General features: G+C 36.3%; 4 protein-coding genes across 5 annotated transcripts in view; 2 read left to right on the top strand and 2 right to left on the bottom strand.

The window, feature by feature from the left end:
* Positions 1–2,119, bottom strand: part of LOC131144243 (DNA-directed RNA polymerase II subunit RPB2) — a 14,372-nt gene extending 12,253 nt beyond the window's left edge. Inside the window, exons 1-4 of the mRNA XM_058092769.1 lie at positions 1,652–2,119; positions 967–1,188; positions 591–881; positions 262–462 (exon numbers count right to left, since the gene is read on the bottom strand). Of these exons, the coding sequence (XP_057948752.1) occupies positions 262–462; positions 591–881; positions 967–1,188; positions 1,652–1,897 (960 nt within the window). The 5' untranslated portion in view covers positions 1,898–2,119. The remainder of the gene's footprint in view (positions 1–261; positions 463–590; positions 882–966; positions 1,189–1,651) is intronic.
* A 25,897-nt stretch (positions 2,120–28,016) lies between these two features.
* LOC131144885 (probable 2-carboxy-D-arabinitol-1-phosphatase) lies at positions 28,017–42,092 on the top strand. Of its 2 annotated transcripts, none has more exons than XM_058093812.1 (7): positions 28,017–28,392; positions 33,021–33,172; positions 34,451–34,570; positions 34,647–34,746; positions 35,131–35,270; positions 35,372–35,451; positions 35,995–36,535. In XM_058093812.1, the coding sequence occupies exons 1-7, from the start codon at positions 28,245–28,247 to the stop codon at positions 36,119–36,121; spliced, it is 867 nt and encodes a 288-aa protein (XP_057949795.1). In that variant the 5' UTR covers positions 28,017–28,244; the 3' UTR covers positions 36,122–36,535. The 2 variants fall into 2 exon arrangements, with proteins under 2 accessions (XP_057949795.1, XP_057949796.1); XM_058093813.1 differs by lacking the exon at positions 35,995–36,535 and adding an exon at positions 41,980–42,092 and having other exon boundaries at positions 28,079–28,392.
* LOC131144884 (3-deoxy-manno-octulosonate cytidylyltransferase, mitochondrial-like) lies at positions 37,221–53,562 on the bottom strand. The gene is made up of 8 exons (XM_058093811.1): positions 53,199–53,562; positions 47,599–47,644; positions 46,567–46,653; positions 46,357–46,481; positions 38,287–38,426; positions 38,140–38,191; positions 37,924–38,034; positions 37,221–37,704 (listed from the first exon to the last, which is right to left on the bottom strand). Exons 1-8 carry the CDS (start codon positions 53,466–53,468, stop codon positions 37,612–37,614), a joined length of 924 nt encoding a protein of 307 aa, XP_057949794.1. The 5' UTR covers positions 53,469–53,562; the 3' UTR covers positions 37,221–37,611.
* Positions 53,563–53,647: 85 nt separating this feature from the next.
* Positions 53,648–67,395, top strand: LOC131144882 (pentatricopeptide repeat-containing protein At2g33760). Its single transcript, XM_058093810.1, has 2 exons — positions 53,648–55,448; positions 67,206–67,395. Exon 1 carries the CDS (start codon positions 53,648–53,650, stop codon positions 55,433–55,435), a length of 1,788 nt encoding a protein of 595 aa, XP_057949793.1. The 3' UTR covers positions 55,436–55,448; positions 67,206–67,395.
* The last annotated feature ends 4,694 nt before the right edge of the window (positions 67,396–72,089 follow it).

Raw genomic sequence — 72,089 nt, 5'->3', positions numbered from 1 at the left:
GGGAGTTAATACGAACTAACCACCTAAATGAATACCTGCACTAAGTAAGCCAACTCACAATACAATAGATAACAAAATCCTTATGGGAATCTTGAACATTCATAATTTATTGGAATACAAACTATAAAGCTGCAAAATATACTAGAAATATCATCACAAAGAGAATGTTGAGTATAATCTTACCAAAGATATAATCACAAATGTATGAAAACTTCAAATGATTCAATATAAATTGAAAACTCATGACTACAGAAGTGATACCTGCTGATTTTGAATAACAAAAGCTTCTTCCAGGGATGGCCGAAGCAACTCCATCATTTGAGTATCAGAGAAATCATAACATATATGTTCCAATATATCTTTGTCAGCAACAAACCCTAGAGCCCGAAACACAATAATAATAGGAATCTCAGTCCGAATGTACGGAAGGGTAGCACGAATATATTGCCCTGAAGAGCCTTGCTGTGATTGAAATGAAAAAAAAATATTTAAAAAAAAAAATTGAGAGTAATTACCAAGGACAAGTAGTGCAGTTAAAAATTGAACAAACATTGCTCAGCAACCATCCCAAAACAAATATATCCCATTACCCCTTTAGCACTAGTTCGTGAAAGCATCCGCACAAACATTGTGCTTGGTGGCCTGTTTTGGGACTCAGCCATTGATCGGACCTCCGCCACATATGCATACTTGTTAGGTTGCCTCTTCTTGAAAACGTAAACATGATTGGTGCTCATTTTCTCCTGAGCAATCAGAACCTTTTCACTCCCATTTATAATGAAATATCCTCCTTGATCATATGGACACTCTCCAAGTTCTGTCAAATCCTTCTCCGAATTCTGATACAAGGTGCAATAACTCGACCGAAGCATTATGGGAACCTGACGTGCACAACAGTAAAGAAGAAAATGGGTCAAAGGCTCAAAGGTTCAGCAAATTCAGCAGGAAGCAGTTTGATTTACATACCTTCCCAATGAAGACTTTGGTAAAATCCTGAGTCTCAGTGACTTCTTCTCCATCATGTCCTTTCTTTATAACTCTCTTCGTGACATCCACATACAAGGGGGCTGAGTATGTTAAATTCCTCAATCTTGCAGCCTTTGGAAACAAAGTGGCAGTTTCACCATCCGACTCCGTCATCATAGGCTTGCTCAGATATATTTGACCAAAGCTAATTTTGTAGATGGTCTGCAACAAAACCAACAGCATCATGATATTTAAACCAGTAAATATCCAAAAACACACAGAGAGAGTATAAATGCATGCATTTCCACTCCCAATCAACATTTATGCTCTGACATCGTTCGGTGATACGCGATTAAATTGATTTGAAATTGAGTTCTCTGCAATTGATAATCTAGCCTTTATGGACGGAATTTCTAGTAAGATTTGGTTGTGCAGAATTAAACAAGAAGGGGGACTGTTTCACACATAAACCACCAAGCATGTACCAATTTACTTCAATCAACAAACTAGGGACTGACGCATTGTTTGCCTAGCATTTATCAACGTTCTTAGCACCCCCCCCCCCCCTGGGGCTTCAAAAAAAAGAGTATTCCCAAAATCCAACCAAAAGAACTTTTTTTCCCACCAATTCCAACCCAGGAACCCTAGAACCCACCAAACTGAGAACCCAACTAACTCCCCATACCTCAAGAAAATCCGACTGGTGGCCCGGATTGTGCTGAGACTCGGGGCGAATCTCGATCTCAGCCGACTCGTCGACAATTTCCTGCATAGTATTCTGAATGAACTCGTCAAAGGAGTCGAGCTGCTGCCGCACCAGACCCTTCTCTTCGAAGTAGGCAGAGATCACAGCCCAAGCGTCCTCCTGCGTGATCTCCTCCTCTTCGTCGTCCACCATCTCGGGCTCAAAGTCATCGTCGTCGACGTTCATGATTGGGAAATGAGGATTAGGGTTTTCGGGGGTCTCTGCGAGTGAGATTTTGGAGATGGGATTGGGCGGAAGGTGCTGGAGACTGGAGCTACCGAGACGAATGAACAGACTTCAAATCCAAACCTCGGAAAAAATGGGTCGATCGTGGGTTTTATAGGAGAGGGCGAAATATGGCGGCGAGAGGGTTACGTGAGGGCTGCTGAATTATATCCATTTAACCTCAATGTTCTCATGTTTCCTGTAACAAGAGGATTAACCAAACAATATTTTGAAAATAAGAGGATTGTGGTTTAATTGATCTAATATTTGAATTAGATTATAATTTATATATATATATATATATATATATATATATATATTTATCAATTAGAATTTCATATTGTTCTTCAGTTTAACTCCATCGGCAATCTTATATGGAGACATCTAATATAGATGATTTAAGTTTTAATCATTTGAATGTTTTCTAAAAAATTAAATTATTTAATATCATTTTTATTTTATTATTTGAAAATTTAAGAAGCTTTGTTTTTCGGTTCCAATGAATCGAGCAACAATAATATAATATTTTATTATTCAAAATTTTAAAATTTTAAATTATTAATAATTTAAAGAAATACATAGATAATAATGGCAATATCAATTTTTATAAATTTTTTGTGCAAATTAAATGATTAAATAAATAAATATTATTTAATATTTTAAAATTTAAATAACTTATACAAAAGTAAATGGTTAATTTAAATTATAGAGTATCTACTTCATAAATTAAATTATAAATGTGCCCTTTTAATGTTTTAAAATTTAAATAACTTATACAAAAATAAAAGGTAAATAAAAATTCTAGAGCTCGCTTCATAAATAAAAATTATAAAATTCTTTAAAATGTAAAACTCTAAATTAAGCAAAAAAAAAAAATTAAAAGCTTATAGTCATATAAATTGACTTGCCATAGCTTGGGACGTTTCATCCACAATAGTCGGTTAGCCAATTTTTTTCTTCAAGTTGTTATAGCATGAAATAAGATATTTATTAACAATCCTTACCAAAATTAATATTACACTAGTAAAAGACCCGCTGGGAAACATTAAATTTTTATTAAAATACTTTAAAATAAACATGTTAATAGGTTATTAATACTCGTTCCTAAAAGTAAATAATAATAAAAAAAGTTTTCATTTATTATAAACATATAAGGAATGTTTTTTGAAAGTTGAATTTTTTGTTAGGCCTAATATGATTTAATAAGGAAAATCATATAAATGTTATTTCTTGACACTATATAGTATATGGTAGGATTGAGGAAAAAGGCGATTATTATAGTTCAATGGAAGTTAATAGCTAATAAATAAAATAAAGTAGATATGATTAATCCAAATAGTAGAATTATTAAAAGAATAACTCATTTAAAATAGTAGAACACACAACATATGTACTCTCTCTCTCACACACACACACCAACAGTGAACAAAATAATTCATAAAGACAAATCGAGAATCAACCAAACATTAAATGTAGTCTGCATCCCATCCCTACTCATGTCCCACTCTTTCAAGGTAACTTTCAACATGAATGTGTCTAGCTCTAACCATGATTTAAGATAGGATTTCAAATGTAGGTAACAACACATACAAAAAGTTGTAGTTCCAATTGAATCCAATCCTTCTTATATATTAAATATGTACTCAAAAAAGCACCTATAGTCTCCTAATGTTTGCAAAAGGAAAGCATTTTTAGCCACCTAATGTTTGCAAAAGGGACAAAAGTTGCTCATAATTATTAATTGATAACGTGTGATCTTAATCAACTTAATTAACAAACAATACTAAATTTGTTATTTGTTTGAGATAATAACATTTGTCATCATACCCACTTTTGATCATAAGAAATTCTTCTTCGAGCAAAATAAGGATGATCAAGTATTCATTTCTAATATCAATTTGAATACTAAATAAACTTTAATAACTTTAAAAGGGTTTAAATAGTGATGAATCCTAATCAATTGGGAATGATGGTGTGGCTTTACTAGTGGATTCATCCACAATCCCTCGTGGTGAATTATCAAAGCTCATCGAACACGGCACCACAACACAACCCATTGCTTATGTCATTAGAAAACACAAATTTGAGAGAAATGAGAAAAAGGAAAATAGAAGGAGTTAGTAAGGAAAAATACTCCACAAAACAAAAGAAAATCGTCAAGGCTAAAATAGTCCATGATTAGTGTGACGCCCCGATTTTCTTACCATTTTTTTTTAAATATAAATAATTAAATCATACACATCAAACATCACATCGATCACGTCAACAACTCTGATACCACTATATGACTCGACCTGCATTGGATACCGGGTAAACAGACATTTTATTTATATTAACCTAATAGCGGAAGACATAATGTACATACCATCTAAAATACAATACCTAGAGTATCAATATCTATACACATACATTTCTATCTCATACGCAAAAACAATACAATCCTAGGGGAATCACACCTCCCTAGTCCAAAACTCACCCTATATATCAAGGTCTCAACTTCCTACTAACACGAAGCTTTATCACCTGGCCTGTCTATGTTCCCTAAAAAGTTTAGATAATTTGGGTGAAACACATTTCAGTAAGACAGAATAAATTATTTATAATGTGTGGTAATATGAGTTCAGTTTTAACATATTTTACTTTTCAAATCATTAATTCATATGAGAAAATACACTGACATATATGCTCATAATCATATAGATATAAAACACTAACTTTTATAAGCTTTAAAATCATTTCTCAAATTCATTCTTACACAACTCATATTTACTAGTAAAGTTTATGAGGATAGGGGAGATTACACGCTCATACATGCAGCTCCCCTCTGCTCTGATATCGTTTGTAACCTTACCCAATTAACTTGGGTTCGACTACAATTGATACTCATCAGGGCACTCACCTTACTCAGTAAGCCCTCAGGTGAAGATTTTTACTTCGCCTCAATCATTTATGTTATTAACTCACACATATCCATTTTACTATCCAGCACATGAGTATCCTTGGTTCCCAGTACTAATATCGCGTCTGTAAGTCACGGTTGCCCTGAGGATCTCTTTTCCACAACATGTTTCCCCCCGGTCATGGTTGTGCAGCCTGAAGGTTGGATCTAACCGCAGTTGGCCGATCTGGTTAGATCAAAATATCATATCACATATCCTGTGTTTGTAGTACACCTGACCGCCCTATAGCCCTGATCCGGACTTAGGGGGCACAACTACGCTACTAAACGGCTCAGCCAACTGTCATGTCACACGCTCCAAGAGTCTGTGTGGTTGCACTTTCCCCACTAGCAACAGTATCATGCTCATCATTAGGGTTTCCATAACCATCCGCCAGGATTATCATTGCCACATACTCGCAATCATTATACGATATTGACATTTCATCAATCACATTTCAATGATCCCATTGCAGCTTTCGCACTTTACAATTTTCACATTTCCTAGTATTTACATACATCATTCTCAATTCAGTATTTATGTTTCAGAAAACACACTTCAATATCCATATTGCAGAATTTACATTAAATCTGCACTACACATACTAGAACACATATCATATGACTATTTTTTTATGCTTCCAAACAGTATAATATTAACTTGACAACATAATTATTGTAGAATGACATATGTCCATCCTTTCTTCACAAATGAAGCTTTTCTATATATTAATATTCATTTTAATTATAAAATTAAAGAAATCAAGCAAAAAATATATTAAAAATTAAAGAGTATATGACAAAGCAACAAAGATTTTAAAACCTACATGCAAACAAAGCTAAGGGTTTTTTTATTATTTAAAATTATCAATTTCAAAAAAGAAAAGCTTTGCATCATCAACAACAAAAAGAACGACTAAAATTCTGTCACCATGTTACACAACCATGAGGCACAATTAATTGATTGTGACCATCCAGCCATAGCAAGTGTCAACATAAGTTCAACATTGTAACTGCAATACAAACAAAATCAAGATATAGTATATAATTTTGCAAAAAATTATTCTTTTGGAATTTGTAACAATGTACATACCAAAATAACAAAATTCTCACCCCATCTATTTGGCTAGAACCCTAATCATATCTCCTTAAACTAATTAGAAAAGGAACATATATATATACATATTTATAGTAATGCATGCATTCCCAGGAACGATTGAAGTCTCAAAGGATAGCGTGACATGAAAGAAAGAAAGAAAACGGACCAAACCTCTAGTTTTAAAGATTGTTCTTCAATTCTACCCAATCAAAACTATATGCTTATACAACCATGTCAATTGCCTTGCAAGATCCTGTATTACTATGTCCATCATCTTGGGACTTTCTTTGAGATGTCTACTAAACCTTAACAAAAAAACTTTTGTTAACTTTTAAAAATTATAATAAAAAAACATGAATGACAAAGGGGTAGCAAGATTATAGCAATAACATTTATTTAAGTTTTAGGTTCCTCTTTAATATTTTTTTTTGGCTCCCATTCTCTTTCCTTAATTTAGCTTTTATCTGAATTTAACTATTAATCCAAAAACCCTTTCTTTCCCTATCTAGGTGTACATAACTAATAATAAGCCCATAGATTTGCTTCCTTTTTTCTCTTCACAACCAGAAAAAAAAAAAATGGCAACCCAAAATACCCGCGATTAACGCATAAAATTTTTTAGTTTGTCCTAATAGAAAGAAGAGTAAGAAATGAATCAATTCCACTCATTAACAATCTTAAGATGTAAAGACCGTATTTTTTATTTGAAAATTTGACTTCAATAACTGCATTTTGCCAAACAAATTTTACAAAAAAAATATATAGCAAATCATTGTTGAGTGTAAATTTGACTAAGTGGAGAATACCCTAACTCTATAAACAAATATGAGTTATCAAAAATGTAAGATTACGGATATTAATGTGAAGATAAATTTAAATATTTTTAAAAATCAAAATAAAAAAAAATGTAGCTACAATACTTCTTCGCAAGTGTTACCTCCTAACCACCAACAGTGTCTTCTTCTATGCACCCATTTAAATCTTAATGAGAGAGAGAGAGAGAGAGAGAGAGAGAGAGAGAGAGAGAGAATGAAAAAAAAGAAAGAAAGATGGCTACATGCGATCCCATTGTGCGAGTGTCGCCATCTAACCAACATTACTCTTCTTCGTTAGCCACCCATTACATCCAGCCACCACCCCTCATCGTCATTACCCATTCATTTCACTTTCTGGAGAACCGCGAGAGAGAGAGAGAGAGAGAGAGAGCCGCCCCTCGTTGTCGTTACCCATTCATTTCACTTGCTAGAGAACCATGTGACAGAGAGAGAGAGAGAGAGAGAGAGAGAGAGAGAGAGAGAGAGAGAGTGAGAGAGCACTAATATTGAGAGGAAAGAGAAACAATTATTTTGGAACACTCAAATCCAAAAAAAATAATGTATAATTAACGGGTGTGGGCAGTGTCAAATTATCTATCTTTTTATTTATCAATTTACAGAGGCATTGTACAAATATATATATATATATATAGATAGACAGATAGATAGATATTAACAACCCTATCATTGGCTATATTGATTTTATGGTTATAATCATGCTAAAAATCATGATACAAATTTTAGGAATCATAATCATGGTTAATCCCTTGATGGAAGGGATTTTACAGTTATGACTATTCCTATAATCTATTTGATTGGTTTATTCCTATAATCTCTCTGATTTGTTTCTTAATTGACAATTCATGCCAACACTCCCCCTCAAGTGGAAACATCCAACTCTTCAATGTGCAACTTGTCTAGTGAGTTGTAGAAATTCTTGTTTGATACGACCTTTGTAAGATTATCTGTCAGTTGGTCTTCGGACTTCACGAATGGAAACCAAATTATTTTAGCTTCGAGATTTTCTTTGATAAAGTGTCTATCAACCTCCATATGTTCTTTACGATCATGTTGGATAGGATTGTGAGCAATGACGATAGCTGCCTTATTATCGCAAAAAGTGGTCCATCTTAGAGGTAGGAGCAAATCCAATTTCAATAAGAGTATTTTGAGCCACAAGAGTCTACAAAGTTCCTTAGTCATTCCAGAGAATTCTACTTCAGCACTTGATAATGCCACCACATTTTGCTTCTTACTTCTCCATGTAACAAGATTCCCCCCGACAAACATAAAGTAACCTGAGGTGGATCTTTTGTTTGCGACGTTCCTTGCCCAATTTGCATTCGTATAACCATTAACCCTGAGATGGTTGTTTCAAAAACAAAAGCCCTTTTGTCAAGTGGGTTTTAAGTATCATAAAGTTCGGATCACTACTTCCATATGATCCTTCCTATGTTGGTGCATGAATTGACTTACTACACTTATTGTGTAAGCAATATCTAGACGGGTATGTGAGAGGTAAATAAGTTTAGCAACTAATCTCTGGGGACCTTCCTTTGTCTGTTGGCATTTGACTTAGATATTCACTAAGCTTGTGGTTTTGAATGATTGGAGTGTCTGTTAGTTTACAATCCAACATTCGAACCTCAACTAGCAAATCTAATACATATTTTCGCTGGGAAAGAAATATTCGTTGCCTTGATTTAACAGCCTCTATTTCTAGGAAATATTTAAGTCCTTCTAGATTTTTCATCTCAAACTCGTTCGCCAATTGTTTCTTAAGCTTAGTGTTGACTTTTTGAGTCCAATCCCTAGTTTTGATTATGACAAACCGCAAGTTATTTATGTGTGTATTCAGTGCTTGAAGCAGACTAAATACTTTAGCGCACACATAAGGAAGAGATGGAAGCTAGGAGGAACATAAAGACCATATCATCTGGCGTATTCCATGACGAATCCGAGAAGCAAAAGAATAAGAAGAAAACATTTGTTATTTTGATTGTCAATGCATTTCAGTTTTTAATTTGGTCTGTAATAAATGCATGACATGTATGATGTGGATGTAAGCTCAAAATGATCATAGTCTGACCGTATGGATCCAAACCTAACCTTAGGGGACCTAACCTAAACTCAAAACCTTTTTTTGTAAAAGCTAAAATTCATACAAAAAGGTTTAAATTGGTTAGGGTCAAAATCGGGGCAAAAGCAAAGCCTTTAGTCGACCGACATTGTGTTTTTAGATTTAATTAAAAGCCTCAGTCGACCAACCAGTTTATGTGTTATAGCCCTTGGTCGACCGAACACACTCAAAGCCCGAAGTCAAAGTTTGACTTGGCTTGGTCGATCGAATCCACCATGCACAAATTGGCTTGGTCAACTGAGTTGGTCAGAAGTCAACATTTTGACTTCCTTCGATCGACCGTTCTAAATTGAACACACCTACCTCGGTCAACTGAACCATAAAGGACTGTCACCCCAACTACTTGGCTGACCAAACCTTGTAGTTCAAAATTATCTTGGTCGACTGAACCTATTGAATGGTCAATCGGTCTTTGCCATGGTTGACTGAACCCACGAAGGAGTTCAAAATCGCCTTGAGACGGTCGACCATTTTCGTAGTTCAAAATTGCCACAGTCGACCAAACTTAGCAATATGGTCGACCAAACCTTGAAAATGGTTGACCGAACCTCTCGGATTGGCGAAATTTTTACCGAAGTTAAACTGTGTTAATTTTTGCAAAACATAATTAAACAATTTTCAAAATACCTTGATATCCCCAACAGTCATATTTTGTGGGAATCCTATATATACTCCCTCATTTGTCCTAATTAGCACAAGATTAGCATTTTGATTAGCAAAATTTTCCTCTCAAAATCTTTTGTTGCTAAATCTTTCATACTCCAAATTTTTACAAAGCATATTGTTTAAAACTCTTTCTCATATACTTTTGATTATATTTTTTAGAAATAGTATATTTCCTCACCTTCGTCACTTGCATATTGTTTGCACTTCGAAGCTAGGTTGAGTGTGCATTTTCGTGAGCAAATCTCATAGTACTCACGAGTTAAAACTCTCCCATACTTGCATTTGATTGTGTATTGATTTTTTGAGAGTAAGCTAAAGTTTTCCTATTGTGTTTTCGTTCATAAATATTGTTTGGGAAAACTCTATATCTGCTTAAGAACTTACATCCTCATTGCAAGTTTCATAAGCTTACTTTGTGTTTTGATAAAAATATTTTTAGCAAACTTAAACCCTAATATCCATTGTGCTTGATACTTGAAAAATACCATTGTGATATTTGCTTAGAGTTGTAGAGACTATTTGAATATTCATATTGCAAAAAATATTATTTTGAAGTCAAAGGTCTCACTCTCACATGTACATATTGATACACATATTGTTGAGATTAACACATTGGTTAACGAAATCTTACTTAAGCTTTAGATCACATCATCTGTGGGTGCATTGATTAGATTGACTGTATTGGTATATATCTGCTTAGTGTAAGAAGCATTTCCTTGTACACAAAAATTATTTGAATATCTGTTGTATTCCTGACGGGTGGTTGCAAGAGGGAGACTAGCCTTTTGAATAGTCTCGAATTGCTCTGACATAGTTAGGAGAGCACCAGACTGGTTCAGACCTGGTTAAGAGAACTAGGTGCACCATCCTAGTAAGGTGTTGTAAAGGTTGGGGTCAGTCCTATTAATCTGACCCGAGGTATTCCCTTGTCCAGTAACGAGAGGGAGGTTGTAAACGGTATCGCTCCACCCGCAAATGAGCAAATTTAGTGAATCTTCTTGCTCATGAGCTTGAGGCGGGGATGTAGACAATATTGGCCAAACCTTGATAATATATCATATGTGCACTTTATATTTTCACAATTTATTTTTCACACCTATATGTTATTATTTAATGCTCTGATTCTTTTACATATGCACTTTGAATGATTGTAAATTACTGAGAAGAGCGTATTTGTTTAAATATCTACTCAGTAATTTATCTGTTGAATTGGTATGTTTTTAGATAGACCCTAGGTTTGTGTAATACTGTTTGTGAAATTTGAATTGACCTAGGAGAAAACTTTTGAATATCCAATTCACCCCTCTCTTGGACATACATCAATTCTAACAATTGGTATCAAAGCCACGTTGCCTAGACTTAAACATTTTTGCAAAAGATCACAATGACTCACATTGGTGTATCCCCATTCGGTGAGGGACAGTCACCTACTTGCCCTCCATTATTTTGTGGTGTAAACTACACCCACTGGAAAATTAGAATGAGCGTATTTATAAAATCAATTGACTGGAGGGTCTGACAGGTGATTGTTAAAGGAATTTGTATGCCAACTAACGAAAATGATATAAATTTATTGCATGCGAATTCATATGCCATGGATTTGTTATACTGTACTTTAGAAACTAATATTTTTCATGAGATTATGGCATGTAAAAGTGCAAAGGATATATGGGAAGAGTTGGACAGGAAATATGGAGAGGCAAAAAGAGAAGGAGACTATCACTCTGACGGAATTAAGCTCAAATGATCTAGAGGAGGTAAATCATGCGTTAATAACGCCAATCAATGAAGAGGTATATGATCCACCCCCTATTTCAGTTTATGATGCAATTGATGATTCTTGTGTTGACTATTGCAAAATATCATGTATAGAATCATTTGTCAAACTTTGTGATAATACTTTAAATGATTCATGCGATGTTTATTGCGAAAAATCTTGTGATGAATCATATGTTGAAGTTTATGATGAAAGCACGCCCTTGAACAAAGAACTAGAATGTACTTTATTTAAAATGCATAAACTTCTAATTAGAATGTCTAAGCAGAAAATAGTCTTCAAAAGTGAAAGTAAAAGGTCTGCAGTACAATTAGAAAATCTAAAAGATTATCATGCTATTCTATAAAAGAAAAAGATTGAGAAGATATTGAAAATTATCTGCTTGGAAGGAAGTGAAAGGAAGATTTATGAAAAACCCTCAAGAGCTAAAAGAAAGAAATTTTTCAAAAAGGGTTCAAAAACATCCTACAAATCCCATAATCATGTCTCATGGAGCAAACACAGGATTAGTAAGCAAAGTCTCTCCCATATAAACATAACATGCTTATTTGATGAAGAGAAATGGCACACTTGATTTACTTGTCCATCTAAAAGTGCGAGAGGCTTAAATAAGAAAATGCTATAGGTAATCATGAAAGCAAACCCTGTAGGACAAGATGAAGAATGGGTTCAAATAGAAACTACATAATTATTTAATTTTTCCTTACCTCTTAGGTATAAGGATAGTAATGATTAAAAGGCTTGGGAAGTGGTGTCTGACTAAAATTTTAAAATCTTAATACATGCCTTCACTATACACTATTTGTATACTAAGAACTTCAGAAAATCAAGTCAATATGCAAATTAAAGTAACATAACCCATCTGAACTTAATTTATATATATCATAATGACTGGATAAAATATGAAAAATATTTGTCGAAGCATGCTCTAAAAAATCCACTTCCAAATGGATAAGACATCTATGCTTGGTATATAGTTCTTATTGCTTAACTCACACGTTAATATGAATATCTAAAGTTAAGCATACTTTGTCCATTGCAGGGAATTCACATCATTCTTCCTGATTACGCGCCGAAACTGCGTAATTGGACGTTTAACCCAGTCTTTACGGTTTATATTTTTAATTAAATGTCCAAAATTATCCAATATTTTAATAAAGTGCCAAAATCATCATTCTTGAGTTTTATTGCATTATTTATGAAGTTTTGGTAATTTTTTGTTGCAGGAAAAATCTCGGAAACCAAAACCAATACCTATTCGTATTTCATGCATAACTTTTCCGTCTGAGGTCCGATCGAGAAATTTCAAATTTCTAAAGAAATAGGAAAGGATTATCTACAACTTTCATGTTGTGAGTTTTGTGAGAAATGGGCTTCAGAAGAGTCAGATTTGTAATGAACAGAGAATGAAAAAAATGAAAAAAAAAAATATATAACAATTCGGGTCGGGTTGGATAACCGGGTCAGCTTGATGGCTTCACAGGTCTAGGGCAGCTGTGGTTCCCTCTTCCCCTATTTAACATCTTCTTCTTCTTCTTCTTCCCGGTGTGCGGGTGCCTCCGCACCCTCTCCCTTTTAGCCTCTCATCTCTCTCTTTTGGATTTGTTTTTTTTTCTTTTCTTTCTTCCTCTCTCACTCTGTTTTCTCTTCTCTTTTCTCTATTTCTTCCGGCAACCTTTCTTCTCCTTCCTTTATACTCTTCTTTTCCTTCTTGTATTAGCTCCGTCCCTTAGCTTCCTCTGTTTCCCGCACAGCCGCCAAGCCACTCCAGCATCTCCAGCGCACGGCCGCTGCCTTGTTGCCACCTGAGTTCCACCACACAGCACCATGGCCAGCTCTCCTCTGTTTCACTCTATAATAGTAGCAGGTCCCGAGAGTTTTTATCTTCAGCAACAGTAACTCCAGCACTCCCCTACCACACCAGATCATCCTTGGCTTCCACCAGCACCCTACGGCAACCCTAGCAGTAGCATACAGTGCATCTACTGCAACCAGTTGAAGCCGAGAACTCATCCACACCAATAGCAGCACACAGGCCCTTGCTCTCTCTCTCTCTCTCTCTCTCTCTCTCTCTCTCTCTCTCTCCTTTTCTTTTCTTTTCTGTTTTTCTTAATTGCAATGAAATAATATTTCTTTATCTTTGTTATAGTTTATTGGAAGTTTGGAATTTGAATAATTGTTAAGGGATATTAATTTTTTTTATTGAAGTTTGATTTTTTTATTATTATTTACTTATCTTGTTCGTAGTTAAAGTTAGTATTAGGTCTAAGCATTTAAATTGGCTGCTTCATTTATCTTCGCTTAATTTAAATTCTGTTTTAATTCTTGTTTGCGGTTAAATTATGGGGCTTGCTTTAATTTCATAGTTTTGTTAAAGATTCGTTTCTTTTTGTCCGCGTATGTGTCTAATTGAATTTTCAGTGTTGCGTGTTTTAATTTCATGTTTAAAGTTCCCATTTTTAGTTAATGTGCTCCGGTATTTCCTTAAGTAGATTAGGACTTCCATACTTGTTTTTTCTATTGCAAGCATGAGTGGCTAAGTTCGGTAACTCGAGTTGTGGGTTGATGTCGTTTGCGTTCCATGGTTTATTAGTTATCCTATGATATCATTGTTAAACTTTTATTTGGTTAAAACCGAAAATTGAAGGAATTGTTGATAAATCGCTAGCTTTTGCTTCTTGTTTTGTTGTTGACGTTAGACACATCAAAACCTTGAGTTAATTTAGGATTTTAATCAACTTATTTTTACATAAATCGGTTGATGCGTAATAAGAGTTTTTATTTTATTCCGTTTGGATGTGGCCAATTTACTCGATCTTTAGTGATAAAAATTTATCTTATTAATGCCTTGATTGGATTAACAAGAAGAGGAGTAAGGCCTAGGAAATTAGTAAACGGTGGAAGCAAACAAACGTTGAACCCGTAACCCGAGTGTTTCAGTTAATCTGTTTAATTTTGGTTGCGTTATTAGATTTACATTTTTTTGGAAAATTGATAAAATTTTAGTTTCATTTTGATCGTTTACTCAAATTTCTCTTACTTTGTTTACTGTTTTCAAAATCGTAAAAGACAAAAAAGATTTTCAAAACCCATTTTTCAGCAACAGGATTTCACTAAACTTTTATAAATACTTTGATACTCAGTGGTCCCTGTGGAATATGATTCTGGACTCATTCTTGATACAACTTGACACTTCTGCACTTGGAAGCATAACTCAGAACGAGTCACTTCCCTGAAGACATTCTTTGAACATAAAGGCCTGTGTAATGCCCCGACCCTCTAAGTAAGTCCGGAGTGCTACTAATCAATTCATTTACCTGATATTTCACATTTTAATATCATATATGCAGCGAAAAACATAAATATAATCTTCACAAATATAATACCAAAGTTTACAATTTCTATCCATACTCCAAAATAACTATTCATCACCCTGTATCCTCATATATACCCATATCTCCAAAAACATTCAATATTCATAAACACCAGTATATTTCACAACCATCCATATCTCAGAAGACTTAAAACATGCATAACTTATATATAACTCAAAATATCAGCTAAGTATATACCATTTTCTTTCTATAACCCAAAAATGTTGTAATAACCTCGAGCTCTCTAAGTTCGATCTCGTGGAGATCCTGAAAAAGATAAATTCATATTCGGACGAGACATATCTCAGTAAGGGAAATAACAATATATTAAAACAGCGTGTGGCTAGCATGAGGTTAGTAAATAACATAAGTATACATTTTCATCATTTGCAAATCATTGGCATAATCTCTGAAATCATTTCATGTTCTTAATCAAACACATGCGAGACATTTTACTCACAAGATTACCCAAGGATAGGGGTAATTACCCGCCCATACAAGTAGCACCCCTCTGCCCTGATAATTAGGCAACCCAAAGGTTACAATTGAAGCATACTAGAGCACTCACCTTACTTAGTAAGCCCTCAAGTGATAAATCAATCTCGTACTCACACGATTCATATAAAGTTTACCAATAAGGCCCCCAAGAATAAGGAAATCTACCCGCCCATACAAGTAGTTTCCCTCTACCCTAGTGCGTTATGCAACCTACTGCTAATTTGATACTACTAGTGCACTCGCCTTTCTCAACAAGCCCTCAAGTGAAGAGTTTGCCCCGCCCTAAAGTAACATGTTCTACTAACATAAATACTTGATAATACCTTAATATATTATTCTATCTGTTGTTATTCAACTATCCATATCTGTTCATGTTCATAACTTTAGCATTTCTTGACATTTCACTTTACGTAACCTTTAACATTTTACATTGTTCACATTTCACATTTCATATCCATTTCATTCACATTTCCATTTCATTCATTTTCATTTCATTTATTCGTACTATAACTCCTTTTAACTGTACATCAGTTAGTCCACAGAGATATGCGTTAGAATTTGCTAACACAACTCCTTTTAACTGTCATCAATTAGTTTACAGTTTCTTTTAGTTGTCATTGCATACATGGTTGCATTATTAAACTCAAGCAATATGGTCCTTATAACATTTCATTAACAGTGCATTTCTTGCATAACATGCATCTCATACATATAACATAGTCTCATACAAGGTTCAATTTACTCATGTCAAACTATTTAGCAGTAAAATTTTATATATATATATATTTATATATATATATATATATTCCCTATAAAATAAGACAACCTACATTTAACATTCATATACTCAAAATATACCTTTCTTATCTTACATAATTATCCTGAAAATATCTTTCACTTTCATCATTTCATTTTCGCATATACGTATCTAATAAATAGTCATAAGCTCAGAAAAACATAATTTAAATGGCTGGTATTTTAAACTCATACCGAAACATATACATGTATATATAACACAATTCATTTCCCATTAAATTCATAAAAATTCTGATTTAATATATATTTTTTCCCTTACTTGGCTTCTTGAGCTACACCGACAAGAATCCCACACAGATGCCCGTGGCACTCACCCGGACCCTGGTTCAAAAACCCTAGTTCAATTAAATCAACCCTAAATAAAATACTATTTTAATATTTCCTAAGCCCATAAACTCCAAATAAATAATTATATGCTCAAATATAACCAATTTACCTAATTCCCCAAATTCCACTCTCGCTTTGGAGTGGTGCTTAGGATACCCAATTTGAATCGCGACTAGGACCCCGTAGTGGTGCCCGATCGTCTATTTGGCTGAAGATCTAAGGAGAAATTAAGAAAATAGAGAAAGATTACCTTACCCCAGGAATGGTGCCTACGCCACTCATATGACAAATCCGTTTCGATAGAAATGTCGGTGGCGGAACTAAGAACCCAACAATACCTTTCCTTTTCCGATCAATCGAATATCTGTCGAGAAATTGAGGAGAGAGGGAGAGGAGACGAAGGAAGGCGACGAGAGAAATCTCAGGGGGGGCACGACCTCTCTACTCTAGATTAATTGAAGTTATGGATTTCAATTCAAATACGCAAAAAGCTTCTAGCTTTTTTTTTTTTTTTTCCTTTATTCATTAACATAATATCATATTATATTATATACTTATATATATATATATATATATATATATATAACCACCAATTTACTTAACTTAATTAATTCAATTTAATAATGTTTAATTAATTAATTAATTACTAATAAATAATTTTAATTTAATTTAATTTAATTTTTTAACTATTCCTTTTATTTGTTTATTTAATTAATTAATTTAATATTAATTAAGTAATTAATTAATAATTACTCTTAATTAAATTATTATTTTTTGGTTATTACAGCCTAGATCAAAACTTAGTCATCACTTTAGGTATAAGCACTAATGATAATAAATTCCATATTTTCTTAGTGCTAATCAAAATTAGAGGCATCGACTAAGGGATTCATGCTTTTTTGATCAAGTCAAATTATTCCCTTTGAGTTTAAAATATAAATCCTCTAGTTTTGATTCACCTATCCCTTTCATAGGAAATCCTTACCAAACCATGATCATATTCGGTAAGGTTTCACCTATTAAACTACTTGTATCTCTGCTCCAAATTATGATCATATTTAAAGGATACGTTCCAATCATCAAAGAGCTATGTTCAAAAAACTCTTAAACTCTATATTACTCTTTACTAAAATTGTTTAGATATAGTCGCTCGCACGAAAATACTTTAAACAATGTCCTACTCATTCTAAATACTCTTATGAATGTATTAGAAATTTAATCTTTAAGAGTATTTGTCTTATACGTCGCTTCACAAGCTCTCAAACTTCAAGTCAAATCCTTTAGGGCTCTATATAACTTAATGATGTTGAATGGCTAAGGTTGTTGCACTAGGTTTTAAATATAGATGATGGAATGAAAAATTGAAGGAGACCTATCCACATGTAATTAAAACTGAAAGTCATTCGAACATGGACCTCTTACACGTATTGAGATTCATAAGAAAAGACGCAGATATTAACTTATCACCTTAACAAATATTCATTGTGGTTTTTTGATCCGATAAGCCTAATGCATTCATCGCCAAGCTTAAACCATCGAAAATCTTAAAAATCTTGGCTAATGGAATTAGAAAATTAAGAAAAGGCATAAAATGGATTAGCGCATAACTCAGGGCGAGGATGTAGTGATTCCAAAAAATAAATAAATAAATAATTATTATTAATTTAATAATATAATATTATATAATGATATATTAATATAATATAATATAATTTAATAATATAATATAATATTTATATATACCATCCTAAAGCTTGATGTTTGAAAAATAAAAAATACCACTAGATTCCTATCTCGACCACCAACATTTTAACCAGGGTGGATTTGTCGTACGAGCGTAATAAACACTTCTCCTAAGGTGAGGTAAGGGGAATAAATTATGTCAAGAATTTTTATAATTTAACCAATTAGATTGTAATATGAGATTATAGGAATTATATATACGTTTTTTTGAATATTCTGGCATATGAAAATTGGATTTTGGATTATTATTATTATTATTATGAGTTAATTAAATTGGTGTTTGTGAGTCTAGGGATTTTATAATAATCGTTATTTCAAAATTAACTTATTAAATTGTAGTATTTGATTAAGTCAGATTTTTTTGAGAATATTTTGGAGTTAAATTAAATAACGGGGATTTGATCATATTCGGGTTTTAAAAATATATTGGGGATTAAATTTAAAAATGGGGAATTGATCATATCTACATTATAATTAAATTTACCAATTATGAATTTTGAAAATTCTGCAGGCAATTGGTGAAAATATAATTATTGAATAAATTGTGTGGCATGAGATTTAATTATATTTTACTGCATGATTGAATCTTAGTATTTTTGTGGTATTATCGTGAAAAAAAAAATGTGATTTATACTAATTGATGAAAATACTGGAAATATGGGAAATTATGAAACTTTGAATATAACGACCGTATGCCGAGATTGATTTGATGACTAAGTACCGAGTTTTGATATAATAACTATATGCCGAGTGTCTCCTGTAGCATATGGGGGCATCTGTCTGCCTTATATTGCCCGATCTTCCACTCCTTGTCTCCGTTTTCCTCTGTTATCCTACCTCCTCCAAGGCCCTCGGTTGGACCTTGCTTGAAAATCTGAAGGCATGGGCCTCTTTCCCTGCCTCTGTGCTGCAGTGCTTCTCTGCAGGCCATTCTCAATCATTACAACTTTATCCACTACCTTTGCAAAAGTCTAGGCTCAGAAGCCTATAACCTGCTCAAATAAACTCTGTCTCAGGCCCTCCTCAAACATCCTCGCCTTCTTCTCCTCATCTGGTACCAAATACGGGGCAAACCGGGACAGCTCGATAAATCTGGTTGCATACTACTGTACTCTCATTTGCCCCTACATCAAGTGCAAGAACTCTGCTGCCTTCACACTTCTAATAGTAGCGGGGAAGTATCTCTAAAAGAAAATCTCCCTGAATCGATTCCACGTCACCGCTACAAGGTTAGGTCTCTGCTTCTCTAGTGGTCTCACTAATCTCTGTTGGAATTTATGTGATCCCAAGAGGGGGGTGAATTGGGTTTTAAAAACTTTTCAACTAATTTAAATGTTTCACCGATTCACCATAATTCATATCCCATTCAACATATATATATATATATATATATGTGTGTGTGTGTGTGTGTGTGTGTGTGTGTGTGTGTGTGTGTGTGTATGTAAATCGAGTTTAATAATAAAAGCAAACATACACGTGTGTAGTATCTTATTTAAATTAAACGTGTGCATGAGAATAATTTTGACATTAAATAAACATTCATACACATGCTGAAATTAAAGTACAGGAATTTAAATAAGATAGAGAGAGAACGACACCAGATTTGTTATCGAGGTTCGGCCAAACCAGCCTACATCCCTGCCTTGGGCTTATCCCCAAGGATTCCACTATAACATGCTCACTTAACTGGGTAGAGCAAAAGCCTTTTACATTATCTCCTTATGAGGTGAGAAAAACCCCAGCTCAATTACTAAGCTGAGTCAAACTAGTCTCACTTACGGGGTTGAGACTCTCTAGTTCAATTCTGGGCTAAACCGAATCGGTCTCATTTACGGGGCTGAGACTCCCTAGTTTAATTAACGGGCTGAACCCAACTGTCATGCATTACCAGGATGAGGCACCTAACTTTCCTAACCGGGTCTAAACCAGTCTGGGACTTTCTTAACCGGGTCTAAGTCTATCCGAGACTCTTCACAGGGCGAGTCTCCCTCTTCAGGCCACGCCTGGAATACAAATATATTTAATAGAATTTGTGTACAAACAAATGCTTCTAAACTAAGCAAGGATGTACAACATTAAAGTCTAATATGCACTCTTATATGATTTTGAAATGAAACTCATGTAGTGTATGAGTTTTCTCTCAAAATATTTTTCAAGTAAAACTTGAGAGTTTGGAAAATGATTTTCTTTTCTAAAATGATTGACCTTTTCAAATTCAAATTATAAAGGTTACCAAGCAAAAATGAATATATGCTTTAGCCTTTTTTTTTTTTTTTAAGAAGCTTTTCAAGCCATTATATTTTAATGAATATATGCTCAAAGCTCTTAAATAACCCAAAGAGTTTCTCCAAAAATATATACTTCAAGATAAGTAGGAGAAACTAAGATTTTGTTATCAAAATGATTGACCTTTATAAAATAAAAGGAGAAGCCTCTCAAGCTAGTATATATTAAATTAATATATGCTCAAGGCTCCCTCTTGTATAACCCAAAGAAATTTTCCAACAAATGTATTTCAACGATAAGAGGAGGAGAATATTAGGGTTACTTCAAAACGATTGACCTTAGTAAAATTAATCCCAAGAATATATTCAAGTAAAATATATGAGCAAGAATATTAGCCCAAGCCTTCAAGACATTATTCACAATAAATTTCTCTAAAAAATATTTTTTCAAATAAAATAATATGGGAGAAATTTAATCTTTGAAAATATATCACAAATGAAAGAAGAAGGCCATCAAGGAATATATATGTATATGATATATGCTCAAGTCTCTTCACATAAAACCCCTAAGAATATTTTCTCCCAAAATGATTTTCAAATAAAAGAAGAGTAGGAGAAAAATGAGAATTTAAAGAACAAATGGGGTATAGAAGTGTGAGAGAATCAAAGAATGATTAACTAAATTAACAAATGGATTCTCCAACAATTTTCAAGTGTTTTGGGGTTGTATTTATAGGCAAAATCCCATTGTAATTGTTATATAGCCGTTGAGACCTTAAAATATATTTTTATTTTAAAAACTAGCCATTTTTCGGTCATTGGGACACTTTCTCGAGAAGGTCGGTCGACTAAGCTCAAGGTACGGTCGACTGAGGCTTGAAATTCGCGAGTTTCAGTCGACCGTAGTGAAGGTTCGGTTGACCGGCCTCGACTTTTCTACACGGACACTATTCAGTATTTTGACAATAACTTTTTCTATATAACTCCAAATTGGATGTTCTTGATATAAATAGAAATGTAAGAGAAAATCCACAACTTTTATGTTGAACATATTTTAAGATAATGAGTTTTGGTTTGATAAAAATGCCCGTCAATGAGACGGAAGAAACATAAAGGGAGTTTTTCTCTTATAGACACATTTCAGTGTTTTACCCATAACTTTTTTTGTGTAACTCTAATTTGAACGTTCTTGGTATCAAACACAAGCTATGGGAAAATGCCCCAATTTTCATGTTGAACATGGTTTGAGATGAGATCGAATTGAGTGAGAAAATTGCTCATTTCTAACATTTGGTCGACTGGCCGGTTGACCGACCCCTTTGAAAAATTTTGTTTTTGCTTTCTTTTAACTTTAAAACCATTTAAAAACCTTTGTATAAGTTAGACATTTTATGAAAATAGTTTTTCATTTTATTTGGACGTCCTATGGTCAATCTAAGGTCAGGTAGAGCTTCAATTTTAAATCATATAAGATGTATGCACATTCAACCCTAATTACTATTACAACCCAGAAAATAGATAAAGTCTTCGTGTCTTCTACTCCTCAATGCTCCATGGAATACGCCGATTAGTGTTCTTCTCAGTGTTCTTTATGGCTTCCATTTTGCATTTATCACTTGTACTTATAGAAATATAAACGTGTTCACACTCAATTACACAAGTGGGATACTATGGTTTGTCATTATCAAAACAGGAATTGGACTCAAAAAGTCAATAATCTCCCCCTTTTTTATGATGACAAACACAGGAGCAAAATTGGGATTGCTTGATAAGGCTCCCCCTTACGATATGCATAAATTGAAAATGATATTAAAAAAATACTCAACCATAAACATGAAGGCTTCACAAATTTTCAAGTTGACAGTTAAGCTCAGTGGTTTAATGTGCAGTTTATGTTTGAAGCTATTTTAACAAAATGTTCAAGTTTGTGCATTTGTCATTTTCCATTTTGAATAACAAAAGGCAGAGAGATAAAAGGGGTTTATAGTATGGTAGTATGAGTTTTATCATATCATAATATCTATTCATTTCAGTGATCATACTATCTGAGAAATTATACCAAATATCAGTAAGATGGAATAAATCATTTACAGTGTGTGGCAGCATGAGTTTCATCATATCATAATATATATTCATTTCGGTGATAATACCATCGGAGAAATTATACCAAATAATCTCATAATCATATAGATATAAAACACAAGCTTTTATAAGCTTTATTTCCATTTTTCAACCCATTCACATGCAACCCATATTTATCAGCAAAAGTTCTCGAGGATTTGGGAGGTTACACGCCCATACATGTAGCTCCTCTCTACTCTGATATCGTTTATAACCTACCCGATTAACTTGAGTACAGTTACAACTGATACTTATTAGGGCACTCATCTTACTTAGTAAGCCCTCAGGCGGAGAGTTTTACTTCACCTTATTTATCTATATTATTAAACTCACGCTCTTTCTTTTCACTTTCAATTTCATTTCATCATCTAGCACATGAGTGTCCTCGATAACCAATACATCTGCGTTTGTAACTCATGGCTGCCTTGAGGATATTCTCCACGTCATGCTTCCCCACATGGTCGAGGTTGTGTCCTCGGTAACCAATACATTCGTGTTTGTAACTCATGGCTACCCTAAGGATATTCTCCACGTCATGCTTCCTCCCATAGTCGAGGTTTATTCTCTCAAAGCCATGCTTCCCCCCATGGTAGAGGTTGTGCGGCTCGAAGGCTGAATCTAACCACGGTTGGCCTACCCGGTTAGATCAAAATAGGAAATTCATCCATGCGTCTGTAGTACGATTGGCCTACCATAACCCTTGTCCAGACCTAGGGGGCAAAACTACCCTTCTCACTGGCTCAATCAACCGTCCACACCACACTCACCATGAGACCGTATGGTTGCACTAACACCTTACTGGCAAAGGTATCATGCTCAATATCAACAATCGTCCATCAGGGTTCTCATTTCCACATTTCATCATTCACATTTCATATTCACATTTTAGTATTCATATTACAACATTCACATTGCAATATTCACATTTTCATATTCTCATTTTAGTATTCACATTACAGTATTTTCATTGCAATATTCACATTTCTAGTATTCACATTTTCACATTTACATTGCAGTATTCACATTACAATATTCACATTTTCATATTCGCATCTTAGTATTCACATTTCAACATTCTCATTGCAGTATTTACATTACAATATTCACATTTTCAGTATTCATATCTCATTTCATAATGGTATATATCACATTTCAATATTCTCCTCATTTTCTGTTTCTTTCCCATTTTTCAATACACATTTCATTTTCATAATAGTATATATCTTATTTTGCGAATTTCCACATTTCTCAATAAAACATATAATATTCTCAAATTTCCTCCATTTATCATAGAAAACATTTCTATAATCATATTTCATATTCCAAACATCACAATTCAGTATTACTCATATGCCACACAATTTTATCTGATATTCGTATCATAATAATTTCAAGCAAAATACCATACTCACATTTTTACATATTAATTCAACAAATAATTCTCAAAATAACTATTATAATTTATTCCCCTTACCTAACTTACTGATAGGTTTGAAAACACCCAAATCCTATGCCTGCGGCGTTCGAAACTCAAAATCCTAAAAATCACATTTTTCCTAGATAACTCAACTCATCCCCCAGAACAATTCTCATTTAACACTTCCTAGGTTCCAAATACTCCAAATAAATACTTTAATCCTAAAATAACTTACTTACCTTGACTTTGGAGTGGTGCCCAAGTACTCCATACCAACAATCCGCTCCGGCTAAGTTGTAGAGAATCTCCCCACAAACCTCGTGGCAATTCCCGATCGTTAATTCGGCCTATAACGAAGTCAGAATCAAAGAGAGAGAGAGAGAGAGAGAGAGAGAGAGAGAGAGAGAGAGAGAGAGAGGGAAAACTGTAGGTTTAGAGAGGGAGAGAGAGAGCGAGAGAAGAGAGAAAATATGCTGAAAAATGAGGGTTTACATATTTATAGGGCGGCGTTTGTTGACAAGTTCAAGTGATTCGTCGATGAACCAATGAAGACACTTCGTCAACGAGGAGGTTCGTTAGTTGAAGAATTTGAAATTTCTTGAAATTCCCAGACTCTCAGTATCTTCTTGTTGACAAGATACGTGTACTTCGTCGACAAGTTTTATAGGGACATTCATCGACGAAGACCCTGAGTTCATCAACGAATCCCTGCTAATTCCTCTTTTTCTTTTTCCTTTCTCTTTCATTTATTTTCTTTTATTACTTTCATTAATTTAATTTTTCGGGTTTCTACATTCATGCCCTTTATGATATCAATTTAGTGTCTATTGAAGAAAGCCAAATTTTGTAAGGCAATCTTAATTTAATACTAATATAAAATTTTCTAATTTTAAATTTGTTTGTCAAAATGATAATGATATTGCCCTTAGATCAATTGAGCTAGCTGTAAACCTATTTTATTATGGACTAAAGGCTCTTTTTAAGTTTCCCCTTAGATTTGTTGTTGGTACAAGTGCGCAACGGAAGCCCTCACTAAAACTCGAAACAATCACAGAACATGCAATGCAAGCACACAATGATGAGCAATACGGAATAAGCAATCACTCCCAAAGAGCATAAAGGATTTTTTCTATGTTTTGAAAATGTAGACTTTATATTTGTAGATAGAACGTTTATAATTGAATGAGGCTCGGCCTCTAAAACAAATTATTGGTGTATCTAATTTCTATGAGCTCATCCTATTTTTAAAATTTTAATTTTTAAAAACATACCTAATGGCCCGGTTGAGCATCTAGAGGGGGGGTGAATAGACGTTTTTCTCGGATATGGAAATTTTCTACAAACACAAAAATCTTGCCAAGAACAAGTGTATTATATCACAATACAAAAGTGAAGCAAATGACAATGAATGAGCAAAATAAAAGAGAGAAGAGAAGCTTAACACGGTGATATTAACGTGGTTCGGCACCCCGCCTACGTCCATGCCTTGAGAGCAACTCAAGGATTCCCAAAATCCACTATACGATCCTCCTCTTCGGGCAGAGAAGTCACTACACACAGTTGCTCACAAAGAGCTTTTACAAGGTACTCACTTAGAGATATCCTACAATGGCTCACAAAGGGCCTTTCTATACAAGTAGTTGATGATGGGTAGATACAATATTAAGTGCTCCTCTTGAGCTAAGTATCACAACCAAATCCTCACACACTATCCTCTTTTTCAATGGAGTAAGACAAGAACAAGAGGAAGAGGGCAAGTGAGTTGCACAAAGAAACCCTAGAGTGAATGCACAATAAATAATTTCAATAACTAAATGAGCTTTCTTAGTTTGAAGTAAATGCATAACCCTTATTTAAACACCAAATGGGTGAGCTGGGCATTGGAGAGCCGTTAGGCATTTATTGATGTAAGACAAGAGCAAAACCAGTCGTTCTCCTGCATTTAATGAAGCTTGCAGCCCGACATTCGTCGACGAGGTCTCACCTTCGTCGACAAGCTCTTCAATACATTTGTCGACGAAGCCCTGTGTTTGTCGACGAGTTTTTGGTTTTGAATTCATACAAGTCTCAGTTTCTTTTCGTCGACGAGAACCCTGTGTTCGTCGACGAAGTTTGCACATACCTCGTCGCCGAGTCCCCTGTATTCGTCGACGAGGGGTGCTCTGAACTTTTAGGCACTCTCAGTATATTCTCATCGACGAGAATCCTGTGTTCGTCGACGAGGGCATATGTTATACTCGTCGACGAAGCCCTATGTTCGTCGACAAGGCTCCTCTTTCTACTTTTAAAAAAAATCCTTTTAAGTTCTAAGTAAAAAGGTCCTTATATATATTTATGATGAATGATCCCTAATTCATTGTAAGATGTCTTAAATTTAGTAAAACATGTTTTGAGGGTTTTTAGACATCTTAAGTGGTTTTACTTGTCTTGTTGTGTGTGTGTGATATGCCCATTTCTTGCTTTGAGTTACTCCATATATAAGGGATTTACAAAGATAATTTATCTAACTCTCACACTCAATCTTTAGAACACTTGCATACTATGTAGAGTCCATGAGTGCTTTGATTTGAGTGGCTGAACTTTTAGTCATGTCACGAGTTGCTTTTGGTTGATTTGAAACTTGCTTGCTTTGGTGCCATTCTGTGCAACTGAACAGGACTAGAGAAAGAGGTTAGTAGCCTTAAAGAACTGCTAATGAGTTGTTGTCATCGAAACATAGTTGGAATGAAAGACCCTTAACCACTTGGTCTAACAATACCGTTATCTTATAATTGACATATTAAAAATATATTAGTGACAAACATATTAATATGCATGCATGTTTCTTTTATTTCCTTTAATTTTGTATTATCCAAACCCACTTTTTTTTATCATATGATATTTTCCTCTTTTTCAGTCTCATACTTGTAATTTTAGTTGGTTTTATTTTAATTTAATAATTTTCAATAGTATTTCATCTTTCTTATTTTTACATAATTTTGCACATTTCAGTTATAAAATTTGCCTTGGATTATTGGTAATTTTATAAATAGCTTTTACAAATAACTATAAACATTAAGTACTTTTTTAAAACTTTAAAACTATGAAAAGTTAATGTGGATGAATTCAAATGTAGTAAGATGGGTTGAATACATCATTAAGATTCTTAATCATGACTTGACTTCTATAATGAAAAAAAAAGTGGTTGTTAATTAGTGATTGGTTCCTAAACATTGGGGAGAAATAGTTAAAATAATACTAGTCATTGATATACATTGTACTGTAATTATTTAATACAAAGTTTATAAGAAAGAATGTTTTGATCCTTTTTGTCGCTTCTAACATGTTATAATTCAAATCAAAAGATAAATAAAAAATAAATTATTATTTTTCAATTTTAAGGCACATTCAATTCACATAATTTGTTGATTTTCAATTTACTTTACATTTTTATTAAAAATATAACTTGCTTTCTTGAGCTCTTAAAATATAAGACACATGCATATGCATGCAAAAATTGTAATTGATTAGCTCGTGAGCGCATTAAGAGACCAATTAAAAGGGTGATAATTTTATGTATGTGAATATAACAATTTAAAATTTAAGGTAAAAGACATTTATCTTTCCTTATTTTAAACAAAATGATAAAGAATTTTCTTGATATTTTTTCAAAAACCTTACTCGAGATTTTAAAAATCTCACAAACCTCTCTTGAGATTTGTCAAAAAGATATAGACATTCTATTATATTTCATAAAAAGACAAACATTTTAAAAGATATTAGTATCTCAAGAATCAAATGTTAGGAGAGGTTTAAGTTTGAAATCATTCTCTATATTTTTAAAACTTCAATAAAGGTTTTAATAAAATTTAAGGAAAGGTCACTCTCTTTTGCCTTCTAGTAGGTTGAGGGATGGGGCCTGGGGGGTCCAAAGAAATCACTTTCGTGTATAAACTTTCCAAGCTTATGGTCATAGAGATAGAGATAATAATTTTTATTTTTCTTTTCTTGAACATTAGTGAAAAAAGCTTAAGACAACTGAAACAAAAAAAAAAAACTGATTTTTAATTTTCTTATACAATTAAAATCAAAGTACATTTTTAGAATTATTCTAAAATAAAATAAAATGAAGAATACTATTTCTCACTATCAAATTGCCCTTAAATTCTCTATTCTGAATCTTCTCTTCTGCAATGAGCATATTCATGGTGTTAGTACCCATACGCTGCTTTGCTAATCAATCTCCACCTTTCAAACGGATTACTCTGCCCCACCGTTTGCTGATCAGGATATCTAAATGGGAATTCGAGTAATATTGTTGAGAAGTGAGAACTGAGAAGCAGAACTCAGAGACTTCCAACTGCTCTCAGAAGATGACTTGTGAAACTCTTGCGGTCACGACCTCTCTGTTTTGGCCCTCCGCTGGTCCTTCAAGAAAGCTTCACGAGCTGCAGACTCATTCACCGGCGGCCCCTCGAGTTCGATGCTATTCTTCCGGTTCAGACGTTCCTCTGGCCACCGGTAATCCTTTACGAATAGATGAAATTGTGGGTTTGCTGTGTCCTGTTGGATTGAATTTGTGACGTGCTTGCATTTTTTCTATTTGGGTATGTTTCGATCTCCAGAAATAACAAAAACACATTTGAAATTTCTTGACGGTCGCCAAAAAATAAAAATCACTAAACCGGAAAGAGGGGTCTGTGAATTTCAGACTGCCCCATGTGGCTGACAGATTTTTGCGGCTTTAAATGCAAGTTATGCGTTACAGTAATGATTCGTATTTGTTGATTCCATTTTTTTTTTTTTTAAACTTCTCAAGAAACGCGTTGAGATGTGGCGCATATGTAGAAGTGCCGTAAGCTCGTAAGTGGAGGAAGTTCTCGCGTATAGGGTGCGAGGCTTAAAGTGATTTGAGCCCAGGAGCAGGCGCTATGTTCCACAATTGCTGCTCGAGTGTTTGAGTTTTTCCATATGAGAGTTATATGTTTTGTAGTTATGGGTTGAAAATTCTAGAGCAGGCTGTGATATTTTTTTTAAGTAGAATGGGGATTTTTGTAGGGATTTTCTGTTGTTCTTTTTGCTGTTTTCGTGTATAATCCTATTCTGGGTTGTGCATAATTGAATCAACCCACATGAGATCATTTAGAACTGCACTTAGAATAGTAGCTGATTTCACATATCTTATTAGGTTTTAAAGTTGGTCCTCACTTCTATTGATGATAAAAATTTTAGAAGATTGCTATCTCAATCACTTTCTTTCCGTGTAATGTGTGCAAAATTGGCCTTAAAAAATGATATCTTAATCTTTTACTACTGCAATTATTCACATTATGTGAGGGGAAAGGAGCAGAAATGAAGCAAATGGAAGGAGTGATTTTAAATACTTTTGTTTTGTTTTGTTTTTTTTTTCTTGTTTTTGTTTTTTGGTGGAGGGGAAGAGGTTTGGGAGGTTTCTGAATCCATAGCGTATTCAGGTTTGGTGATTTTACACACATTACTACCATTGGTGCATTGAATATTTTGACTGAAGCGCTTTGGGAAGTCACTTGCTCATTTTGTTCTATATTCTATTCCTTTTTTCTAGTTGTAATGTTAATCTCGTCTGTCTGCTCCACTTCCCCCTCTTCCTGTGCACACATGCATGTACATATGTGCAGGGACCCGTGTGTTTTTTCAATAATTTTGTAGTATGTGTGTTGTTTATGGTGTGACTCTTATACTTCGGGGGTTTATAAACAAAGAGAGAAAAACATAGGGATGTGAGGAGATACCAAGAGTCAGAAAATCTCAAAGTTTAAAGACTCGTCGACGAGTGCCCTGTTCTCATTGACGAGTGCTTCTGGATTGCGAGAAAATATTTGAATTTTGAATGTAAATGTTGTGACGGTTGGGGATTGGGAGGGAAGTCTCTGAGGGCTTGTTATATATGTTCTACTAGGCATATTTTGACATGTAAGAGAATGAGAGAGGGTGAGAGAAGGAGAGAAGATCATTGTAGTGTGTAATTTTTGATCTTCATAGTGAAATCTCTTACCGATTGCTCCCGTGGATGTAGGCTTTGCCGAACCACGTAATTCTTGGTGTCGTTGTCTTATCTTTACTTTCTTTATACTGCTATGATTGTGGAATAATTATGTATTTAACCATTTTAGATTGTTGCATATGGTATTGTTTGATCCTTTACAATGTTTATTCCGCTGTGCATTGTTTGAAGAGGCATTATTTTCACAACAATTGGTATTAGAGCGTGTTGTATGGCCTCTGAATTGAAATATCTTTTAGTGTACGTAACAAGGTTTGGTGAAAGGTTTATACAAAATTCAATCGGATAGCATGGATGCAACGACTTGGAATGAATTGGGAGCAATCATTTGTTTTTGTTTGGCTAAGGACGTGTTGTATCACGTCATGGATGAGAATTCTCCGACATTAGTTTGGTGAAAAGGGGAATGGCGATATATGTCTAAGGGTTTGTCAAAATCTGCAAGTGTAGTGGAGGAAGACTTAGAGTGTAGTGATAGAGATATGCTATGTGTTTCATCGGGTTCGGAGTGCCTCACGGGTGATTCTTGGATCTTAGATACTAGATGCTGTAGAAAATGGTTTGACATCTACAGGTCAGTTTATACTGATTATATTTTGATGAAAAATGATATTTCATGCAAAATGTTTGTTATTGGAAATGTCAAAATCAAAATGTATGATGGTGTTGTAAGAACCATATGTGATGTAAAGCATGAATCGGGTTTAAGGAAGAATGATATTTCATTGGGAACTTTAGACTATAATGGATATTATTACGAGTCTGAATGTGGAAAAATAAAAGTGTGTGAAGGTAACTTGATAATGATGAAAAGGGAAAAAGTAGTAGGAAATATCTATGCATTGCAAGGTGTTACGATTGTTGGTGGGGTTGCAACTGTTGAATCTGACTCGGGTATCTTGTGGCATATGCGGTTAAAGCATATGCGTGACTACATGCATTCAAATATTTGGGAACTAATGATGATAGCATCAGGGAATAGACATATGTATTTCGTGGGTTTATCACGAAGGGTCTTGGTGTATTTCATGCAGTGGCTGAGGTGGAGAACCAAACCGAGAGAGAGATTCTCAAGTCAAATATTGGGGTTGAGTACGCTGGTTTCGTTCAAGAAGTTTTGTGAGCAGGGCTTGTAGAGTACTTCTTGGTGAAGTTAGTGAGTATGACGTATTTCTCATGTGACCGATCGCCAAAGGTATTGATAGATGGAAAAGTTGCAGGTAAATTGTAGACAGGTTTTGCGGTAAACTACTCGGTTGTGAGTGGATGTCCACTGGTGCACTATTCTAGTGATGGAGGATATAGGCTTGGTGTTATGTTCGGACGGTACACTTTTCTAGGGTATAAGAAAGGTGGGTGCAAGTTGGGTGATCCTATGGCAAACAAAGTGGTGATAGAGGACATGATTTTTGGTGATAAAGTCATGGGGCAGCGTACTCAAGTAAAAGAAGAGAAACAAATGCCAGAAAACTGCGGCAGCAGCAATCATATTATTTAGGTGGAGTTAGGGATTCAAGACAAAAATGCGGGGAGTTCTATCTCGGGTCAACAGTATCACAGTATGAATGGGTATGTGATGTAGGTGGAGCAACAGACTCAAAGCAGAGATGACGTAGTTCATATTGCAGGGAGTTTGAGCTCGAGAGACTAGTAGAATCATGGTGGGCCGATGTGCACTATTAGATCACTACTCAGGTGAGTTGGTGAAGCTTCTAGTTTGGAAGAGGGTGATAGGATGCGTGGAGTGATGTATATGTTGTGTGTGAATAACATGTTATTGGTTGGAAATGCTTTGACTGAGGCTGATCAGTTGGAAACTCTGTTGAAAAGTTGACATGAATGTGTTGGGTACGGCCAAGGTGGGTCTTTGTTTACTGATTCGCATGGACAAAACTGTAGGGAGATTAGTGTTATCTTAGAGTGGTTTTGTGGACAGGGCTACAGGAAGATTGGTGTTATCTCAATGTGGCTTTATGGATGGAACCGACTTTGTTTGCTGTCTTAAGGGGGTTCTATGGAGAATCAATGTGGAATGTACCGTACGGTACCCAAGGACGGGCTGTAATGTTTGGGATATGTCAAAGGTTCCCCATGATTGTGCAATGGGGTGTTTCAGCAGGCAATAAAGTGAACTGTTAGTTGTTAGTTTTGTTGAAGATTATACATAGGGCTTTGGTGATATAAGGCTTGCAACAGTTTTTGTGTTTTCTATTGTGGAAAGGTCTTGTTGGAAGTCTAGGGTGAAGTTTTCGAGTGTTGCATGTACAACTGTATCAGGGTTGATGGTAGAAGCTGAAACTGCCATCAGCAAGTTCAAGCAGCGTTGCTTAGACTTGGTACATGTCTCCAAGTGCTAGAAGGAAGGCTGTCCCAACCGAGCGTTCCGAGTTCAAGGTGGAGCAGATAGATAGGGTTCTCCTAAGGGGCATATAATCGTTAAGGTGGAGATTGTTATTTATGGTGTGACTCTTATACTTCGGGGGTTTATGGTGTAGGGCAGCAGCATAGACTTGTCGACGAGCACAGAGTGCTCATTGACGAGGAGATACCGAGAGTCAGAAAATCTCAGAGTTTAAAGATTCGTCAACGAGTGGATAGACTAATTGACAAGTGGTCTTCTCTGTCTCGTCGACAAGTGCCCTGTTCTCGTCAATGAGTGCTTTTGGGCTGCGAGAAAATATTTAAATTTTGAATGTAAATGTTTTGACGGTTGGGGATTCGTAGGGAAGTCTTTGAGGGCTTGTTATATATGTTCTTCTGGGCATATTTTGACTTATAAGAGAATGAGAGAGGGTGAGAGAAGGAGAGAAGATCATTGTAATGTGTAATCTTTGATCTTCATAGTGAAATCTCTTGCCGATTGCTCCCGTGGATGTAGGTTTTGCCGAATCACGTAATTCTTGGTGTTGTTGTTTTATCTTTACTTTCTTTATATTGCTATGGTTGTGGAATAATTCTCTATTTCACCATTTTAGATTGTTGCATATGATATTATTTGATCCTTCACAATGTTTATTCCGTTGTGCATTGTTTGAAGAGGCGTTATTTTCACAACAATGTGATTATATAAAGCTTGAGGATGATTTTGACTCTTGATCTACAACAGAGAAACTTGGAAATGATGCTTCTATAACTGGTGGTGCATATGACTTCGAAAGAGCAGCAACATCGCTTACCCATAAATTATTGTCTTCACCAAAGAAGGTGACTCTTGTGAGGCATGGCCTTAGCTCTTGGAATGAAGAAAGTAGAGTTCAGGTTTGTTGGTGTGGCCCCTTTCTATCTAATATCCCCAATTCTCATGGCCAAAAACCCATTTCTCTTTTTTGTTTACTGGAGAAAAAATAATGATCGCACTGTGTTAACTGGTTGTGCCTTAGAATAAAGACATTGGCCTCAGGTTTCTATTTTCTATGGTTTTAGCTAGTCTGTTTTATTAATGTACATAACAAGGGAAATGAGCTGTAGATGCTCTCGCTTACCTTGATAAAACATCATTGTTCATAAAAGCTTCTGTAAGAATTTCTGGCCTGTTGCATGGACCCTGACAAAACCCTGTACCCATTAGTGTTTGAAGCTTGCTCCTATCACTTGAAGAACTATTTAGAAATATTTTTTCTCACAAATATATGGAAAAAGAATTTTGTATGGACTTTGATCTTGAATCTACCTCCTGGATCGAAATCTTTATTAACTTAGTTACCTTTTTGGCTAGTTTGCTCTTCACTCATTAAGTAAAATACAAAAAACTGTAACAAATTTATTTACGCACATATGCATGTGGATTTGAGGAGTTTCCATGTTGGACATGTTAAAGTGCCACACTTAAATCTTTAATTAGTCATATTTCTTTCAGCTTACATGAAGGAATACTGCTCATCATGTTTAAACAGGCTTGCTCAAATTATAAATTTTTATCCATGTTTAGGAAGTATAGCTATGTACTTTCCCTTGGTTCCTGAACTCTCTTACAGGTTCTCTATTTGGAATTCTGTGAGTATTTCACTCATTATATTAGAAGTTAATGAAAAGTTATGGCTGTTGTTTTGCAATTTAATGTGGTGAAAATAACTTGTCAATCAATTAATATATATATATATATATATATATATATATATATATATATATATAGATTTTAATATCTGTTTCCCCCCTTCCTATTGGAAGAGAGTTAAAAAAGAGAATATATGACAAGAATAATTTATGATTTTTTGTGAAAACTATGTCTTAGGATTTCAATTATTTAGGATAACATTCCATGGTATGTTCTACTATATGCTCGAACCATTCTGGAAGTTGGTCAATTTGCAATAAAATTATGAAAAAACCTCTCAACTTTGATTTCATGATTTTTTTCTTCTCATATTGCCAGTCTTTCCCCTATTAAGGTTTAAGGGCCTATTCCCCCATCTTTCCTTTTCTATTTAAGGGCTTCCTTTGATGATTGAAGACATATTGCAAGCCTTTGCTTATCTTCATATCTTGGCATTAAATAATTTTTTGAACTGCAAACTGACTGTTATAAATAAATTCCAGGGAAGTTCAAATCTGTCTATCCTAACGGAAACAGGTATAATGCAAGCTGAAAGGTGTAAGAAAGGCTTATCAAATGTACACTTCGATCAGTGCTTCGCAAGTCCAATATCCCGTGCAAAGGTTTGGATAGCATAATTGAAATGCCACATTGGGCATATGCGAGTAAAGCAATTCTCAGATTTAATGTTTAATGCAGTCCTCGGCTGAGATAATATGGCAAGGGAGAGAAGAACCACTGGTTTTCCTTGATTCGTTGAAGGAAGCTCATTTATTTTTTCTCGAAGGCATGAAAAATGGTCTGTATTCTGTGCTCTTGTGCTTTATTTGTTTAGATATGTACCCAAGTTACTTAAAAAAACTGATTTTGAGATTTGAAACAACTTGGTTTGATATGTAAATTAAATGATTGATCATGCCATATACATCACAAAATATTGGAAAATTTAATTCTTAAAGTTTTACTTTTCTATGCATCATTGACATTTCTCATGACTTACACATGTTTTGATTGACTTGGTTGAGTTCTGACGTGATGATTTTCTTGTAGACTTTAAACTGGTCAGTTGACTTGATGTAATTGATATTTGAGTTGACTCATTGGGTTTCATATTGGGGCTTAATTTATGCATTGCTTTAATATATCTGGACTACACTAAATCACATTCAGAATTTGGAGGCAGTGGATGCGAGGCAGAGATATCCGAAGGAGTATACAACATGGAGAGAAGATCCAGTTAATTTCAAAGTAAATGGTGTCTATCCTGTTCGAAGACTATGGGGAACAGCAAATGAGGCATGGAAGGAGATCTTGTTTACAGCTGTAAGCTTGTCATAACCTGTTTGTTTGTCATATAATGGTCCATTTCATTGACCTGTTACTCTCTGAGGATTTTTTTTGGCATCACTGATTTCATTCATCAGGGGGAGAATTTTTTGGTGGTGACACACAAGTCAATATTGAGGGCGCTGATCTGCACAGCTCTTGGACTAGGCCCAGAGAGGTATGTATTCTAGTTGCCTTAAGTGCAATCACCAAGACTGTAATCCTGGATGATACTCTTAGAATTTTTTTTTTTTCCAGATGAAGTGTTTTACTGTTGTACTAGTTGAAACATTCATGGTAAGAGCACAATGATTAATCACTGATTTGACAAGTACATGGAAACTGTTTCAATTGGATGTTGCTCAGGTGGCTGATTTTTCCTCAATTCTAGTGTTGTACTAAATTGCTTGCCAGGAACAATAGTCTCTAGTTCGAATTTAGATTTTCATGAAAATTGTGTTAGAAGGGGAGCCGTGGTGTGATGACAAAGTTGCTGTGTAACTTGGATGTCATAGGTTCAAGACGTGAAAACAGCCTCTTGAAAAAATGCAAGATAAGACTGTGTACTATAGACCCATCATGGTCCGCCTTTTCCCCGTACTGCGTATATGCGTGAATTTTGTACACCAGGCCGCCTTTAATATTTTTTAAATGAAAAATTATGTTAGAATGACAGTGATAAATGCTGAGATTTTTCAGTCAGCTACACTCTTGTTTACAGGTTTCGAGCAATTGACTTGAGTAATGGTGGAATATCAGTATTTAACTTCAACAAAAGAGGAGAAGCCATGCTTCAGTCCTTGAACATGACAGCCCACATGTATAGTGATCACGTCTATCTTTCCTGAAATTGGTTGATTTGTCGCATTGGTTGCTAAAAGGAAGCCAAGTCTCTGGTCAAGGAAGCAACTAAGGAGGAAAACAAGACAAATCCTTGAATCATGCTTGCCGGATACAGAAATGCTCTTAGCATGAGTGGATGCAGTAGTTTGCATACAACATGGAATTTCCCTGTGTCCAAACACTGGGTTGGAGTTGCTCATTATTGTGTGTGAGAGAGATAAAATCATGCAGCCACATGGGAGTAGGCTAATCAACAATTTGGCTCTTGTTGTAGTCTTATTTACTGTATAGAATTTCAACTTTGAAATAAAGAAACTTGGATCAGATTGTCTATTAACTGCTCCAACTCTTGTAATGATCATGATTTTCATCTTTTTACATTTTCTTTAGGATGAATTGAACTTTTTTAATGATTTCCATTTTCCTCTTTAGTAGATTTTGTTCACTAAATTTAGTTACCTCTCTCAAAGGCTTGAAGCATTTTCCAAATATGCAGAACCAAGAGCTTGGCAATTATAGAACCTTACATGGTAGAATGACAGGAATCCATCATTTCAATCATCTTTGGGCCTTAATATTTTTTAGGGCCCGCTCAGAACTAGAAAAATATAAAGTTAAAGGAAAATATAAAAGAATTCACTTTTATTATAACAAATGAGGAAAATAGTATATATTACTGAATAAAATTTTGATTTTACTCATGATAAACATTTTATTATTCTTAATTCTTAATCATATTAGAGTAAATCATTATTGTTAATACTATTTGATATAAATATAGAGAAGAAATATAATGAAAAATACATTTCTTACTTTCTTTTCTTTTTCTCGGATAAAATGTTTCTTATTAAGACAATCTTGTTACCTTTGACTATAGTATCTTCTTTCTTCTTTTGGGGTTTTGAGATTTTGACCATGAAAGGTCATTAAGAGATGTTTGTTTGGAAGCTATGTCTAGAATGACAATAGCTTCTTCTTCTTTCTGTTTATGGTTTAGCTCACATTTTTCTTTAGGGGGCTGAAGGTTTATGAGTATATGCGCATTGGCTCTCCATTTTATATGGTTTATTATCTTGCTTTTTTTTTTTAATTCATAATGCCAGATTGCCATTTCAAACATACAGTTAGCCAAAACTCACAACTCACTGTACATAAAATCCTCAAAACAATGCTCCAAATTTATCCTTAGTTGAACAAGAAACATGAGAAACAATGGAAGCACACTCCTCTCTACATGTCATCAGAAAATAGTCTGAATTGGCTCACATTAAGGCCTACCAGATCTGCTAGAACAAACTTAACTTGGAGACCTTGCTCATTGCTGATCATAGTGTCTGGGAGATGATGGTGACACCAGCAACTGATAATAAATAAAGTCACATCGCAGATGTCTGAATTTGGTCGCGGCAAGAGAAACAAATTTGCTACAATGGAGAACTGGGCATGCTTGTTGCGGCTGAAAAAAATGAGCTCTTCCCAGCGACAATATAATGAACTAAGATAAATTCCTTTCTCGCATAAAAGATTCTATCTTCTTGACATCTTCTGGAGTGTCAACACCATGAGCATCATGATCCACCTTGATCACCTATAAGAAGAGCAGTTGAATTTCTAATTCGGAGTAGTTTTAGTGGTCACTTCTCTCTAAGTATGTTACTACAATTACCAGTGACTCAATTTTCTACAAATTGGTACGAAACTCCACTATTGAATACCAAGATTTGTGAAATCCAAAACATATTATTTTATTTCTTAATCCTTATTTCCTATTTTATAGAGCAATATAAAAGATAGTGAATTGAAGTACCTTCATCTTGTACCCATTCTCAAGCACTTTAAGCTGTTCTAGATCTTCTTCTAGTTGCAGTGGTGTTGGTGAAAGCTCAGGATACATACTTAAGAACTGTGCATCGTAGCTCTAGCTTGGCAGAAGAAAGGCAACATTAGCACTTGACAATCATGGGATATACTACCACATCGTGGTTATTGTTTAGGCTTAGCAAACAACATTTTATTTTAATACCTGGATGCCAAGATGAAGCAAGTACGGAAAACATGGATTAACCTTCCCTGACCTGTGTTGGGTGCAATAATAAATTAATGAAAATTGATTAAACATGCGTGCTGAATGCAGTTATAAACAATCTGAGAGATATCCCATATGACGCACTTGTTATATGGAATCAATCCCCGGGAGAAATAGATCGCATAACCACGATTGTCCACTACACATTTCACTCGATTTGGATCAGAAGCATCTTCAGGTTTTAAAGATGTAACCGCAGTGCTAAATACTGCATCGGGGGCTGCCTGTAAAACTCAAACTAATTCAATCAATTCAACAGTAAAAAAAAATAAGAAAGAAATATGGTCTAAAGAAAAATCTTTCAATTGTCACTCCACATTTGGCATTGACCATGGGTTCAAAGTGGCTTGAGCCATATTCCTTGACTAACAGGCGAGGTGAATGAAACAACATGAGGAACAAATGCAGATTCATCAATGAACATTGTGATGAATCAAGAACACTTGAGAACAATAAGAAGAACAAGTAAGAAATAAAGAAATTTTGAAAAATAAATTGAGCAAGAAAATTAAGTTCCAAGCAATCCCTGTGTATTAGATGCCCTCCCTCATTCATCACATTAACATTGGAATACTGTTACTAAGAAAAAATGGTAGACCCTATTTTATTGATTATATTTGGATTGAGAATTTGCTGGAACACCATCTTACCTTGATAGAAAAACAGGAGAAATGCAGTAAAGAAGATAAACTGTAAAATTATTGTATTAGTTTTCCATACATGAACAGTCCTCGCACAGCTGTATATATACACGGCAGCAAGCCAGAAATATTCTCTGGCAACAAACTAACAGAAGAACAGAATAAAATGAAAACAAAAATTATTCTTTGAAACCGAAAATAATATGCTCAAGCTGGAGATGGTTGAGTATTGCTGATACGCCCTGGCGAGCCAAGCAGGTCTGGAAGAACAGTGAGGCTTGATCTGAGAGAAGCAAATCTGGAAGAAGATAATGGTTTGGTGAAAATATCAGCTAGTTGATCCTTGCTTGAAAGAAAAGAAACCTGAAGAGCTTTGGCCTGAATTCGATCGCAAACAAAATGATAGTCCACATCGACATGTTTGGTGCGAGAGTGCATCACAGGGTTCATGGACAGATAAGTGGCTCCCAAATTGTCACAATAAAGAGTTGGAGGGGTGGAGAGGAAAATACCCAATTCAGATAAGAGAGATTGTAACCATAGTAACTCACAGGTTGCAAGAGCAAGAGCCTTGTATTCGGCCTCAGTACTTGATCTGGCTATAGTAGATTGTTTATTTGAGCTCCATGAAACTAAGTTGTTTCCATAAAAGACACAGTAACCCCCAGTGGATTTTCTGTCATCGGAACAACCTGCCCAGTCGGCATCGGTGTAGGCCGCCAGATAAGGAGTGAGAGAAGGTTGCAGAAGTAAGCCATAATGAATAGTATGCTTTAAATAGCGTAGTAGGCGCTTAACACTCTGCCAATGAGATAGACATGGAGCATGCATATATTGACAAACACGGTTAACTGAGAAGGCTAGGTATGGCCTGGTGAAAAGTAAATACTGCAAGCTGCCCCGACACTACGATATAATGTAGAGTCAGTCACAAGAGAGGAGTCAAAGGCAGTTAGCTTAGTGGAGGAGGACATTGGACTGCTGACTAGCTTGCAGTTTAACATGTTTGTCTTTTGCAGCAAATCTAAAATATATTTTCGTTGAGAAAGCATGAGACCAGTAGAGTTGCGATGACATTCAAGGCCCAAAAAGTAATGTAAATCTCCCAGATCTTTAATCAAAAAATCATTGCTCAGAACAGATATGAAGTGAGAAATCACGTTCGGGCTTGAGCCAGTAGTCACAATGTCATCAACATACACAAGGAAGTACACAAGCATTGACTGATGACGATAAATAAATAGGGAAGCATCTGATTTTGAAACAAAAAATCCCAGTTCCAATAGACGAGAGCTGAGCCGTGCACACTAGGCATGGGGAGCTTGTTTAAGGCCATAAAGAGCTCGATTGAGTTTGCAAACATAGTGTGGAAATTGTGGATGTATAAAGCTAGGAGGTTGAGACATGAAAACATGCTCATCAAGAGTACCATTGTAACGACCCAAAGAAAAAGGGTATTTAAATAATAAAGAGGGATAGAAATGGAAACAGTAACAGAAGGAGGCAGCCGACGTCGTCAACGAATGCGAAATAGAAATGGAAACACTTTGGGATGTAATGACCCAAGAGAATTTATCAGGTTCTCGTCGATGAACACAGGGGATTTGTCGACGAGGGTACAAGAGGGCCTCGTCGACGAAGACAAGTTTCTTCGACGAGAATATACCGAGAGAGGATTTTTGGAAGTCTGAAATTCGTTGACTAGGGTGCATTTGTCGACGAGGGTGTAGGTTCGTCGACGAACTTTCTACAGAACTCGTCGACGAAGTGACATGTCTTGTTGACGAATCCGACTCTATAAATAGCTGAAAATTGGATTTTTACGCAGAAAATTCACAGAAATTCAATCCCTCTCTCTCCTATGGCTCCACTTCCATCTCTCTTAGATTTCGGCCCGTCGTTTGCAGGATCGACGATCTGAGACCACCATGACGCTCCTGGGGAAGTTCTCCCTAAGTTTGTCGGAGCGGATCGTTGGTGGGACGAAGTTGGATTTCATCCCAGATTTAGGGTAAGACCTTTTTGTTAGAATTTGACTTTCCAGCAGTTGTAGGAAATACTATAGACGTAGAAATAGTAATATTTTGTTCTAACATATATAGTTTTCAGGGTGTTGAGTGGAGAACCCTGCGGGTGTAGGACCCATCACGGTAGGGGGATTTTAGTAGAAATCAGGTAAGGGAAATATGCTATGCTAGGCAATACTAGTATAATTTCAGTATGAACTATATGTTTTTACCAGATTATTATTCACAACATAAATTTATACAGTTTATCCATTATGTATAATATGTTTTAAATTACTGTGCGGCTTGAGAATATAGATATAGTACAGAGACATGCTTTACAGTATTTTTCAGAATTATGTTTTACAGAATATACAAACAGTGAATATATTTTATAGTAATTACAAAATACCATGATTATATAGTTGATACAGATATAGTTTACAGTACCATGACATACAATTTTACAGTTCATTTCAGAAATACAGTTGATACAAATATAGTTTATCACAGTGTCATGATTTATACAGTTATTACAGAATCATGGTAAAATAGATAGTTGTATATAGAAATGAATTATATAGTATCAGACCTTGATGGACCATACAGATACAGTTTACATAGCACGATACCATTGCTACATACAGTATAGAGTGCAACCACCTATTCAGATAATACGTGGTATGAAAGTTGATCATAGAGCCCACGAGTGGACAAACTCCCCATCAGATATGGGTTGAGGAGGGCTGATCAGACTGATGGAGTATAGTGGTTTATCTTGATCGGCCAACAAGGGTAGATCCCGCCATGAGGGGTTAAATCATGACATACAGTTATCCACAGGGAAGTTTTCAGCTATTAAATGTATATACAATTTTACAGTAACAGTGGGGGTACTTATGTATAGTAGAAGTATTATGAATGGAGAACCTATAAAAACAGATATGTTAAACAACATGGGTACAGGTGGTGGTTGTATATGTTATTTGTACTTGTATTCTCATATTTAGTTATGCATGATCATTTAGAAACAGATCTTTAAAGTATTGTAACTCATTTGCCACACACTAGCAATAGCATATTTCGTCTTACTGAGCGTCGTCTCATCCCATTACTTCAACATTTTTCAGGTGATCCAAGTAGGCGAGCAGATTAGGCTCGCAGATAGAAGGGCCTCAGTACTGCCCTGTCAGTAGAGTGAGTATTTTTTAGAGTATTTATGTATAGCCCTAGCCCAGTTGAGGGTATTTTGGGAAACAATCATATATGTATATTTTGGGGACACATTTAACACTCTGGTATTGTATATTTTCTTGATTGTGTTTATATAGATTTTGCTTCTCGCTGCTTAGGTTGATGGTTTGATTAAATTTAGTAGGTATCAGAGCATTATAAATCTTACAGTATAAAAAAAAAAAAATCAGAACAGGAAAATAAATAGCAGGTCGTTACAACCATGTAAAAAAGCATTCTGAACATCCAATTGATGAATCGTCTAGAAAGAGGAAACTGCAATGGAGATGACTAACTTGATTGTAGTAGGCTTGACCACAGGACTAAAAATTTCAGTGTAGTCGAAGCCCTCTAGCTGACTGTAACCCTTAGCGACCAGGCATGCTTTTCATCGCTCAATGGAACCATTAGACATATGCTTTGTCTTGAAGATCCAGCGGCAACCAACAACATTTTAATTTGAAGCAGGAGGAACAAGGGACCAAGTATTGGTGGACATCAGAGCATCAAACTCTTGCTGCATCGCATGCCTCCATTCGGGAAACTTGGAGGCATGAGTTACTGAAGAGAGCTCCTCTGGAACAGCAACTGAGGTGGTGTGGGCGCGAGGCGGAGGCCAAGAAATGGTGCCATTTGTTTGGAGCTTAGGGCAAGAAATGTTTGCCTTGGCTTGCGTTTGCATAGGGTGTGTTGATGTGGAAGGGATTGCAGAAAGGGAAGGAGAAGAATGCCGAGAAGATGAAGACGGCAAGGAGGAGCCGAGAGAAGCCCAAGATTTGGGAGTGAGTGGGCTAGAACGAGGAGAGGAGTTGGGTATGATAGACGGGTGTTGGGCTAGGGAGTCATGAGGTATAGATGGGTTGGGCCGAGGTAATGAACGGGTATTGGACACAGGACTCGTGGGCCGGGGCAAAGAAATGGGGGGTAATGAGGAATTAGAGGGAGTGAGTTAGGCTGAGGAATGTGGAAGAGAGCCTGCACAGGGGTTAGAGAATGGAAAAACAGTCTCATCAAATAAGACATCCCTAGATATGTACATACGAGCAGTAGGGATATGGAAGCACAAGTAGCCATGCCAAGGAATACACAAGGAAGGGAGCGAAACTTTATTTTGTGATTGTTATAAGGTCGAAGATTGGGCCAACATTGGCAGCCAAATGTTTTTAAAAACATGTAATCGGGAGTGTGGTGAAACAAGGTTTCAAATGGGGACTTGTTATTTAAGGTGGGAGTAGGGAGGCAATTTATTAGGAAGACAGCAATAGCAAGAGCATCAGACCAGTAAGAGTGTGGCAAAGATGAATGAGCAAGGAGAACAAGACTTGTTTCCACAATGTGTCTATGTTTGCGTTCAACTGAACCATTTTGTGAGTGAGCATGGGGGCATGAAATGCGATGACAAATACCAAAAGAATTTAACACCTTATTAAGAGATCAAAATTCACCACCCCAATCGGATTGTAAGGAACGAATTTTTGTATTAAAAAGAGTTTTTACATGTTGTTTGAAAAATAAAAAAACAAAAACCACATCAGATTTACATTTTAAAGGGAAAATCCAAGTAAACCGACTGTGGTCATCAACAAAGGAAACATAATAGCAAAAACCACCACGAGAAAGTATCGGTGCAGGACCCCAGACATCCGAGAAAATATGAGAAACAGGGAAAGTTGAACGGAGAGAGAAGCTGCCATACGGTAGTTGATGAAGTTTGGCCTTGCAACACGAGGGACATAGTTCAAGGGACGAAGAGGATTTGGTGGGCAGAGACATCTGGGAAATAATTTTTTGAACCAGGAGCATGGAAGGATGACCTAGCTGATTATGCCACTGAACAGGAGAAACACGTTCACCAACATAAGCTTGAGGAGATGGATGTGGAAACACGGACATGCCATCCTTAGTAGGACCTTGAAGAAGAACTCTCTGGGTTTGGGAATCCTTCACACAAAAAAAAGAAGAATGAAACTCAAAATATACAGAGTTATCTTCACATAGTTTCCTGACAAAAATTAAATTCTTAGAAATTGATGGAACATGATAGAGTTTAGAGAGAAGAATACTGCCATTGGGGGACCGGATGGTGGAGCTGCCAACATGGTGAATTGGAAGAGATGAGCCATCATCGACACGAACTTGCTCATCACCCTTATACTTAGATGGGTTAATCGAGAGATTAGAAAAATCATGAGTGAAGTGATGGGTGGCTATGGAATCAGGATACCAGTTGGAGTTTGCAAACGTGGAAGAGGGCTGTTGAAAATGAGGTCCTGAGGTGAGGTGTGCTAAGAGGGAAGGTGGAGGGGGAAATTGGTAGCTGAAATCAAATCTGTGGTAGCATGTGATGGTAGTATGGCCTCTTTTATGGCAGACCTGACAAATAGGCCGATTAAATGGAGCTAGAGAGGAGGAGAAATGGCGACCACCATGCCTGCCACGACCACCACGACCTCTGAAATTACCTCTGACGTGTGAGGAACCACGGCCACGAGAAAAGCTGGAGACAGATTTGGTTTGAGTAGAATTAGCAGAGAATTCGGGAGATGCAGTCAGTGTGGAGGTTTGATGGTTAAATCGTGCCTCATGAGTCAGGAGATGGCTATATACTTGCGCAGGAGTGAGCAGATCCACATGAGTAGTGATGGACGTAACAAGTGAGTTGTAGTCGGAGCCTAATCCAGCCAGGAGAAATGTAATGAAATTAGAGGCTGGAATGATTTTACCAGTCATGGCAAGGGAGCCCTGAAGGAGCTTTGCACAACGATAGTATTCTATAATGGATTCTGAACCCTTCTTGAGAGTGGTGAGCTGAAGTTGAACTTGCATAATACTAGCATTGGATTTGTCCACACCTCTTGAGAAGAAGTGGCTGTGAGAACGTGAGCAATGAATGTTTCAGAGAGAGAGGAGATCAGAACACTGATGATAGCTTGATACTGCTGTTGCCAAGCGAGAAACTCAGGAGATGGTGTGTTGTTTTTTCTGAGCGGATGAGGAGGAGCAGTAGAGCCACCAATGTAGCCAAATAGGTTCTGGCCTTTGAGATAGGGCATGAGTTGTGCCTTCCACAGCAAGTAATTTTTGTGATTCAGCTTTACTGTAATCATGTTGATGGGAGAAAGAAGTGAGACAGTGGGAGGTTGCGTATGGGAAGAGGATGCAGCAGGAGAGTCAGCCATGCTGCAGATGCAGACCTTGAGAAAGGATGGACGTGAGTCCTAAAAAGCTCTGATACCATGATGGAAAAACAGGAGAAATGTAGTAAAGGAGATAAACTGTAAAATTATCGTATTAGTTTTCCATACATGAACAGTCCTCGCACAGCTGTATATATACACGGCAGCAAGCCAGAAATATTCTCTGGCAACAAACTAACAGAAGAACAGAATAAAAAGAAAACAGAAAATATTCTTTGAAACAGAAAATAATATGCTCAAGCTGGAGATGGTTGAGTATTGCTGATATTACCTAAAAGCTTAAGCTCTAAGGTAGCAGGCCAACAATGTATATCAAGCCTCAGCAGTACTCCATACATGCAGCCAGATTGCCCATGAAGAAATAAACAAGCAATGAATAGCACTCATCATGAGTCAACAAAAAATTAAGGGGAATAAGATAGTTTTAACAAATTGACCATAAATGCAGGCAACAAGACTAGAATCCAGGACCTCCTGGCAACCATGGCTCTTGTATGATGTCAACTGCCACTTTACCTAAAATCTTAAAACTGTTGCATTGGGGGGCCAACAATGTAGAACAAGCTGTACATCTAGTATACTATTAGAATTTTTTTCCAAAATCAAGTTAATACTACAGTAGGCAGACCCATTCTATGAACTCTATTTGATCCTGAGAATTATGGCAAAATAATGCTGGGAAAAAATGTTCCTCTTTACTTCACTTTATATCAATAGATTGCATGGAGACAGTGCATGGGTCCAGATCTCAAACAAGAAAAGGTATATGACTCACTGTTTAAATTCCCACCACAATGGCAACTGTACCAGTTAGGCAGTTACCACCATCAGGTATTTCAGTTGAAAAATGTTGTTCATTCATCTTAACCTGGCATATGAATAGTTCCTCCCCCCTCCCCTGGTTGTTGAGGTCATTGACCAGGTTTTTCGTTTCACCTGATTAAGCATTTAATGAGGGCGAAGCAGTGCTTCATGTTGCTCCATATGAAATGATGGAAGTAATGGATATGAGCAAACTTTTGAAGATATTGAATGAACTTTTAAAGAGAAATTAACATGATATACAAAACAAATTACCTGCAGAGCTTTGACAATCCCATCTATAACCTCTGGTTCAATAAGAGGCTCATCTCCTTGAATATTGACAACAATATCAAACTTCTTTTTGATCTTTTGGACTGCCTCATTGCAGCGCTCAGTCCCTGAAGATCAGATAACTAATGTCAGTCGAAAGTCAATTCAAATAGAATGAAGTGTAAAATCATGCAGCATATGCAAGGCTCCTACCATTTCGACAAGATTCTGATGTCATTATCACCTCAGCTCCAAATCCTTGACAACATTCTGCTATCCTCTCATCATCCGTTGCCACAACTATTTCAAGAGGAAGTTAAAGTATGAGGGGTATAAAGAGAGAGAGGGTCACATTTGAACAAATTTTCACTTGCAGTATGGCCTAAAAGCATGCTGTCTCAGATTAGTAACTTCAGAAAAATTTTCACTGCATTGGATAAATATCTTCAGATAAATTTTCAGGGTAATAACAGCAAGTATGTTTGGAATGCTCATAAGTCATCATTTTCAGCAAGAGTTTTTATCCTCTGTATTCATGATTAATGTGGTCCACAATAAGATGATCACAGATGCACCAGTGGCAACAGCCCAAAGATCCATAAGCAAAATTACTTGCCATAATGAAAAAAACCAAACAGCCTCTAGTATTCTAGGTTATGAAATTATTATGATACAGCCACCAAGAAGCCAAGCTCAATGACTCATTGATACAAATTTCAATTGACATTTCCATTTTTTTTTAAATCTCATTGCCTGTACAAAAGTAGATGAACAGCATAAGATGTAATTTGCTGCACTGTTTTATAGACATTTTGCATGTTAGTTCCTGTGGTATGTGAGCCCATTTACACACAAATTGCTATTAAAGTATGCAATAAACGGTTCCAAATAAAATGCACACATTAATTGGAATCCTTGCAGTCTTTAATGCTTAACTATATCATGAACAATAACTAAAGATATTCCATAAGAAATGGAGATGTCCACTGCATCTCTCAACCCAATAAAATGCAATGAATTGTGATGGCAATTTGATTTCCTTTTGTTACTGGCAGTCAAACAAAGCTACATATATTTGTTTTGGGAATATATCCAAATACAACCAAATATGAAAATTTATTTTTCTAAGTAACATCATCTTCATATTGATATTCTTTCCTTAGTAATCATATATGGATTGTGGAGTGGATCATCATAAGGATGTGGAACAAAACTAAAAATGTGGAGTTCAACTGCTGGACATACCAAGTTGGCCCAAAGTGGTTGCAAGTTTTGCCCTTTCCCATGTTCTCTGGAAATTGCAAAAAATAAGTCTCTCTTTTAAATTGCAGCATATTTTCCAAGTAAAATATGATATTCTGAAGCACTGGTTGAAACCAAAATGAAAAATTCTAATACATGGATCACACTTTCCAAATGATTGTAATTATGAATATAAACATAGAAGCCATTCGTAAGCAGAGTTAACTTCGTAACCCCCACAATCTAAATATTTCTCATTACATATTAAAACAGTAAAAAAAAAATAAAAAAATCTGCATTTATTATGATAAAAGTTGTACTTTTAGTGATATGATATTTAACTTGGAAAGCAAAAAGGTTGTCTCTGCAACCAGAGAATGTTATACTGGTATATTTGAAATATTGAGATGTTTTACTTCCTCTTGCATGGTCAAAGTTTCTCATATGCATCAATCCCTTACAGAGTTCAAGAGCTCTAAGGCAACAAAGCAATATCGCCCAAACACGCACATCAGCATCCATCTATCATTTATATTCATCCTAGTTTTGACTTATCAACAATTATAATAATCATTCCAGTTTTGAACCATGTCTTGAACCTTTTTCCTTTCTCCCCTTCTATATCCAAATATATAAAAGGGGCATGTGACAGGCACAATGAAGCTTAATAGGATGGTTTTCTTTTCATACAATTATTTGTAGAAGATTGAGAACGTTTTTTTCCTTATGGGACTGAGTACTGATATGCCTGGGAACTTTACTACTTAATATTAGCTATGCTTGCCTGCTTCTCATCATAACTTCATTATATATTTGCATCAGCTAGGCTTGGAGTTGCACATCAGTCTTTTCTGCATGATCTTGCGCCATTTTGTTTCTCTGCAGTGATCTTAAGATTCTTAACGCATTTCATTCATAAGGATATGAATTGGGTTGAACTTACAGATGTGCACAAGCCTCTTTTGTGCAGAGTTTGTTAACTTAGTATGGACATCGAACGAGAGTAAACATTCCAACCCCCAGCAGACAAAAACGATCTAGGCTGAACACAGATGATTCATGAAGATCTAGTAAAAGAGTTGAAGGATTGAGACGATTCATGACTCTAGAAGACATGTTTACTTAATTGACATTTTTAGAATAGAAAGAATCCTTTTTAACTCTAAACAAACAGCTTGCATTTAACATCATTGCTTTCATCTATATGTCAACTGGAACTCAATTATAATGTACTTACAGATCAACATAACAGCTCGCACGCAATCATAAGAATATAGTTCTCCCCAAAAATATTCCAGTTTCATTAATCAAAGCAAAAATCCCAAATTATTCACATTGATTTCATCATGACAACTAAATATTTTGTATCATTTAAGATCATTCTATTGGATATTTTTTTTAAAAAACAGAGACTAAGGATAATAAGAGAAGCTGATTTAGAGACTGCAGAAGGCTAATTTTTATTGAGCAACAAGCTATCTATTTATATAGCATAATGAAAACTGAATTGCAGAAAAATTTGCTACTTGTTGAGCGTAACAACTAAGTGCCTAAAAATCAGCATGAAGAAATGGTTATAATCCTAAAGAATAGCAACAAATAAATCCAATTCAGATCCTAAAGAATAGCAACAAATAAATCTGATTCAGCTCCTAAAGAATAGCAACAAATAAATCTAATTCAGCTCCTAAAGAATAGCAACAAATAAATCTGATTCAACTTCATGAGTCATGCCGGTCAACACTCCTCCTTGACTCTGGAGTTGCAAACACCAAGCTTCTGCTTCAAGAATTCATATCTAATCTTCGGAAGTGCCTTTGTTAGGATGTCAGCACTTTGATTTTCTGTTTTGCAGTAGATCAGCTGCACTTCTCCTTCCCTTTGTACCTCTCTTAGAAGATAAAATTTTATTTTGAAGTGTTTTGTTTTGCCATGGAACACTGGATTGTTAGCAATTGAAATTGCAGTTTGGTTGTCCACAAAGATTTCTTCCTCCAAGTATCCATTCAAAAAGGCCGACTTAACATTCATTTGGTGTATAACCCAGCCTTTTGGTGCAGCAAGAGCCAGCAACATCCTTATGGTATCCAACTTGGCAACTGGGCCAAAAGTTTCAGAAAAATATACCCCAAATATCTGGGCATATCCCTTGACAACAAGTCTTGCCTTGTACTTGTTTACAAAACCATTAGGATTGAGCTTGGTCCTGTAAACCCACTTGACTCCTATAGCTTTCTTGTGTTTAGGTCTATCTACCACCTCCCATGTTTGGTTCTTTTCAATCATCTTTAGCTCCTCCTTCATTGCAGCTATCCACTTCTGATTAGTTGCAGCTTCTTCATACCTTGCAAGCTCCATTACAGCAACATTACACCTCTGATAAATGTCAGAGAGTGATCTGGTTCCTCTAACAGGTTCATCATCCATATCATCATTCTCCTCCTGAACCTCAAGCTTCTTGTCATTCTCCCAACTCCAGTTATCTAACTCAAGGAATTGAACATCCCAACTGACAATTACTTTGTTGTTTTGTGGTATATAGATCCTGTAGGCCTTTGAAATTGAGCTATAGCCTACAAAAATCCCAAATTCTGCTTTTTTGTCCAATTTGTCTCTCTTAACTTGAGGGATGTAAGAGAAACATAGGCAACCAAATGTCTTTAGATTAAGCAACTTTGGTTTATAGCCATACGATGCTTCAAATGGAGTTTTTTTTTAGCAAAGCTTTTGTTGGCAATCTGTTTAGCAGAAAAACTGCTGTATCTACAGCCTCGGCCCAAAATTCCTTTGGCAGCCCTTTGTCATGAAGCAAGCACCTAGTCATCTCCATAATTGTCTGGTTTTTCCTCTCCACAACACCATTCTGTTGAGGAGTGTAAGGTGCTGTCAACTGATGTTCAATGCCTGCTTCACAAAACTTGTTAAATTTTTCAGCGGTATATTTAGTTCCATTATCAGACCTGATCACCAGCATTTTGCATCTGCTTTAAGTTTCAACACAAGCTTTAAACTTCCTGAAGATGTCAGCAACCTCAGATTTAAGCTTCATAAAATTAATCCAGCACATTCTACAGTAATCATCAATGAAAGCAATATAATATTTACTGCCATTCAATGATGGTGTTTTCATTGGTCCTCCCACATCTGTGTGTATTAATTGCAGCCTCTGTGTAGCCCTCCAAGTCATGTTTTGTTGAAAAGGAACTCTGGTTTGCTTCCCATACTGATAGGCAGCACATTTAGGAGACTCCTCTAATTCAGGCAAGCCTTTCACCAGATTGTTCTTCTTCATGAAAAGTAGAGCGGCATGATGGAAATGCCCCAATCTCTTGTGCCAAAGCACTGTATTGCTATCTTCTTTGTGTACAGCAGCCTGCTCCTCTTTCATTAAATCCAAGGCAAAGGTTTTGCCTTTCATTTGAACTTTGAACACCTCTATGCCTTTTGTATCTTTAATCACATAGTTTTTGTTTTCAAACAACACCTTATAGCCTTTCTCCAACAACTGAGTAACACTCAAAAGATTTTGATTAATTTCAGGAACATATAAAACATCAGAAATTAATTTCAGACCTGTGTGGCCTTCAATCGCTATTGCTCATTTGTCTTTTATTGCAATGTGTGTTCCATTTCCAATTCTGACTTTAGAAATAGCAGTCTTGTCAAGTTCTCTGAAGAGCTCTCGATCATACTCCATGTGGTTTGTACAACCACTATCTATAAGCCAGCTTTCTGTGGAGCTGTTGGTGGCAAAGCATGATACCACAAACAACTGCTCCTCTTGAGGTTGATCCTCAGCAGCCTTGGCTTCTCTTTGTTGTTGTTAAGTCTTGCATATCCTTTCCATGTGCCCTAACTAACCATACTTGAGACATCTTACATCTGGCCTCCACCAACACTTATTCTGTGGATGATTGGTTTTTTTGCAATAGGAGCAAGGTGAAAAGACTTGAGTGTTGTTGCTTTGGAAATTTTTGTTGTTGCTTGCATAACCTCTAGGCTTGTTGTTTTTGTTTTTGTTTTTGTTTTTGTTTTTTTTTTTTTGTTTTTGCCACCATTGTTGTTCTTTCCACCATTGTTGTTCTGTGATTTGGCTTGAAAAACACCCTCCACAGATCCTTCTTGCCTCATAAGCCTCCTTTGTTCTTGTGCCTGCAGTGCATTCAACAATTCTGCCAAGGTAATGCTTAACAGATCTTTTGAACTTTCCAAAGATGAAATTGTAACCTCAAACTTTTCAGGAATTGTGACTAGGACCTTTTGAACAATTCTAGAATAAAAAAAATCAGTACCAAGGAGTCTTACCTTGTTGACAATGTCAAGAAGTCTGTCAGAATATTCCTTGACTGTTTCTGATTCTTTCATCTTTTGCATCTCAAATTCTCGGATCAAATTAAGCACTTGCATCCCTTTGACCCTTTCATTTCCTTCGTATTCTTACTTCAAAAAATCCCAAATTTCCTTGGCTGTTTTCAGTGTCATTATTCTGGTAAAATGGTGGATGACATTGCTGCAAACAAGGTTGCTCTTGCTTTTGATTTTCTTTGCTTCATCTCCTTTTGATTTTTGATTTGTGCAAGAGTTGGATTGTTTGGCAGTGGTGGAACTTTATATACTTGTTCAGCAGCTTCCCATATATCATTAGCATCAAGATATGCTTCCATTCTAATAGCCCACATCTGATAATTTGTTCCATCAAACACTGGAGGTGCAATTGCAGTGAATGAATTTTCTGAATTCATTTTGAATAGGTTGTGTTTGAGCTCTCTCAATCTCACAGGTCCCTTAAGACTATAGCTCTGATACCAATTTGTTGGATATTTAAAAAAAACAGAAACTAAGGATAATAAGAGAAGTTGATTTAGAGACTGTAGAAGGCTAATTTTTATTGAGCAACAAACTATCTATTTATACAGTATAATGAAAACTAAATTGCAAAAAAATGTGCTACTTGTTGAGCATAACAACTAAGTCTAAAAATCAGCATGAAGAAATGGTTATAATCCTAAGGAATAGCTACAAATAAATCTGATTCAAATTTTAAAGAATAGTAATAAATAAATCTGATTCAACTCCTAAAGAATAGCAACAAATAACTTTGATATAGCTGCTGAGAATAGCAACAAATAAATTTGATTCAGTTTCATGAGTCATGCCAGCCAACACATTCATTATTTTATGACCAACTCCTAACTACAAAGTACTTCCATTATGCTCCTAAAACACAAACAACAAAGGAAGTTATCGCCGCACCAAGTAAAAAACAGTGACAAAATGAATGAAATATTCAATATACATAAAAATCAGAAGAAGCCATAGAAGTATTTATTTATTTTTCAATATCAGGTGCAACATCAAGAACTATAATTGATGAAGTAGCAGCTGTAAGAATCAACTTGTAGTGAGAAAAGGACTCACCAGTCCCTCTAACAGTTCTTTTCAACAAATTTTCAAAGGCAAATCCAAATTCAAAATGTGACGGCACCAGAAAGAATAAGCACAAAAATTCACATAAATACAGATCATAGACACCAATATCTAAAAAATAGAGAAATCTGACAAAATTACTCAGTTAGGCATATTATATGCATACAGATAAGTACCTGGATCATAGGCTTTCCAAGGATTTCAACCAGAGGCTTGCCCTCGAATCTGGAGGAGGCAAAACGGGCGGGTATGACCCCTACTACTCGGCTCCGAAACCTGGCGAATCGACGAAGACTTATCACTGCATAAGCGCTCGCCGCCGCAGCTACAGCCGCTCCGGCGAGCACGCCGGGCACGACCCATGAACTGGTGTCGTTACTCGACCCGGAAGACAACGGTGACGAAGAAGAAGAAGAAGAAGAATAAGAGGCAGATTTTGGAAACATGATGGTTAAGAAAGAGAGAGAATCGGAGTGACAGAGTCGAATCGAGAGATGTTGCAGAAATGGTGATATAGCAGTGATACAGTGTTTCCCCTTTTAGCTAGCCAACAAAAACGACGTCGGTTTGAGCGGCTACGACTTTCCCTCCATTTTCTTTCGTTCATACGTCTGCGGAGTCTTCCATGGAGCCCGAAGGGCTCGTACAGCAACAGCATAGAGGCGAGAGAATCACAGTGTCTCCGTCTAAATCTGCAGCCCACCAAGCTCTCGCACAAGCCGGCGCGCATGTCAGACCTCTCCAGCAGGTCCACGCGCACATTGTCATCTCCGGGTCGCATCGCAGCCGAGCCCTCCTCACCAAGCTCCTCACTTTGGCCTGTGCCGCCGGCTCCATTATCTACACTCGCCAGCTCTTCCTCTGCGTCCCTAACCCAGATTCCTTCCTCTTCAATTCCCTCATCAAAGGCTCCTCCAAGTATGGTTTTTCCCTCGACGCCATCCTCTTCTATCGCCGCATGGTTCTCGCTGGCATCTCGAAGTCGAATTACACCTTTACCTCTGTGATTAAGGCGTGTGCGGATTCCACGGCCCTGAGATGCGGCAGAGCGATTCATACCCACGTTTTGGCTTCTGGGTATGGTTTGGATTCATTTGTCCAGGCTGCTCTCGTCACGTTTTATGCAAAATCTGATGATTTGGTTAGTGCCCGGAAAGTGTTTGATAGGATGCCGAAGAGAACTGTCGTAGCTTGGAATTCGATGATTTCTGGCTATGAGCAAAATGGGTTTGCACGGGAAGCTGTTGGTTTGTTCAAGGGTATGCAGAAACTGGGTGCTGAACCTGATTCTGCGACATTTGTTAGCGTATTGTCTGCATGTTCTCAGTTGGGAGCCCTTGAGTTGGGTTGTTGGATTCACGAGCACATTGTGAGTCAAAGTTTTGATGTAAACGTAGTTCTTGGGACTTCGTTGATCAATATGTACTCAAGATGTGGAAACGTAAAAAAAGCGCGAGAGGTGTTCGATTCCATGAAAGATCGAAATGTCATTGCTTGGACGGCAATGATTTCCGGATATGGGATGCATGGCCATGGCGTTCAAGCCGTCGAGCTTTTCCATCAAATGAGAGCTCAAGGAGCACCTCCAAATGATGTCACATTCGTCGTTGTCCTTTCAGCGTGTGCTCATGCAGGGCTTGTCCATGAGGGACGTTGGGCAATCACAAGCATGAAGCGAGATTACGGATTAATGCCAACGGAGGAGCACCATGTTTGCCTTGTTGATATGTTTGGGCGTGCTGGATTGCTCAACGAAGCATTTCGATACATCAGAGAACAGATCCCTGGGGAGCCTGCACCTGCAGTATGGACTGCGATGCTGGGAGCATGCAAAATGCACAAGAATTTTGATCTTGGAGTGCAAGTTGCTGAGCGCCTCTTATCTGTAGAACCTGAGAATCCAGGCCATTATGTTCTGCTTTCGAATATATACGCCTTGGCGGGTCGGATGGATAGAGTGGAAATGGTAAGAAATATGATGATCCAAAGAGGTTTGAGGAAGCAAGTTGGTTATAGTACAATAGAGGCTGGAAAGAAGACTTATCTATTTAGCATGGGTGACAAGTCTCACCCTGAAACAAGGGAAATCTATAGTTACTTGGATGAGTTGATGCAGAGGAGCAGGGAAGCAGGGTATGTTCCGGCGCCAGAGTGGGTGATGCATGAATTGGAAGAAGAGGAGAGGGAGTATGCCCTAAGATACCACAGTGAGAAGCTTGCGGTAGCATTTGGACTGCTGAGAACTAGTACTGGGACGATTATTAGGATAGTGAAGAACCTTAGGATCTGTGAGGACTGCCATTTGGCGATTAAGTTCATCTCCGTGGTTGCAGATAGAGAGATTATTGTTCGAGATAAGCATCGTTTCCATCATTTTAAAGATGGTTCTTGTTCTTGTATGGATTACTGGTGACTTGACTAACAAAGTAAGTATTCTCATTGGATAATAATTATCGAGAATCTATATCAGTTTTCATTCCGTGGACCCTTTATCTCTGGCTAAATTTTCTCATCAATACCTTAAATTTGGATTTGTATTGGATTTGGATAATTTGTAATACAAAATTGTATTAAAATTTATTTAAATCCATCCAATTCCAAATTTAAGGTCTGAAATTTATGTTTCCAAATATAACATTAATTTTTTTATGGTTCTAAACTTAATTGGTGTTCAAGGCTTCAAACAGTTGTTATAGTTAAAAAATATGTTTTTTAATATTTTATTTATTGTAACTTTTATCACAGCCGTTGGATCGTCTTTGAATCCAACGGTTGTGTGGTGTCATATATATGTTTGTAAGTTATAGGAAAAAGAGGGTATTGCTTGTCATTTTGTGCAAGGAGAATTAAAGGAGCCTTTTTCTCTAGGAAGATTTTTTCTTCACTGGTTTGACAGGTGAAGGGGTGTACAGGGAATCTAGGATCGGGTAGTGTCTGATAAGATCTTATACTACCATCATTTCATAGTGAATTTTTCTCCAGGTGCATGCTCCGTGGACGTAGACAATTTTGTCGAACCACGTAAAATTTCTCATCTACATTTTTTCTGTGAATGTTCTTTGTGCTATTTATTTTGTTGATCGAAAGAATAAAATCGCTGCACGTTAACAAGTGGTATCAGAGTACAGTTTCGATTGGGTGCAGATCTGATAGATCAGGTTAGATCGAAAGAAATTTTTTGGATAGTTTTTCTGCGAGAGTGCGCAAGATCAGAGCAATTCGTTCATATCAGATTGAGGCACACGAATTCAGATCAGGTGCTGGAAAATTATTTTGGAATTTTTTCAATTGAAGGATGATCATTTTTCAATTGAAGGTGTGAAAAAAAAAATTCAAAAGGAAAAAAAAAAATTTCGCGGATGAAGAACATGATGCACAGTACCAAAATTAGGTGACAGATCCGGATTCAGAATCGGGTCGGGTACGGAACGCAACGGGTTGACACGCGGGTCAATAGGTTGGGTTACGGGTCAAATCCAAGTAGAACCTGCCGGGTCAAGGTGCGAGTCAACATCTGGGTCGGCTAGAACACATGCGGGTCACATGTGCAGTGGATCAGGGATCCAAGTCGAGTGGAACGGGTCAGGTCGAGGCGTAGATCCTCCTCGTGGAGCACTAACGTCACGTTGACGTCATGATGATGTCATTCTAATAGGTGTTGACGTCAAAGGAGAGAGAAATTTTTTTAAAAAAAAATGGCGAGTACTTCGATGACCAAGTTTGAGGTGGAGCCCTTTAATGGAAAAAATAATTTCAGTTTGTAGCAGAGTACTATGAAGGATGTGTTGGTCTAACAGGGATTGATTAAAACATTGAATGGGAAAGACAAGAAGCCAAAGACCATGTTAGATGATCAGTGGGAGGAGTTGGAAATGAAAGCGGTAAGTTCCATCGCTTAAGTTTAGCTCCAGAAATTAAATATAGTGTGTTGAATTAAACATCACCAGCTGAGTTTTGGAAAAAAAAATGGAGAATATTTATATGTCCAAGTCCTTAATTAATAGACTGTATTTAAAGAAACAGTTGTATCAGTTGAGGATGACTGAGGGCACAGAAGTCAGAGACCACCTCAATTATTTCAATAAAGTAATCACGCAGTTGTTGAGTATTGAGGTAAAAATTGAGGAGGAAAATAAAGCACTGATTCTATTGTATTCGCTTACCAGTTCACTTGATACTTTGAAAATCACACTACTACTAGGTAAGGAGACTCTTACAGTTGATGAGGTGACTACTACTATTCTGGAGAGTGAGAATTTTCACAAACCAGATTATCCAGGACATGGAGAAGGGTTGGTGGCTAAGGGTGAGTCTAGCCAACAGCGGGGCAGGAGTTCTAGCAGGGGTAATTGGAATCGAGGGAAATCTCAATCCAAGTCCAGGGGTAAGAATGGGAACTAGAGGTACGGTTGTTTTTATTGTGGGAAAACGGGCATATGAAGAAGGACTGTCTAAGGAGGAAAAGAGATTTAGAGAAAAAGAACAGGAAGAAGACTGAGCAGACTACTGTAGTGGAGAGCAGTTTATCAGTTTTTGATGGGAATCTTTTAGTTGTTACTACAGGTTCCGGTTTCTTAGCCGATACCTGGACTTTGGATTCAGCGTGCTCATATCATATGTGTCCATATGAGGACTAGTTGGACTCCTATGAACCAATTTTTAGGGGGGGGGGGGACGGTGTTGATGGGTAATGATGCTTCTTGTGGTATTTTTGGTATTGAAATAATCAGAATCAGGATGTTTGATGGTGTGGTTAGAACCATTAGGGATGTGAAGCATGTTCCAAATTTGAAAAAGAATATGATTTCCTTGGGCTCTTTGGACAGTAATGGTTTCTCTTTTTTAGTTAGGGATGGTGTGCTGAAAGTGGCTAGAGGTTCATTGGTAGTAATGAAGGGTCATCTGAGGAACAATTTGTACACTTTGGTGGGTAGCACAGTGACAGGTGGAGCTGCAGCTAGTACCTCTCTAGATACAAATACAGATGATACTACTCTATGGCATATGAGGCCGGGTCACATTAGTAAGTGTGGTTTGCAGGAGCTGCACAGGCAGAACTTACTGGGAGGTAATTCTTGTTGTAAGCTTAAGTTCTGTAAATACTGTTTGTTTGGAAAACAACGCACTGTGAGTTTCAAAACAGGAAAACAAACGAGCAAGGAGGTGTTGAAGTACATTCATTCAGATGTATGGGGTCCAGTATAGGTACAGTCTCACAGTAGTGCTATTTATTTTGTCTCATTTATTGATTACTTTTCCAGGAAAGTCTTGTGTGTATTTTCTGAAGCATAGGAGTGAGGTATTTCGTAAGTTCAGGGAATGGAAAACTCAGGTAGAGAAACAAACAGGGAAACATATGAAATTTCTGAGATCTGACAATGGACTGGGGTATAAAAATAGTCAGTTAATTGACTTTTATAAGGAAAAGGGGATCACTAGGCACTATACTGTTCCACATGTGACTCGTTCTGAGTTTTGCTTCCAAGTGCAGAAGTGTCAAGTTGTATCAAGGATGAGTCCAGGATCGTATTCCACAGGGACCATTGAGTATTAGAGTATTTAATGAAAGTATAGTGAAATCCTGTTGCTATAAAATGTGGTTTGAAAATCTTTTTGGTTTTTTATGATTTTTGAAAACAGTAAACAGAGTGGAAAATGCTTGAGTAAACTATCAAAATGAGACTGAAATTTTATCAATTTTCCAAAAATATAAATCTAATAATGCAGCCAAAACTAAACGGATTAACTGAAATAATTTACCAAACACTTGGGTTACAGGTTCAACGTCTTTTTGCTTCCACTGGTTACTAATTCCCTAGGTCGCACTCTTCTTGTTAATCAAATCAAGGTATTATATGAAATTTTATAACTAATGTAGTGATCCTAAAAAATTAAAAAAATTTAAAAAAAATTAAAAAAATTTATTTAAAAAATTAAAATTAAAATTTTAAAAATATTTAATTAATTAATTATTTATTATTAATTAAATAATATAATATAATTATAATATAATGTTATAATAATATATGTTATATGGATAAAGGTGAAGCAAATCAATCCTGAGATTTCAATCTCAGGATTGACATAGAGAGCTGCAGTCCCACCTCTACGCAGTTTCATTTCTCTGTTCACTCCTACGCTCCTCTCTCCCACTCTCCTCCATCTCGTCTCCGTTATTTGGTCGATGAAAAATCTGAAAATACCGTTGGACTTTACTCGCCACCACTGATATTTCTACTAGAGCGGATATGTCGTAGGAGCGGCGTAAGCATATCTCCTGGGGTAAGATCAAATCTCAAACTTACCTCAATTTCTCTTAAATTATAAGTCCCATTAATGAACGAAAATTGTCAGGAGACTCGTGGGGAGATTTTCTACAATCTAGTTAGAGCGAGTTTTCGAATTGGAGCTCCGGGGTACCAATCCTAAATCGGGGGTAAGTTTGATAATTTTGAATTTTATTCGGCTATTTAGGGTATTCAGAACTTAGGGGAATTTCAGGGAAGGTTGCTCCAGGATTTGTGACAAATAATATAGTGAAATTTGAATTTCAGGATTCAAGGGTTTTTGAACACCTGGGGCGTAGGCCAGGGTGTTATCGGGCTTTTTCAAGAATCAGGTAAAGGGATTAAGTTAAGTAATTTTATGAAATTTGAATCTAAAAATTGTTATGTTTATGTAAATATAAATATTTGTTTATTTATTTAATTATTTATTTATTCATTTGGGAATTTAAAGGCTATTTTGAAAACCAATCGTTCGAAATGAATTTTACAAACCTAAGACATATGGTATGGTAGTTTTGAATAAAATGAACGGTGAATAGTTTGTTTATTTATATGGATATGTTAAAATGTGGAAAATTGTGTGGCAGATGACTTAATTTGTATGGATTATTCTATATCTGGATTTGAGATTTTGAAATACTGAATTGTTTGAGAAATACTGAAATTGTTGAGAAATACTGAAAATGCTTATGAAAATACTGGAATTGTTTATGAAATGCAGGTGTTTGAATTAACGGCTAATGGCCGGGTGTTATTTGATTGGCCAAGGGCCAGGATTATTATTTGATGGCCGATGACCGAGTTTTAATTGATAGCTATATGCCGAATTATATTTTGTAGTCGGGGGCCAAGTGTTTGGAATAACAAGAAATATATATGAATTAATATTTTAAATGGTGATTTCTATTATCTAAATTATCTGATATGCTTTAAGAACCCTGGGGACCAGTGTATTGTGAGCACGGTACTGTTGCTAGTTAGACCATGTGCACCCACACTATCTAGATAGAAGTCTAGGGGGTCCTGCCGACTGCCCGCATGAGGTTGAAGTAAGGGCATCGGACCTGCAGTTTTGTTGTGGATGCCTGCGTATGTGTTTGCAGAGGATGTTGTTTTTTACTTTGTTTGGGCTGATCACCCAGACTTAGTCCAGCCTTCAGGCCGCACAACTCGTGCCATGGGGATGTAAATGGCGTGTTTGTCACAAAGAGTGTCTTATATGCATATCTGTTAATTTATGTAAATATGATTAATTAATAAGATAACTTTGAGGGCTTAATGAGAAAGGTGAGTGCCCTGGTAACAATAATGGTACTAGAGCAGAGGGAAGCTACTTCTATGGGCGGGTAATCTTCCCTATCCTCGGCTAATTTTGTTTGTGAGTGTAAATTAAGAATGTTTTCATAAATGTGTTTATCTATTTAGTGAACTGGTTATTTTCTGTACACTAAATGCATGTTAGTCACACACTGACATTAACTTAGTCTTTCCTTTACCAAGTTGTGCCTCACCCTACTTTAAAAACTGTCTTTTTAGGGAATCCTATAGATCGGGTCTAGTAAGCTAGAGGAGCCAGGCTAGTGGTGTGAATTTTATATAAGTAGTGTGTAGATAGAGATTTTATTTTTGTTTAGTTTTGTGGGATGTAATTATGTGAAAATGGATATATTTGTGTATAAAGATAATTAGAACTTTGGTAATGTAATTTGAGGATTTTATATCTTATTTCCGCTGCGTATGTGTGTTTTATATTTGATGAATAAGTTATCAGGTACACTGACGTCACTAAAGTAGCACTCCGGGCCCACTTGGCTGGTCGGGGGCGTTACAGGTAGTATCAGAGCCTGGGTTTGTTAGGTTCTACAGACTTCGAGGGTTGATAATTACCAGAGTATAGGTTGAGATAAGATAGGGATAGGAGTGGATAGGTTAAGATGAGTTTTAGTCTGGAAGCTTGGAGGCAGAAATTTATTGACGGAATTCTATGATTTTCTAAATCAATCGCGAGTTTCAGAAAACCATGGTAAATCCATCGATGGTTTTGTTTTTAGGTTGAGGGACTTGAACTCAGAAAATTTAGGTTAGAATATTAGGATGAATGGGTATATGTGTGAAGTTAATGTTAGGATGGTGATTTTTACCTCAATGGTTTGTGATAGAATTGGAATATGAATATTATTAAATTAAAACCTGTATATTATATCAATTCAATTATTCCATATTTGCATTAATTATGTTAAAGGTGAAATTTCTAAGTTGGGTTATATCCTATTTACATACTATCAGATAGTGCCATTGTATTATTTGATTTAGGTGCAACCTACTCATTTATGTGTCAGGGATTTGTTAAACTATGTGGGTTAGAGGCTTAACTATTAGAGATAGAGTTAGTAGTGGGCACACCGACAGGGTCGGTGTTAGTATGTAGTAAGGTGATCAGGGATTATCCAGTAGAGATTCAGGGTAGAGATCTGCCTGCTAGTTTGATAGTCCTTGATATGCATGGTTTTGATATTATTCTGGGCATGGACTGGCTAGCATCCAGTTACGCGAGCATTGACTGTCGCAGGAAGGAGGTGGTATTCATACCTCCTGGGGAGCAGGAGTTTGTATTTGTTGGGTCGTGTGTGCGTTCGGCACCACGGATCCTTTTGGCTATCTAGGCAAAGAGGTTACTTTTAGGGGAATGTCAGGGTTACCTTGCAATGGTGAAGGAAGCGCCGAAGGAAGAACTCAAGTTGGAAGATATTCCAGTGATAAGGGAGTTCTCTGATGTTTTTCCAAAGGATTTACCGGGGTTGCCTCTCGATTGGGAGGTGGAATTTGCAATTGATCTGATTCCAGGGACAACACGAATCTCCAAAGCCCCGTACAGAATGTCTCCAGCTGAATTAAAATGAGTTAAAAGAGCAACTACAAAAGCTTCTAGATATGAGGTTTATCAGACTAAGTGTATCACCCTGGGGTGTACCGGTGTTGTTTGTGAAGAAGAAAGACAGGTCGATGAGGATGCACATCGAATACAGAGAGATTAATAAGGTAACAATAAAGAACAAGTATCCATTACCCTGAATTGATGACCTGTTTGATCAGCTTCAAGATATGCAGATTTTCTCTAAAATCAATCTACGATCTGGATATCATCAGGTGAATGTTAGACTAGATGATGTATGGAAAACTACTTTTCAGACTCGGTACGGCCATTATGAGTTCTTGGTTATGTCGTTCGGGTTGACGAATGCTCCAGCGGTATTTATGGATTTGATGAACAGGGTATTCCACGAGTACTTAGACCAGTTTGTTATTGTGTTCATAGATGATATTTTGGTCTATTCGAGGAGCCCTAAGGAGCATGAAGCTTATCTGAGACTAGTACTTCAGGTGCTCAGGGAAAAGAAGTTATTTGCTAAATTTAGGAAATGTGAATTCTGGCTAGAGTAGGTTGCATTTTTGGGTCATGTGGTATCCAAGGAAGGGGTTTCAGTGAATCCGAGCAAAGTAGAGGCTATAGTTGATTGGGCAAGGCCTAAGAACGTGCAGGAAGTCAGAAGTTTTTTAGGTCTTGTTAGATACTACCGCCGATTTGTCGAGGGATTCTCCAGATTATCAGGGTCTTTGACACGACTCACGAGGAAGAATGTGAAGTTTGACTGGACTGACGAGTGCGAGCAGAGCTTCCAGGTGTTGAAGCAGCGTCTAGTCATTGCCCCAGTGTTGACCCTTCCATCAGGTGATGGTGGATTTGTAATTTACAGTGACGCATTACAAAAGGGACTTGGTTGTGTTCTAATGCAGCAAGGGAAAGTCATTGCATATGCGTCTCGCCAGTTGAAAGAGTATGAAAAGAACTATCCTACGCACGACTTGGAGCTTGTAGTAGTTGTGTTTGCATTGAAGATCTGACGACACTACCTCTATGGTGTAAGGTGCGAGATCTTTATTGACCATAAGAGTCTCAAGTACTTCTTCATCCAGAAGGAGTTAAATATGAGGCAGCGCAGATGGCTCGAGTTGATAAAGGATTACAACTGCACCATTAGCTATCACCTAGGAAAGGCGAACGTGGTAGCCAATGCATTAAGCCGAAAATTTGGGGGTACGTTAGCCTTAGCAGTAATGGCTTCTCATCATATCGTGATGGACCTGGAGAGGTTGGGTGTAGAATTGGTAGAAGGGAATCATTAGGTGTGCATTTCTAGTCTAGTGGTTCAACCGACTTTACGGGAGAGAATCAAAACAGCTCAGTTGAAAGATGCAAAGTTGATGGAGATTGTAGAGAAGATGCAGGATGAGCAGCACACAAACTTTAATGTTGCTGAGGATGGAGTTCTCAAATTTCACACTTGATTGTGTGTGCCAGACGATGCAAAGATAAAGAGGACGATTCTAGGGCAAGCTCACCGTTCTCTCTATACTGTTCACCCAAGTAGCACGAAGATGTATAGAGACTTGCGAGAATCATTCTGGTAGAGTAACATGAAGAGGGAAATTGCTAAATTTGTGGGTTAGTGTTTGACATGTCAGCAGGTGAAGGCAGAACACCAGAGGCCAGCAGGACCACTTCAGCCACTGGACATCCCTATGTGGAAGTGGGAGCATATCTCGATGGACTTTGTATTGGGATTGCCTTCAACGTTGCATGGACAGAATGCCATATGGGTAGTAGTTGACAGATTGACAAAGACTGCCCATTTCATTTCGGTTAGAACTAGTTATTCCATGGATAAGCTGGCAGAACTTTATGTTCAGGAGATAGTCAGAATACATGGCATGCCTATGTCCATCGTTTTAGATCGGGATCCGCGGTTCACTTCCCGTTTCTAGAAGAGTTTGCAGGGAGCGTTGGGTTCTCAACTCACTTTTAATATTGCATTTCACCCTCAGACGGATGGACAGTCCGAATAAACCATTCAAATTCTCAAGGATATGCTACGAGCATGTGTGTTAGATTTTAGGGGTAGTTGGATCTGATATCTACCGTTGGTTGAGTTTGTATACAATAATAGTCATCATGCCAGCATTGGAATGACACCATATGAGGCTTTGTATGGTCGCCGGTGCAGATCTCTGTTGTACTGGGATGAAGTAGGTGAGCGGCAAATTTTGGGGCTAGAACTTGTTCAGCAGGCCTCTAAAAAGGTCGAACTTATCAAGGAAAGGATCAAGATAGCCCAAAGTCAGTAGAAGAGTTATGCGGATACTCCCTGATGGGAGCTAGAATTCGAAGTAGGTGATATGATATTTTTTAGGATTGCTCCGATGAAGGGGGTGATGAGGTATGGAAAGAAGGGCAAACTGAGCCCTAGATACATTGGGTCGTTCAAGATTCTTGAAAGGATTGGTTCAGCAGCGTACAGAATAGCATTACCCCTAGTGTTGTCCAAGATACATAACGTGTTCCACGTGTCCGTGTTGAGGAGGTATGTTCCAGACCCCTCACATGTGATAAGTTATGAGTCGTTGGAGATTAGGGATACTCTAGCATACGAGGAGGTACCAGTTCAGATTCTGGATCGAAAAATACAGGAACTACATACTAAAGATATACCGTTAGTGAAGGTTTTCTAGCGGAATCATACAATTGAGGAGGTTTCTTGGGAGTTAGAAACGGAGATACGCCAAAAGTACCTCCAGCTGTTCAGCAAGGACTAGTGTTAGACGGGTAAGGGTATGCTTGTATATGGAGGGATTATAGTAGGTTGCGTAGTTAGTTTTGTATAGTTTTAATTATGGATAGTCTTTGGGAAAATTTATTATGGTTATTGTAATTTCCCAAAGGCAGTATTGTAACCACAGTATTCCTTCGCCATAAGTGATAGTAGTTAATAAACTTGGGACGGGGCTGCTATGTGGGTGGTTACCGACTTTTTTGTAGACATGGATCGTGAGTTAAGAATGTGACTAGTAATAGTTAATAAATTTCAAGGACGAAATTTTTGTTAGAAGAGGAGAATGTAGTGATCTTAAAAAAAATAAAAAATAAAAAAAAATTAATTAAAAATATTATTATTAAAAAATTAAAATTAAAATTAATTAATTATTTATTTATTATTAATTAATTAATATAATATAATTATAATATAATGTTATAATAATATATGTTATATGGATAAAGGTGAAGCACATCAATCCTAAGACTTCAATCTTGGGATTGACACAAAGAGCCGCCGCCCCACCTTTGCGCAATTTCATTTCTCTATTCACTCCTCCGCTCCTCTCTCTCACTCTCCTCCACCTCGTCTTCATTATTCGGCCGATCAAAAATCCGAAAATACCGTTAGACTCTGCTCGCCGCCACCAACATTTCTACTAAAGCGGATATGTTGTAGGAGTGGCGTAGGCATATCTCTTGGGATAAGGTCAAATCTCCAACTTACCTCAATTTCTCTTAAAAGTCCCATTAACGAACAAAAATTTTTAGGAGACTTGTGGGAAGATTCTCTACATTCTAGTCGGAGCGAGTTTTTGAATTGGAGTTCCGGGGTACCAATCCTAAATCGAGGGTAAGTTTGATAATTTAGGATTTTATTCGGTTATTTAGGGTATTCAAAACCTAAGGAAATTTTAGAGAAAGTTGTTTTAAGAATTGTGACGAATAATATAGTGAAATTTGAATTTCAGGATTCAGGGGTTTTTGAACACCTAGGGCGTAGGCCAGGGTGTTGTCAGGCTTTTTCAAGAATCAGGTAAGGAGATTAAGTTAAGTCAGTAATTTTATGAAATTTGAATCTATTAAATTGTTATGTTTATGTAAATATAAATATTTGTTTATTTATTTAATTATTTATTTATTCATTTGGGCATTTAAAGGTTATTTTGAAAACCAACCGTTCGAAATGAATTTTATAAACCTAAGATATATGGTATGGTATTTTTGAATAAAATGAACGGTGAAAAGTTTGTTTATTTATATGGATATGTTAAAATGTGGAAAATTGTATGGCAGATGACTTAATTTGTATGGATTATTCTATATCTGGATTTAAGATTTTGAAATACTGAATTGTTTGAGAAATAGTGAAATTGTTGAGAAATACTGGAAATGCTTGTGAAAATACTGGAATTGTTTATGAAATGCAGGTGTTTGAATTAACGGCTAATGGCCGGGTGTTATTTGATTGGCCAATGGCCAGGATTATTATTTGATGGCCGATGACCGAGTTTTAATTGATGGCTACATGCCGGGTTATATTTTGTGGCCGGGGGCTAAGTGTTTGGAATAATAAGAAATATATATAAATTAATATTTTAAATGGTGATTTCTATTATCTAAATTGCATAATATGCTTTAGGAACCTTGGGGACCAGTATATTGTGAGCACGGTACTATTGCTAGTTAGACCATGTGCACCCACACTATCTGGATAGAAGTGTAGGGGGTCCAGCCGACTGCCTGCGTGAGGTTGAAGTAAAGGCGTCGGACCTACAACTTTGCTGTGGTTGCCTACAGATGTGTTTGTAGAGGATGTTGTTTTTGACTTTGTTTGGGTTGATAACCTAGGCTTAGTCCAGCTTTTGGGCTGCACAACCCATGACATGGGGATGTAAATGGCGTGTTTGTCACAAAGAGTGTCTTATATGCATATCTGTTAATTTATGTGAATATGGTTAATTAATAATATAACTTTGAGGACTTACTGAGAAATGTGAGTGCCCTGGTAACAATAATGGTACTAGAGCAGAGGGAAGCTACTTATATGGATGGGTAATCTTCCCTATCCTCGGCTAATTTTGTGTGTGAGTGTAAATTAAGAATGTTTTCATAAATGTGTTTATCTATTTAGTGAACTGGTTATTTTTTGTACATTAAATGCATGATAGCCACACACTGACAATAACTTAGTCTTTCCCTTACTCAGTTGTGTCTCACCCCTACTTTACAAACTGTCTTTTCAGGGAATCCTATAGATCGGGTCTAGCAGGCTAGAGGAGCGGGGCTAGTGGTGTGAATTTTATGTAGGTAGTGTGTAAATAGATATTTTATTTTTTTTTTAGTTTTGTGGGATGTAATTATGTGAAAATAGATATATTTGTGTATAAAGATAATTAGAACTCTGGTAATATAATTTGAGGATTTTATATTTTATTTTTGATGCCTATGTGTGTTTTATATTTGATGAATAAGGTATCAGGTACACTGACGTCACTAAAGTAGCACTCCGGGACCACATGGCAGGTTGGGGGTGTTGCAACTAAAGCGCGAGTAAATTTGCCACATCCAACCGGAAGAAAATATAAACTCTCATTGAGCATCAACCAAATTTCATATAAAAATTAATTGACGAAAATCTTAGATTAAATCAAGGTTTTGATGTGCCTAACGACAACAACAAAACAAGAAATAAAAGCCAACGATTTATTAACAATACCTTCAATTTTTGGTTTTAGTCAAATAAAAGTTTAACAATAATATGGTAGGAAAACTAGTAAATCATGGAAAGCAATCGACATTGACCCACAACCTAAGTTACCGAATTTAGCCCCTCATGCTTGCAATTCGAAGTTTTCGGATCAATTTACTTCCATAATAAATCATTGCAATAATAAAATAAAATAAAATAATAAAATAACAATATTCTGGATGTATATTAAAATTAAAGAACTAATTAATCTATCCTAAAATCATTCCAAACATTAGACTAAATGCAATCTAAATTAAAACAACAAATTAATTCAACTTTGAAAGCATTCAAAATAATAAAATAAAAGACAAGACATTGATTAATCTAATAAACCTCTCAAATAATAAAGAAAAGGAAAATATTCAATTCAACATTAAAACTAGTCAAATAATGTATTATAATAATTATTAAAAATAATAAACAAGATGAGAGAGAGAGAGAGAGAGAGAGAGAGAGAGAGAGAGAGAGAGAGAAAGAGAGAGAGGAATGGAGAGGTTGAGGAGATGCTGTGAGAAGGTCCCAACATAGCAGCTACGACTACTGTGTTCTTCAGCAGCGATGCGCAAAGCCCCCCTTTCCGTAGCTCCCCCAAAAAAAAACACGGAAAAATAAACCTTCTAAAAAAAAAACCCTACCACCTCTTTCAAGTCTCCCCATTTATTTGACTTTTCAAAGCATAAAAAACCCCCACAAACTCACACACACACATAGCGCCCAGCGCCTCTCTCCTTTATATGCTAGCCCAACAAAATAAAACACACACACACACACAAATTTTTTAAATGCATGGCCAGGTCACATCAATAGACCCGGCCCACCTCCTTTTATTCTTTTGTTGTTGTTTCCTTTGGGTTTTCTTTTGGTTCCTCCAACACACAAACTCACGGCTGCCTTCCAAAATTTTCCAGCCCAACTACTCTTCATAAGCCCACACTCATAGCCTTGGCAGTCCTAAGCTCACGTAAGAAACCCACGGCCCTTCAAGTTCCTTTCTAAACCCAGTACGCGGCCTTCACTCCATGCTTCTTCACGTGGTTGGGTTCCTTCACACACGTACACGGGCTCTCATTGCGAACATGACAATGCACAAGTACATGCATGGCTTCATGTACATTTTTAATTTCAATCTTGATCTCTAAAAATTGTCCCGCAATATTAAAACAGAATGACCATAAATTTCATCGACAAAATAGGATAATTATCGAACAAACTAATTGATTAAAATGATGGACATAATCGAGCATTTAATTAAAATTATGACCTTTAATGCATGAATATAAATGCCGAATTACCCTATTTTTGACGCGTAATCACACACCCCCCCCCCCAAATTAACGTTTTATTAGTTTCTAACAAATAACGTGAATGCATTCAAACCAAGGGAATGACAACTAAAATTCCAATATTTATGAAAATTACATGCCATGAAAATATGCTTACTGAGTTTAGTAACACATGACACAGATTAACCCAAGTTAAGTATCAACTGAAAAATTTATACACCATCTAGTAACTCAACCAAGGAAATGGAGTGTAACATAGTTCATGTGTACAAGAAATGATCAGAATTCCAAAAATTGACTACCAATAGACATTAACAATTTCAATCACAACAATTAGTCTAAGACAACCGCACGATTTTACTCTAATTCAAAACCATAGTATTGGCGGCTTTCACACTATTACACTTTAAAAGACATCTACTTTCTTGATTAGTTAGGACCCCGGTAGTAGGTAGTTGTTTCTAGTGCATAAATGTTCAAAGGTGGCTTTCACGCTACTATGCTTTAAAAGGTACCCGCTTTTTGTTTAGTTAAGACCTCGGTAATAGGTATTCCTTTTCAATAGACAATTGCTTCCCTCTTCTTTTTTTTTTTTTGTTCTTTTTTTTTTTTTTGTTCTTTCCTTCTTGCAATCAATCCTTGGCTTATTTATTATTTTCATTTGCTTCAAACTTTTTTTTTTCTAAGCCATTAGGATATGTTTCATTAGAGTCCAAAACAATTGAAGTGTATATCAACCAAAAATGATCTAAGGTAGTCGTTCTAAATTTTCTAACTTGTGTAGTGTGTGTAGCAAGACTGTGTGTAGCAAGACTTTCAACCTCCTTCCCTTGGATGAAACTAAGTGAAATGGATAAAAATCTCTTTTGATTTAAACTTTGATTGTACTATATCCTACATGTTCCATATCCTCAAGAGAAAATTTTGGCATTTAATGTTCACAAATGAGGAATTTAGTGTGCTTTGAGCTCCATAACAATATTTTCCCAAGGTAAACCACAGGGTAAATTCTCTTCCAGCCCCCAACTAGAATGTAGCATTGTCCTCAATGATGCATGAGAAATGAAAGAATTTACCCAAGAGAGCAGTCAAAAATAAAGCAAAACAACTGTAAAATGAACAAAGAAATAAAGGAAAATTACAAGATAAAGGAAAAAGAAGAAGTACTTGAACCGCTTTGAAAAGAAAACAATCATAGGGAATAAGAAATAACAACTAAAGAACAAAAGAAAACAATGGGAAAAATAAAAATACAAATAAAAAAAACTATTATAAGTGGGATCAAGCAGACGTAGAGTAGATTCCTCAGGTGCAAAGTTGGAGATAAAAGGCTTGAGCCTTTGTGTAACAACCTGCTTAATAAACTAATTTTATATATATATACTCTACATACTCTGATACCATACCGAGGGGGGGGGGTAAACTCATTCATTAACCTAAGCAGCAAGAAGCAAAAACTGAATAAACATATCCATATGTAAATATATACAACACCATACCACACAATACCAGAGTGCTACATGTTTCCCAAAAATATACACATATCTCTGTTCCCCAAAGCACCCTTAACTAGTTAGGGTATACAAAATCATTCCCAAAAATGTACTTACTCTCTGATAGGGCACCACTGAAGCCCCTCTACCTGCGAGCCTGATCTGCTCGCTTACCTGGATCACCTAAAAAATAATTCAACACTAGGATGAGTCAACGCTCAGTAAGAAGAAATATGTTATTACTAGTGTGTGGCAAATGAGCTACTATATTATGAAAATCTGTTTTCAAATAAACATGTATAACTGGATATATAAATAAAGTATAAATGATAAAATTCATCACCCCTGCCCCTATTACTTAACATGTCAGTATCGAAGAATATTATTCAAAATACTTCTAGTATAAGTAAGTATGTCCCCTGTTTCTGCAAATCTATACATACGTAATAATAACTAAAACTATTCCTTATGGCTATCTGTGTGTCATGACTTACCCCCTTATGACAGGGTTGTGCGGCCCGTAGGCGGGATTTACCCTGACTGGCCAACTAAGAATAAATCACTATACTCCATCGATCAATCTGCCTACCTCAACCCATATCTGGATGGGGAGCCTAACCTCTTCAAGGGCCTAGGTGATTGACCTTACCACGTATTATCTGAATAGGTGGTTACACTCATAAGTAACATAGTATCTGTAGCAATGGTACCGTGCTCTGTAGCTGCAAGTCCAACGGGATCTGATATCATATAATATATTTCTATATATATATATATATATATATATATATATATATATATATGATTTACCATGATTCTGAAGTACTGAAATTACCATGATGCTGCATAATTATACTGTAATTCATATTTCGTAATACTGAGAACTGTATAATCATAACACTAAAACTGCATAATCATAATACTGAAACTATATAGTCATAATACTGAAATTGCATAATCATAATACTGATATTCGTGTAATCATGGTACTGAGATTCATAAAATCATGGTACTAAAATCCATAAAATCATGGTACTAAAATATCGTAAAATCAGGATACTGAAATATCGTAAAACTTATAATCGTACTATATTCATATTCAAAAGCCACACGATACTGTAATACATAATTTTCATCATTAAATAAACTGTATAATATTTTAAAAATACCTAGCATAGCATATTTCCCTTACCTGACTACTGGAAAGCCCCTATGGAATACTAGCTTAACACCCGCAAGGCCTTTTACAAAACAGCTTGAAAATAATATTTGTTAGAACTAAATATCAATATTTCATCACCTACATCATTTCTTATAACTACCATAAGGCCAAAAATAGGTTAAAAGGTCTTACCCTGAATTTGGGATGAAATCCAACTTCGTTTTCCCAACGATTCGCTCCGGAAGACTTGTAGAGAACTATGCTAGGAGCGTCGTGGAGGCTTCGGATCATCGATTTTTGGCAACTGGAGGGGCCGAGATCGAAGAGAGAAGGGAGAGAGTGACGTAGAGAGAGAGAGAGAGGAGAGAGAGAGAAGCCAGAAATTATTCTAAAAATTCGAGCTTTTTCTACTTATAGGGTCAGATTCATCGACGAGACAC

This window comes from Malania oleifera, chromosome 12, assembly GCF_029873635.1.
Source record: "Malania oleifera isolate guangnan ecotype guangnan chromosome 12, ASM2987363v1, whole genome shotgun sequence".
Taxonomy (NCBI): domain Eukaryota; kingdom Viridiplantae; phylum Streptophyta; class Magnoliopsida; order Santalales; family Ximeniaceae; genus Malania; species Malania oleifera.
This window is presented reverse-complemented; position numbering and strand designations above follow the sequence as displayed.

Coding starts and splice junctions, on each gene's coding strand:
- LOC131144885 (XM_058093812.1), top strand. CDS start 28,245: ATGACTTGTGAAACTCTTGCGGTCACGACCTCTCTGTTTTGGCCCTCC. Junction 34,747..35,130: donor TCTCGAAGGCATGAAAAATG/GTCTGTATTCTG, acceptor ATTTGGAGGCAG/TGGATGCGAGGCAGAGATAT. Junction 35,452..35,994: donor CTTGGACTAGGCCCAGAGAG/GTATGTATTCTA, acceptor TCTTGTTTACAG/GTTTCGAGCAATTGACTTGA.
- LOC131144884 (XM_058093811.1), bottom strand. CDS start 53,468: ATGTTTCCAAAATCTGCCTCTTATTCTTCTTCTTCTTCTTCTTCGTCA. Junction 47,645..53,198: donor TTGGAAAGCCTATGATCCAG/GTACTTATCTGT, acceptor TGCAATTTCCAG/AGAACATGGGAAAGGGCAAA. Junction 46,654..47,598: donor AACCACTTTGGGCCAACTTG/GTATGTCCAGCA, acceptor CTCTTGAAATAG/TTGTGGCAACGGATGATGAG.
- LOC131144882 (XM_058093810.1), top strand. CDS start 53,648: ATGGAGCCCGAAGGGCTCGTACAGCAACAGCATAGAGGCGAGAGAATC.